The following is a 72,089-nucleotide window of genomic DNA, read 5'->3' as shown; positions in this document are numbered from 1 at the left end:
TCTTCGTCTCTTAACAACTTGATGTTCAGAATGACATCAGCCACTCCTAAATCCTTCATCTCAAAACAGTGAGATAAGAAATCCTTGACTTCTTTAATAACGTTCAGATTTGTTCCGAAAATCAGTATGTCATCAACATACAAGCAAAGGATAACTCCCTCACCCCCACCATAGCGATAGTACACACATTTATCAGCTTCTTTTACAACAAAGCGTGCAGTTGTGAGAGTCCTTTCAAACTTCTCATGCCACTGCTTGGGTGCTTGCTTAAGTCCATATAAAGACTTCAGCAGCTTGCATACTTTCCCTTCCTGACCATGTACTACAAACCCATCTGGTTGTTCCATGTAAATTTCCTCATCCAGCTCTCCATTTAGGAAAGCAGTCTTAACATCCATTTGATGAACGAGAAGACCATGTGAGGCGGCTAGTGAAAGTAGTACTCGAATAGTGGTCAGTCGAGCCACGGGTGAGTAAGTATCAAAGAAGTCTTCACCTTCCTTTTGGGTATAACCCTTGGCCACTAGCCGTGCCTTGTACTTTTCGATAGTACCATCAGGCCTAAGTTTCTTCTTGAATACCCATTTGCATCCTATAGGTTTGCATCCATAAGGACGATCAGTTATCTCCTAAGTTTCATTTGACAAGATGGAATCCATCTCACTACGGACTGCTTCCTTCCACTAGTCAGCATCTTCAGGCGCATAGGCCTCTGAAATAGAACTGGGAGTATCGTCTATGAGATACACAAGAAAATCATCACCAAAGGACTTTGGAGTCCTCTGTCTCTTGCTTCTGGTAGGAGCTTCATTGTTCTCCTCCACAATATTTTCAAAGTGTTCCATCGAAATGATAGGTTCACTAAGTGTAACTAATTCATGATTTGATGAATTAGGCATCTCCCGATTAGATGAGGTAGCCATATCCTTCATGGGAAAGATATCTTCAAAGAAAGTCGCATCATTCTCCATGATTGTACCGACATGCATGTTAGATACCTCAGATTTTACAACCAAGAATCTATATCCAATGCTATGAAAAGCATATCCCAGAAAAACACAATCCACGGTTTTTGGTCCTAGCTTGCGCTTCTTTGGGATTGGTACATTGACTTTTGCCAAACAACCCCAGGTTCGTAGATAAGAGAGTTTTAACCTTTTATTTTCCCATTCCTAGAATGGAGTTATCTCTTTGTTCTTTGTAGGAACTCGATTCAGGACATGACATGTAGTCAATATCGCCTCCCCCACCATGCCTTGGAGAGACCCGATGTATCTAACATGGCGTTCACCAAATCAGTTAGAGTACGGTTCTTTCTTTCGGCTATTCCATTTGATTGAGGTGAATAGGGAGGCGTCCTCTCATGAATTATACCATGTTCCGTACAAAAAGAATCAAATTCATTTGAGAAATACTCTCCACCACGATCGGACCTAAGCCTCTTGATCTTTCGATCAAGTTGGTTTTCTGCTTCAGCTTTATAGATCTTGAAAAAGTTCAAAGCCTCATCCTTAGACTTCAGAAGATACACTCGGCAATATCTAGTGGAGTCATCAATTAGTGTCATAAAATATTTCTTTCCACCTTTTGTCAAAATGCCATTCATTTCACATAAATCTGAATGTATGAGCTCTAGTGGTGCAAGATTTCTCGTTTCGGCAGTCGTATGAGACTTACAAGGTTGTTTGGCTTGCACACAAACTTGACACTTAGATCCCTTGACTGTGTTAAAGCTAGGGTTAAGTTCAATTTGACTAGTCGCGACATGCAACCAAAATTAACATGACAGAGACGTGAATGCCACACATTTGATTCACTATTGTTGTAAACATGATTAGCAACTTTATTGCAAACATCTGACAAGGATAAACGGAACAGGCCTCCTGACTCGTAGCCTTTACCAACAAAAGTTCCGTACTTGGATATTACAAATTTATTAGACTCAAAAACAAGCTTGTAGCCATCTCTACACAAAAGAGATCCGCTAACAAGATTTTTATTCACGGAGGGGACATAATGCACGTTCTTCAGCCGCACGATCTTTCCCGAAGTAAACTTCAGATCGACCGTGCCAACACCACGAACAGAAGCACGTGAACCGTTGCCCATCAGGACGGTGGAAGTCCCTGCGGACTGATAAGATGAAAACATGGAAATATCACCGCATATATGCACATTAGCACCCGTGTCAATTAACCAATCAGGAAAATGACATACTGAAAGAATAGTGGGTAATATACCATACCCAACATCCTCCACTTCAGTGTCAGCAATGACGACATTAGCAGACTTGCTGCCTTTTCCATGTTGACGCTTTTCATAATGATTAGGGCAGTTAGGTGCCCAATGATCAGGATCTCCGCACACATGACAAACACCTTTCTTCTTGTCATTCTTCTTCTTGAAGTTGGTGTGCTGTACGGCCTTGTTCTTCCCATCGAACTTTGCTTTACCATCAAACTTGCCCTTGTTCTTGAAATTGTGGGGCTGGAAGTTTTTCTTCTGTACCAGATTGGCACTAGAACCTCCCTCAATAGCTCGAGCACGTGTGTCTTTTGCTCTCGCCTTTTCTTCCACATGAAGAGTACCAATGAGATCCGGAACGGAAAACTCCTGTCTCTTGTGCTTTAGTAAGGTAGCAAAGTTCCTCCACGAAGGAGGAAGTTTAGTGATGATGCCTCCGGCAACAAACTTGTCCGGTAGCAAGCAATTGAAGTGCTCAAGTTCTCTTGCAAATGATTGTATTTCGTGAGATTTCTCAACCACAGAGCGCTCTTCAGTCATCCTGTAGTCATAGAATTGTTCCATGATATACAGCTCAGTGCCAGCATCCGAGACCCCAAACTTGGTCTCGAGTGCATCCCACATATTTTTTCTATTATCAATTGACGCATAAGCATCAACTATGTTCTCACCAAGAACGCTCAAGAGAGCAGCCTTAAACAAGGTATCCATTTTCTGAAAAGCTAGCTCATGTTGAGCATCATGATCTCCTTCAGGTCTGCCAAGAGTGGCGTCATAGCAGCTCATGGTTTGAAACCAGAGAACAACTCTCACGCGCCATCTCTTGTAGTGAACACCCTCAAACATAGGAGGTCTCATGGAGGCAGCAAAACCACTCGGGGTAAATTGCCTATAATAAGGTTTTTGGATTGTTGGAAATATGAGCAATTTACCAAAGGATTTTATTAAAAGGAAAGCTAGGATAAACCTAACCATCATAACTAAGACGGAAGAAGACAAGAAAAAAAGAGATGAAAAGACAGAAGACAGGTGCACATATGATCTAGAAAAGAACATATGCATAACCATTCTATATAGACAAGGTACCGTAGGAAGTGATGAACAGTCACGGTACATATCTAGAAGAGATACTATAGCAAAAAGATGCGATAGAAACTGAAAGAAGAAGAACATGAGTACGTACTGAGTTTCAGCAGCAGGATTGGTGTTGGCGTTGTCGTTGGCCATGTTACCAGAGAGGTGGTCGACGTCAGGGAAGTAGTCGTCGTCCGGGAAGAAATCGTCGGTGTCCGTGATGGAAGCCAGTAGTCATGCTGAGCGCTCCCCAAAAACCTTATTGCCCTTCTCCCGTACAAGACTCGAAGAGATGGAGTTTCAGAGGCTTACTGTCCCGACGAACGGTGCACGCTGCAAGACAGGATGAGGAAGAACGTAGCAGCACAGATAAAGGAACCGGTGGCGAGAGGAACTTCTGATGCGTTCTTCTGGAGAGGAGCGACCTCTCTTTTATAGGCGCAGGAGAAGGAGGCGAAAGGCTAGCGACGGGTGCTGAAGAGAACACGAGATATGAAACGAACAAACTGCAGCGATGAAACTGCAGCGTTCGCTTTCAATATCCACTAGCAAACACGTTCAACTTCTCCGAGTGGACTTTCGTATACCAGTCGTGCATGACAAAAATTTAGTTTGGCTCGGCTCATTCCCGCAAACCGCGGCGTCTCGTGACGAGGCGAGGCGGGCGGCGGAGGAGGAGGAGCGCGCGTGTATGTCTCTCTTGTTCTCAAGCTCATACATGTGTTGAAACATCCTCCCTTATAAGGAGGTCCAACTCCCACTAAACTAGCAATGTGGGACTAAACATTTCCACCTCTTGCCTTGCACAAATGGGTTGCGTGGGCCTCTAGGATTTATTAGGAATTATATATTCGGCTGGTCCAAACAATTGAATAAAATTCCAACAATTTTCTCCTCAACTCTCTCCTCTAACTGATCACAAATTTAGCACAACAACTCCTATAATCCAATCATATATATCATCGTATTAGTTTCTTGCTAAGAGCATGGTTAATAGTATATGCAGCTACTGACTATAAGTCATTGTCATGTCATCTATAGCCCATCTTATAGCCAACATATACAATAGTTGATTAGAAGAGTGTATTACTTTTTATTATATGACCCACCTTTCACTCTCACAAAGTGCCCAATAGCGCGTGCTAGAGCTGGCTCTTAACTAAGAGTTCGCTTACCTTCTCTTTCCTTCAACTAAGCAAAAATATACTAGTTTAATTCTTATAACTCACTCACTCAGCTCTATTGTACTTGCTCTAAAAGCACTCACAATTCATTATGCTTTTGCTCCAAGTGGTCCTAAGGAACTCATAATGCATTGGCTTTTAATTTAATGCGTCATCCTAGGTGGGTTATACAAATACACACAACCATCCAATGCATTTGTGTACTTAATAGAGGTAATATCATCGGAAGTCATAGAACTTGCATTGCATGTTCAGTTTGGTGCTAGAACTTTAAAAATACGGATTAATGGTTAGCTAACTTGACTAAAGCGTGCAGATAGGTAGAGAAACAATGAGATAGTGTCCTGAACAACATTATGTTCGTATCTCAACATTGTGTCCTAGTTGTGGAGCAAAGGAAATGAGAGAATGATAGGTAGAGAAACAACACTAGATCAAAGTGTAATTTTCACTACATAAAAAACATTCTAAGAGTTGTCTCTCCATAACATAACATGCTAAGAACCTATATAGTCTGCTCGCTTGTGGCATCTTTGCATATTTTTCTCTCCTTCTCTTTCCTCCATGGTAACGCCATAATGAATCTGAAGCAATTAAGTGCATCATCGCTTAGATGTATCATCTAGTGCATACCTAACACATTTTTTTTTGTATCTAAGTATGTTGTATTTATTTCATTTAGGGATCATGCTTGAATCTCAGCATTATCTCCTAGCTATGGAGAGAAGGGAAGAATAAAATCTAGGGAGAGAAGCCAAACTGGGCCAAAGACTTAATTCCACTACATAGGCAAACACGTGAGTCATCTCTCCACTAACATACAACTCCCCTATCTCTTTACTTGTTGTGATGCCTTAATATTTTCCCCATGGAATCATGCGAAGATCAATCATTGCGGGTTAAGATACAATGGTTGGATTGGTTACCTCGAAAATTCTACCATATAAGATAAAGCATTAAAAGCTGGTCTATGCAGAGTGCATTTGATCATTTTGCATTGGAAGACTATAAAGTGTGTACAAACTTTAATTTTTGGATCAAATAATGGAAAATTCTCATGAGTTTCGCCACTCCCTTTTTTTTGTATGCAAGGTCACTAACACATTTTCTACACATTAAGAAAAAAATGAAAGTCACAAAAATAGCATGATTAGTTGTATGGAAAACCTCGTAATCCTCACTAATTGAACATATCACATGTGGTGCCTCTTTCTATATGGATGCATGCAATATTTGCATTAATAAGCACCATCACACGAGGAAAAATCTAATAAACTCTTCTAGGGAAGAGTTGGTGGGAGATGCAAATTGTATTTTGATAATGGACTTGTATTTGAAATCAAAAGGAGGATTCCCTCCCCCTGGCAATAATTTACGAAATAAAATGGTATTAAAAAATATGCAACCAATAGTTGTTGAGGCAGGGTCTATACTTCTAGACATCACACCAAACCCCTCCCATTCTTTGCAAGAAAATAGATAATTATTTTTTACCGCGTTATTATATTTTTGATAGGAAATTCCCTATTAGAGGGGGGTTTATTGTAGGACTGGGAGTATGTCTAGAGGGGGGTGATTAAACTACTTGACATGATAATTTTTTCCCTTTTCCCAATTTTACTTGAGAGGCAGCTACGACAGTTATAACATCTCAAGTACACACTACACATGCAAGTCTAATAGTATATCAGCGGAAAGTAAACCATGCAAGTGTAAAGTAGAGGAGTAAGGTAGGGAGATCAAACGCATGAGGTTGACACGGTGTTTTTTTGGCATGGTTCCGATAGGTGGCACTATCGTTCGTCCATGTTAGTGGAGACTTCAACCCACGGAGGGTAACAGCTGCGAGAGTCCATGGAGGGCTCCACCCATGAAGGGTCCACAAAGAAGCGGCCTTGTCTATTCCACCATGGCTTCCGTCCACGGAGGACTAGCCTTACTCACGGTAGATCTTCATGAAGTAAGCGATCTCCTTGACCTTACAAACATCTTGGTTCAACTCCACAACACGAAGTAGGAGGCTCTCAAGCGACACCTAACCAATCTAGGAGGCACCACCCACCAAAAGGTAATAGATGTGGTAGATCAATGAACTCCTTGCTCTTGTGCTTCTAAAGATAGTGTATTCAACAAAAATCATTCTCTCACAGAATATGCATGGGTAGGATAGGTTGATTTGGTGGAAAGGAGTTTGGGGAGGCTAGAGATCAAGTTTCAAATGATAGGATTGGAATATCTTGGTCTCAACACATGACTAGGTGGTTCTCTCTCAGAAAATGGATCTGGCAGTGACGTATGTGTTCTGAGTGCTTATCCCCACGAATGAGAGGTGGGTGAAGGGGTATATATAGGGAGCAGCCAAAATCCAACCGTTACACACAAAAGGGAAAACTCAGTGACACCGAAGTTGAAAACTCGGTGGTACCGATTAGCACAAAGGTGTGAACTTTTGAATCTCGGTGAGACCATATATGAAACTCGGTGGCACCGAAAAGATGACTAACGGTTAGATGGGCAAACTCGGTGGCATCGATTGTCAAACTCGGAAATTCTAATTTTGTGTATCTTGGCAACAGAATGTTGGTCACCCTGAACTTGGTAGCGCCGACTTGGTTTCGGTTGCACCAATTTGGTGGGAATGGCTAGGGTTTCTGTGTGAGGTCAAACTCCGTGGGTCCGATATGGAAATGTTAGTGACATCAAATTTGTGAATGTGGAACTTGACAGAGTGGATATATGGGAAAAATGACTGAGTGTTTTTGTAGCTAACTTTGAGCATTTGAACAATCAGTTCATTTTACTACCTCATCCCCTTTTAATAGTATTGACTTTCCTATGGACTCAAAAGTGATTTCTCAAAAATGTAAAATGAAGAGTCTTCTAGCTTGAAGCTTGAGCCAACATTATTCCTTTCTTGCATCCAGGGGCATCTCCACATAAACCTTAAGCCGTAGCATCTTTTGAACTTTTTCTGAAATATACTTGGAAAACATATTAGTCCAATGATGCATATGTTGTGATCAATTATCAAAACCACCCTAGGGAGCACTTGTCCTTTCAATCTCCCCTTTTTTGGTAATTGATGACAACATATAGATCAAAGATTCGACAACAAATATAATGAATGATTTGCATCGACGCTTTGAGAAGTATGTGAAAAGCAAGAGCTCCCCCTAAATTTGTGCATCATTTAAAATTTGCGTTTGAATGCAAATGAACAATTGATTAGGATCATGGGTCACTCTTACATGTCACATACATCTTGGTGGTGTGTAAACAAAATAGGAATGAATAGCAATGCACATGGCACCAACATGATAAGTCAGTGATCATCACATAGATAGCTAAAAGATAATAGTGTAGCATCAAAAAAGATAAAGCATATGATCAATCACACGGATAGGATAAAGTCATCCGAAAGACCAAAGTTTTTAAAACCAAGTGAGAGAAAATAAAGTCAGAAGCTCTGTCTCTCTCTCTCAAAGTCTATGATCTATACATTTCTCCCCCTTTGGCGACAAGTTACCAAAAAGTTCAAAAGTATAGAACTACTCGTCTCTCTCGACAACTAATGATGGAGTCGACAAAAGAGCGTATGCAAAGGCTTCTGCTAAATGCCCTGGAGCTGGAGGAGTTGATACTGAAGGAGCTTGAGCTGGAGATGGTGCTGAAGGTGCTGAAGCTTGTGCTGAAGATGTCTGTCTTGTCTCCCGAGAAGGTACATCAATTGACCTAGGCCTGGTACTGAACTGAGTAGTATGGGAGGAGGAGACTCTTCCTCCTTCTCCTCATCATCTTCATCCTCCTCATCTGAGCTTGGGATCTCCACTGAGTCAACTTCATGTTGAAGTTGTTTGACTATAGCTATCAATTCTGAAACCTTCACATCCATGTCATGAAACTTAGTTTCCACGACTCTCTCAAGGCTTTTCTGACTTTGCAGTATCTCCTGGATGTTATTCTCCATGACTTGGACAAATCTAACTAGAAATGCCATTTGCTCAGCTTGAATTCTGAGTTGTATAACTGGCGGTGGCCTATTTCTAGCAGCCTCAGCTTTTGCTGCCTGTGCTGCCATTCTTGCTGCACCTGAGTTGGGATCATTGTCGTCTATTACCACTTCATTGTCTTCAAACTCTGTCTGAAGAGGTAGATGGGGACGATCAAGTAGATATGCATGCTTTGCTAGCTTGGCATTGATAAGCATATGAATGTAAGGAGCATATCCACATGATCTCTTCTGAGCCGCAGCAGTCCTCCGGATAGTCTCTACTATCAAATCCATCACTCTGAATCTGGTATGGGTGTCTAGCAGGCGCAACAGGTTGATGGAATGTCCTCTAATCATCTTTTCATCTCCTGATTTAGGCATCAGGGTGTATCTCAGAATAGTGTTTGTTGTAGGAATGCCTACTTGCAGAAAGTACACTGAACCCATCTTGTGACTAGCTAGGTACTTGTGTGGAATTGTTTTGTACATATTGTCCATTGAGTTATGACTCTGCTTCGCTTCTGCGTACACATCTACATCTCGATCTTCCTGCTTGGGGGCACCAATGTTAGCATCCCATTCATCAATTGTGGCTTCATACTTGTGACCATCAGTCATCCAGACTAAAGAATCATCATAGAAATGAACAGTTGCATAGAATTGCATGATCAGCTCGTCATTCCATGGGGTCATCTCTTTGCCAACAAACTTTTCAATGTCCACTAACTTGAAGTTCTCTTGGACATGGGGAAAGAAATTCTATTTTTTTTGATATATGCCCAGTCGACATACCTCATATCACTGACAACAGGACTCTTGTCAAACAAGACAGTCTTATAAAAATCTTGTTGTTACTTGGTGTCAAACCTCAGATCAACAATAGTTCTTCTTATGAAAACATATGGATCATTAGCTCTCCACTTTCTTAGACCGACATTCTTCCTCTTCTTCATATCTTATGCTATTGGATGAGCAACATTGTGAATAGGCAGGGTTGGTGTGAGCTTCCTAAGAATTGGTACATTCTCCTCTTCTTCCTCCTCTGCAACATGTGCACTGGATGCAGGGCCTTTGCTCTTGGCAGCTGCAGGTATGTCCTTGGTAGTCCTTCTGGGAGCTACAACCTTCTTTGCTTTGGCAGGAGGCTTAGGAGCAGATTTCATAGCATCACCAATCAGCTCCTTCTTCTTGGGAGGAATTGGGATCTCCTCAAGAGATTCTTCCTTAGCATCTTCTGGGTCTTCATACATTGAAGTCTTTCTCCCAATAAGATGAATAGTTCTCTTCCTGGGCATCTTCACACCAGCCTTCTTGGTAGGTACAACCTTGGAAAGTTTTGTGCTCTTCCTGGCATATTCAGGTGCTCTCAAATCAACATGGGTAGCAGTTACTTTCCTGAGAGCCTTCCTTGGAGCCTTTGAGGGAGCTGAAGTTTCCTCTGGCATAAACTCTGATTCCTCTTCATCAGAAACCAGTTTCTTCCTTTGCCTGGTTGCTGCCTTGGGAAAACCATGAGAGCTGGGAGAACTTAGATCAAAGGCAGACTTCTTTGGACTAGTGCCCGAGTCCATCTCAACACTCCGCTCTCTGAAATCATTTTGACTATCTTCTGAACCAGGCATATCTAACAGGCAATCACAAACTCAACAACAAACATCAAAACCTGTCAAGTGGATATAGGAAAGACAGAAATGATGAGCATCACAAAATCCAGATGTTTTTGAAAATTTGAACGTGGAAATCCTTAGTTTTAACTTTTTGCCGAACACATATCGGTGGAATCTCCGAGACACATGAACTCCTTAACAGAAACTTGGTCATCATTTTGGTGGAACCAAAAATGACAACTCGGTCTCACCGAGTCCATTCTCATGAACCCTAGGTTCAAAATTGGTAGCACCACGTTTTGCAACTCGGAGTCACCAAGATGGGGTCTCCGGACAGTTAACCCTAAAAACTTCCTAGTTCTCTAATCTACGTGATTCATCTGGTGGATAGAGAGTATGCACATGGTGGCTTGTGGATAAATATTTCCCATTGCATATGAATCAGATGGAGAAATGCAGAGGGGATCCGAACCATACCCTAGCTTGGCGATGGTCCGGCTACGGCGGCGACGACGACGGTGAGGAATTCGTCAGCGGTTGGCGATTCCCACTGGCGGAGACGCATGGGAACTGAAGGGCGACGGCCAGGGTTCCAGAGGCAACATAGGGTTTTGGGATGAAACGACTTTGACGAAGTGAAATCAAAGATTCGGTCCGGTGGAATATATGTACCCATTCGCTGTCGGTGTCACCGAGATTATGAAATCGGTGTCACCAAGTTCCTCTACTGTCAGCTACCAGGGAAACTCAGTGGAACCGAGTTTTTGATTCCGGTGGGACCGAGATGGAAAATCTAGATCAACTCTGGAATTCGGTGGAACCGGGTTTGTGCAGTTGGTTTCACCGAGTTCATTCACATAGAGGTTTTGGAGGTCAGCCGTTGATGATACGGAACTCCGAGTGCACCTTCACATAGAGGGATCGACAAGTGCTTGTTCAAGTTTTGTGATGAAGCATGAATAGAACTTGAGATGAGATATCATAGATAGCTGGAGAAGGGTCCTAGGCATTCTTGTCCATCCAATTGGCAAAAGATAAATCAAGAGCCAAATACCAAAAATTGGATATCCTCGAATGATTAAACACATGCAGACCAACATGCTCACACAATAAGAATGATAGAGAAAAACATGGTGAATATGCACAAACATCCTAGCAACTATCAAGCACTTGGGGGATGACAAAGTCATCTATATATGACTATATTGACATAGGAGCCAAGTAAGAATACTTGATCATAGGTCATACTCATCGTTAAGCACAAGTGGGGTTACCAATTTTACATAAGCACTAATGTGTTCATATCCTTAGGAGATGCTTATACTCAAGTCTTAGAGTAAAGATCCCCCTTGGTATGACATCCCCACTAAGAGGGATCAACTAACCTTGGGTTTTGTTGTAGAAGACTTCAAGTAGGTGAAGTAGTGATGGATTCTCAATGTTGATGAATATCATCTTGAGTTGGGAGCAGTCCTTGTTGTTTTCATACTCTTCACACCTACATGGTTAGTCCCAAAGCATGAGGAACATATGCAAGAATATCTATGTACATGGAGTGAGACACAAATGGGATGATGTCCAAAGATGCATTAATTACCTTGTTCCTTGCTTACCTTTGAGGGAATGTGTGACTCCTTGAACTAATGCATATGGTTGAGGTTGATTGCAAATAGTTCTTGCCAAAATGAATAAGGGTGAATTTCATTGGAGGAGTCACCCCTCAAGAAATTCCCTAGTTCTTCCTCTTGGGAATCCACATCAAATTGAAGTGACTCCTTGGAGTTGTGGTAGCACTTGTTGAGGTAGAGCTAGTAGTGTCCTTGGGAACCCACTTGACCTTGGCTTGGGGTTCTTCTTCAAATAGGTCAATTTCATTTTGAACCTTTCCCTTGCCTTTGTGGTCTTGTGGTACAAGGCCATCTTGTGAGCTTGTTCCTTTGGGAGGAGTGGGATCACACTTCTCATCTTGGGGAACAAATTTAGGAGTGGGATATGGACCTTCTTCCCAAACATCTCCGTTGACGTTGAAGTAGCCAACACCTTGTTACTTCCGATGTCCTCCTTGCTTGCGCGCAATTTCCTCGAATCGTTTACTTCCGGCAAGGCTCTTGAAGACACCTTTCTCTATAATCCCTTTCAATACATCATTTTATTGCTCAAGTGTAACTTGGCTAAGAGAATCGTTAGTGGAACCAATAGAGCTACTAGCAACAACATTATTGGTTTTAGCCTTAGCATGGTTGTTACTAGATGAAGAAACCTTCTTGCCTTTGTTATTAGCATTCCTATGTTTAACTTATGGAACAAAGTTGGACAATAGTAATTGTTTGGCTAGATAAGAAGAACTCTTCTTTCGAAGATCATCATTGATGACTTGTAAGAACTCATGCTCTTGCTCCAAGTTGAGTTTCTCAAAGCGTAGCTTCTCATGGGTTCTTGCAAGCTCTCTATGATCTTCTAGAGTAGTCTCATGAGCTAACTTAAGAGTTTTTAATTCTTGAGTTAGTCGTTCAATGTATTCCTTATCACCATCACTCGATTTCTCTTGACTAGCATGATAATTATCAAGTTCATTTTCAGTGCAATGACTAGTTTTATCAATATCAAGTCATCTTCTCCTAACAAGTCATCCTCATCACTATTAAAATCAAGATACTCGGGATGTGATACCTTGGGGCCTTTAGCCATGAAGCAGTTTCCGACTCCCTCATTTGGTGAATCAAATAAGTCATAGGAGTTGGTGGAAAGAAGTGCAATCCCGACAACACCTTCATCTTGACTATAGTCGGAATGGGAGTGATAGCTTCTCTGAGAGTGGTGATCAGACTCGGAGCCAGATACCCATTCACCAACATGAGCTTGATGTCTTCTTCTTGAACTTCTCTCGGTGTATTTGACCTTCTTCTCCGATTCCTTACCTCTCTGTGAGTATATTCGTTCATAGTTATCTTCTTTACTCATTCTCTCTCTACGAGGTGACTCATCTATTGATCTTCTTCTTTGAGGTGACTCTTCCCTTATTTTGTAGGGAGCTGAGCACTCATTTGAGTAGTGTCCGGGCTTCCCACAATTGTAGCAGTTTCGGTCACGATTGGACGAACGCTTCTCTTCATGTCTCGAGCTTGAGCTTTTTTCTTTGCCTCCACTCTTATAGAACTTGTTGAACTTTCTGACCATGAGGCTTATCTCTTCATCCGTGACAAGATTGTCCTTAGAGGTATCAAGAGCATCAGATGAAGCTTTATAAGCACTGCTTGACTTGTTGTGCAGATCATCTTTGTCCTTGAGTGACATCTCATGAGCAACAATCCTACCAATGATTTCAGTTGGCTTGAGATCTTTGTAATTTGGCATCATTTGGATCAATGTGGACACTGTGTCATACTTTCCATCGAGAGCTCTAAGTATCTTCTTGATGATGATTTTTTGGGTCATCTCTTCGCTTCCTAAGACGGCAATCTCATTGGTGATGAGAGTTATCCTAGAGTACATTTCAGCGACACCTTCACCATCCTTGATCTTGAATTTGTCAAGCTGACTTTGAAGCACATCCAACTTAGATTCTCTAAAAGAATCAGTACCTTCGTGCATATCAACCAAAGTATCCCAAATTTCTTTTGCATTCTCAAGACGACTGATTTTGTTGAATTCTTCGGGGCATAGGCAGTTGAAGATGATGTCGCACGATTGAGCATTAAGTTGCAACATCTTTAGTTCATCAGTTGTTGCATCACGATCTGGATCATGCCCTTATCCAAACAAGTTACCTTGCACACCAACACGAATAACAGCCCAAACATGAGGATTAAAGCCAAGAATATGCATTTTCATTTTATGCTTCCAACTAGCAAAATTAGTGCCATCGAAATATGGACCTCTAGGATGATAATTTCCCTCACTAGATGCCATACTCTCCTAGGTTGTTAAACCAATGAAATGGAGACCAAAGCTCTAATACCACTTGTAGGATCAAAAGTATGTCTATAAGGGGGTGATTAGACTACTTGACACAATATTTTTTTACCTTTTCCCAATTTTACTTGAGAGGCAGCTACGACAGTTATAACAGGTCAAGTACACCCTACACATGCAAGTCTAATAGTATAACAACAGAAAGTAAAACATGCAAGTGTAAAGTAGAGGAGTAAGGTAGGGAGATAAAATGCATGAGGTTGACACGGTGATTTTTGGCATGGTTCCGATAGGTGGCGCTATCATACGTCCATGTTAGTGGAGACTTCAACCCACCACTACTAGGGAAAAACTTATACACATAATCTTACCAGTAGGGCATGTTAAAAGAAAGCGCTACTTCTAATTACCTGCAGCGCGTGCACGTGAACCGTGCTACATATACGTGTGTAGCAGTAGCGCGTTTTCTTAGGAAAGCGCTACTACTAAAATTCCCACTACTAAGCCGATAGGCTACGAATAGGAGTAGCGATCTTTGAAAAACTGTGCTACCGCTAAGATTATTGTAGGAGCGCGTTTTCCTGGAAAAGCGCTACTGCTAATGAAAAGAAAATACAATGAAAAACAAATAGATAAGTAAATGAAAATGAAAGAAATAGAAAAAGGAGAAAGGAAAAAAGAAAATGTAAAGAAAAATAAAAGAAAAAGAAAAATAAAGGAGAAAGGCATAGCAGTAGTGTCTATTCAAAACACGCGGTATAGATTATGTAGCAGCAACGCGTTTTGTAAACCCCCACTATAGAAAGGGAAAAGGAAAAAAGAAAAGAAAAAGGAAAATAAATAGCTATAATAGTAGCGCGTTGTGCAAAAAGCGCTATAGCTAACTTAGCTATAGCGTTGTTTGTCTACCCGCGCTACCGCTATGTTTGACTTAACCCCCGCGCGGTTTCTCTCCCCCGAGCCACCACTTCTTCCCCAAATCCCTCGCCCCACTTTGTCGCGGTCTCCCCATTTCACCGTCGCCCCACTTCACCACCGTCTCCTGCCGATGTAGACGCCCCCAGAGCCACCAGAGCCGCGCGCCGTCGACACCACCGGAGCCGCGCAGCCTCATTAACGCCACCGGAGCCGCCCTCGCCTCCACCGGAGCCACCCTCGACGCCCCTGCCTCCCTCGCCACCACTACCTCCCTCGTCGTCACCGGATATGCCCCTGCCTCCCTCGCCACCACTGCCTCCCTCAATACCACCGGAGCCATCCTTTGTAAGCCCCACCCCTCCTCTCTCTCTCTCATGCATAGCACAAACATTGGACACAGAACTAGCTAGCTAGGTTAACTAGTTTAATTAGGTTACTTATCTAGGTTAGTGCAAAAATTTAGTTAGGGCGTTGATAGAGAACTAGCTAGGTTAAATAGTTTAATTAGGTTAATTATCCAGGTTAGTGCACAATTTTAGTTAGGGCTTTGACAGAGAACCAGCTAGGTTAATTAGTTTAATTAGGTTAATTATCTAGGTTAGTGCACAAATTTAGTTAGGGCTTTGACAGAGAACTAGCTAGGTGAACTAGTTTAATTAGGTTAATTATCTAGGTAAACTAGGTTAACTAGCTAGGTTAATTAGCAAAAATTATTTGGACTATGGACCTGAATCTGGTCCAAATTTCATTCAAATGAAATTTGAATTATTTGGACAATGGAAATTTTGGTGAGGTCAGAAGGGTTAGAGAAAATTTTGGTGAGGTCAGAAGGGTTAGAGAAAATTTTGCATATTCCATTATTGTTGATTATATCTTTTCATTGAAGTGGTCATGTTATATCTTTTCATTGAAGTGGTTCGATTGTGCCCAAGTGGCCTTTTGTTGTTTGCAGGGAATGATTCCGAGTGGCCTATGTTTTGCCGAAATATTGATTCATTTCCGTTCCAGAAAATTTCAGGTTCTCTATTTGTCCAGTTTGTAGCAAAGGTCATGCCGAAATTTTCCGTAAATTTCGGCATGACTTGTGCTACAAACTAGGAAATATCGACTGCCTGGGATTTAGCGCAACGGGAATGAATCAACATTCCTGCAAAACATTGGCCTTTTTTATATCATTATTCATTTTATTAGGCCTAGAATTAATTGACTAGATTTAATTGTAGGAAACATGGCTAGGAATGATGAAGGATAGGGTTCTGGTGATTGCAACGTCTATGCAGCGGCAGACACCTATTTGAACTTTCTCGATGAGCAACGGTTGTTGCAGGGCCCACCTACCACATCTGAGACTGAGACCGACATCGAGACCGGCGCTGAGACTGACACCGGCGACGAGACCGTCGCCGAGACCGGCACCGAGACTGGCGAAGCCAGTATAGAACCAAAACTAAAGAGGCAACGACGCCCAAACTGATTCATCACTACTAGAGTGGTAGTCACGGAGGTGGACGATGACAATTTTTAGCCAAAAGAGCACGCGGAAGCGCGCGCGTGCTTCCACAATCCAATAGGATGCATCCTACGGGCAAACGCCACCATCAACGATGCAAAACCATGGAAGATACCAGATATGTGTTGGAAATATGCCCTAGAGGCAATGATAAATAGTTATTATTATATTTCCTGTTTAAAGATAATCGTTTATTATCCATGCTATAATTGTATTGAATGAAAACATAGATACATGTGTGGGTACATAGACAAAATAATGTTCCTAGCAAGCGTCTAGTTGGCTAGCCAGTTGATCAATGATAGTCACGGTTTTCTGACTATATGCAAGTGTTGTCACTTGATAACTGGATCACGTCATTAGGAGAATCATGTGATGGACTAGACCCAAACTATGAACGTAGCATATTGATCGTGTCGTTTTATTGCTATTGTTTTCTGCGTGTCAAGTATTTGTTCCTATGACCATGAGATCATATAACTCACTGGCACCGGAGGAATACCTTGTGTGCATCAAACGTCGCAACGTAACTGGGTGACTATAAAGGTGCTCTACAGGTATCTCCGAAGGTGTCCGTTGAGTTAGTATGGATCAAGACTGTTATTTGTCACTCCGTGTGACGGAGAGGTATCTCGGGGCCCACTCGATAATACAACATCACACACAAGCCTTGCAAGCAATGTGACTAAGTGTAAGTCACGGGATCTTGTATTACGGAACGAGTAAAGAGACTTGCCAGTAACGAGTTTGAAATAGGTATGCGGATACCGACGATCAAATCTCGGGCAAGTAACATACCGAAGGACAAAGGGAATGACATACAGGATTATATGAATCCTTGATAGTGAGGTTCAACCGATAAGATCTTGGGAGAATATGTAGGATCCAATATGGGCATCCAGGTCCCGCTATTGGATATTGACCGGGGAGTGCCTCGGGTCATGTCTACATAGTTCTCGAACCCGCAGGGTCTGCACACTTAAGGTTTAATGATGTTTTAGTATAGTTTAGTTATATGTGTGGTTACCGAATGTTGTTCGAAGTCCTGGATGAGATTACGGACGTCATGAGGGTTTCCAGAATGGTCCGGAAACAAAGATTGATATATAGGATGGTTTCATTGGTCACCGGAAAGTTTCGGGCAATTCCGGTAGTGTACCGGGAGTGACGAATGGGTTCCGGGTGTTCACCGGGAGGGGCCCACCCACCCGGGAGTGAGCACAAGGCTCTAGGGTGGCGCCACAAGGCCTTAGTGGGCTGGTGGTGTCAGCCCAAGGAGCCCATGGTGCCACATAAACAAAATACCAAAATAAAAGAAAAATAAAAAGGAAAGAGCAAACCGAATTGGAGGAGTCCTCCTTGTGCTGGCGGCCGGCGCACCTTGAGGGACTTGTCCCTCAAGGCTAGCCCCTCCCCCTCCCTCCTATATATAGTGGTGGTTTAGGGATTTTTGAGACACAACTTTGCCACATGCAACTCTAGAATGGATTTCTGCGGAGCTCGGGCGGAGCCGTGCAGGAGTAGATCATCACTACCACCAGAGCACCGTCACGCTGCCGGAGAACTCATCTACTTCTCCGTCTTGCTTGCTGGATCAAGAAGGCCGAGATCACCGTTGAGCTGTATGTGTGCGGAACGCGGAGGTGCCGTCCGTTCGGCGCTAGATCGGAACGGATCGTGGGACGAATCGCAGAACGGTTCGTGGGGCGGTTCGAGGGACGTGAAGACGTTCCACTACATCAACCGCGTTTCTTAACGCTTCCTGCTGTGCGATCTACAAGGGTACGTAGATCCAATCTCCAGTCGTAGATGGACATCACCATGATAGGTCTTCGTGTGCGTAGGAATTTTTTTGTCTCCCGTGCAACGTTCCCCAACCGTGGTATCAGAGCTAGGTTCATGCGTAGATGTTATCTTGAGTAGAACACAAAAGGTTTTGTGGACGGTGATGTTCGATTTGCTGCCCTTCTTAGTCTTTTCTCAATTTGGCGGTATTCTTGGATTGAAGCGGCCCGGACCGACATAACTCGTACGCTTACGAGAGACTGGTTTCATCGATTAACATGCAACCTCGTTGCATAAAGATGACTGGCGGGTGTCGGTTTCTTCAACTTTAGTTGAATTGGTTTTGACCGAGGCGGTCCATGGAAAGGTTAAATAGAAATTTTCACATCTCCGTTGTGGTTTTTGCGTAAGTAAGATGCGATCATACTAGATACCCATAGCAGCCACGTAAAACATGCAACAACAAATTAGAGGACGTCTAACTCGTTTTTGCAGGGTATGCTTGTGATATGATATGGCCAACGATGTGATGTGATATATTGGATGTATGAGATGATCATGTTGTAATAGTTAATATCGACTTGCACGTCGATGCTACGACAACCGGCAGGAGCCATAGGGTTGTCTTTAAACTAACGTTTGTGTTTGCACATGCATTTACTATATTGCTAGGTCGTAGCTTTAGTAGTAATAGCATAGATAGCACGACAACCTCGATGGCGACACATTGATGGAGATCATAATGATGGAGATCATGGTGTGGCGCCGGTGACAAGAAGATCATGTCGGTGCTTGAGTGATGGAGATCAAGAAGCACAAGATGATGGCCATATCATGTCACTTATGAATTGCATGTGATGTTAATCCTTTTATGCACCTTATTTGGCTTAGAACGACGGTAGAATTATAAGGTGATCACTCACTAAAATTTCAAGACGAAATTGTGTTCTCCCCGACTGTGCACCATTTCTATAGTTCGTTGTTTCGAGTCACCACGTGATGATCGGGTGTGATAGACTCAACGTTCACATACAACGGGTGCAAAACAGTTGCACGCGCGGAACACTCGGGTTAAGCTTGAAGAGCCTAGCATGTGCAGACATGGCCTCGGAACACATGAGACCGAAAGGTCGAGCATGAATCGTATAGTTGATATGATTAGCATAGAGATGCTTACCACTGAAACTATTCTCAACTCATGTGATGATCGGACTTGAGTTAGTGAATCTGGATCATGTAACACTCAAATGACTAGAGAGATGTACTTTTTGAGTGGGAGTTTAGCAAGTAATTTGATTAGTTAAACTCTAATTATCTTGAACATAGTCTAAGTCCACTTTGAAATATTTGTGTTGTAGATCAATGGCTCACGCGACAGTCACCCTGAATTTTAATACGGTCCTAAAGAAAGCTAAGTTGAAAGATGATGGAAGCAACTTTGTAGACTAGGCTCGTAATCTTAAGTTGCAACTGCAAGCTGGGAAGAAGGATTATGTCCTTAATGCTACGCTAGGAGATGAACCACCCGCAACGGCTTACCAAGATGTTAAGAACGCTTGGTTAACACGTACAGAGGACTACTCAGTAGTTCAATGTGCAGTCTTGTATGGCTTAGAGCCGGGACTTCAACGTCGCTTTGAGCATCATGGAGCATATGAGATGTTCCAGTAGTTGAAGTTTATCTTTCAGAAGAACGCCCGGATCGAGAGGTATGAGACCTCCGATAAATTCTATGCTTGCAAGATCGAGGAGAATTCGTCTGTCAGTGAACATGTGCTCAAAATGTCTGGGTACTCAAACCGTCTAGCTGAGCTGGGGATTGAACTCCCGCAAGAGGCTATCACTGACATAATTCTTCAATCACTCCCACCAAGCTACAAGAGCTTTGTGTTGAACTATAACATGCAAGGGATGAACAAGTCACCCGGCGAGTTATTCGCGATGCTGAAAGTCGCAGAGTCAGAACTCCGAAAAGAGCATCAAGAGTTGATGGTCAATAAGACCACTAGTTTCAAGGGAAACGACAAAGTCAACAAGGGTAACTCCAAGAAGAGCGGCAAGCCTGTTGCCAATCCGACGAAGAAACCCAAGGTTGGACCTAAGCCTAAAACAGAGTGTTATTATTGCAAGGGACTGGGTCACTAGAAGCGCAACTGCCCCAAGTATCTGGCTGATAAGAAGGCGGCCAAGGAAAAATTAGGTATATTTGATATACATGTTATTGATGTGTACTTAACCAACTCTCGTAGTAGTGCCTGGGTATACGATACCGGTTCTACTGCTCATATTTGCAACTCGAAACATGAACTGTGGAATAAACGAAGGCTGGCGAAAGATGAAGTGAAGATGCGCGTGGGAAATGGTTCCAAGGTTGATGCAATCGCCGTCGGCACAATTTCACTTCAGTGGCCATCAAGATTAGTTATGAACTCAAATAATTGATATTTAGTGCCTGCGTTAAGCATGAACATTATATCTGGATCTTGTTTATTGCGAGACGGTTACTCGTTTAAGTCAGAGAATAATGATTGTTCTATTTTTATGAGTAATATCTTTTATGGTCATGCACCCAATGTGAGAGGATTGTTCATATTGAATCTTGATAGTGATGATACACATATACATAACATTGAGACCAAAAGAGTTAGAGTTAACAATGATAGCGCCATGTTTTTGTGGCACTGCCGCTAGGTCATATTGGTGTAAAGCGCATGAAGAAACTCCATTCCGATGGACTTTTGGAGTCGCTTGACTTTGATTCACTTGACACGTGCGAACCATGCCTTATGGACAAGATGACTAAGACTCCTTTCTCCGGAACAATGGAGCGTGCAAGTGACTTGTTGGAAATCATATATACCGATGTGTGCGGTCCGATGAGTGTGGAGGTGCGCGGCGGATACATTATTTTCTCACCTTCACTGACGATTTGAGTAGATATGGTTATGTCTACTTGATGAAGCACAAGTCTGAAACGTTTGAGAAGTTCAAGCAATTTCAGAGTGAAGTTGAAAATCATCGTAACAAGAAGATCAAGTTCCTACGATCTGATTGTGGGGGTGAATATCTGAGTTTCGAGTTTGGTGCTCACTTAAGACAATGTGGAATTGTTTCACAGTTGACACCGCCTGAAACACCAAAGCGTAATGGTGTGTCCGAACGTCGTAATCGTACTTTGTTTGAAATGGTGCGATCTATGATGTCTCTTACCGATTTGCCGTTATCTTTTTGGGGTTATGCATTAGAGACAGCTGCATTCACTTTAAATAGGGCACCATCAAAATCCGTTGAGACGACACCATACGAACTGTGGTACGGCAAAAGACCGAAGTTGTCGTTTCTTAAAGTTTGGGGATGTGATGTTTATGTCAAAAAGCTTTAGCCTGAAAAGCTGGAACCCAAAGCGGAAATGTGCGTCTTCATAGGTTACCCAAAAGAGACAGTTGGGTATACGTTCTATCTTAAATCCGAGGGCAAAGTGCTTGTTGCAAAAAACGGAGCTTTTCTTGAGAAAGAGTTTCTCTCGAAAGAATTGAGTGGGAGGAAGATATAACTTGATGAGGTTGTCAAACCTCTAATCCCTCGGGATGGTGGCGCATGGCAAGGGAAAACCCCTGTCGTTGTGACGCCGGTTGAGGAGGAAGTTGATGATGATGATCATGAAACTTTGGATCAAGTTCCTATCGAACCTCGCAGGTCGGTGAGATCACGTACTGCTCCTGAGTGGTACGGTAATCCTGTCTTATCAATTATGTTGTTAGACAACAATGAACCTGCAAATTATGAAGAAGCAATGGTGGGCCCAGATTCCAACAAATGGCTGGAGTCCATGAAGTCCGAGATAGGATCCATGTACGAGAACAAAGTGTGGACTTTGGAAGTACTACCTGAAGGCCGCAAGGCTATTCAGAACAAATGGATCTTTAAGAAGAAGACGAACGCAGACGGTAATGTGACCGTTTATAAAGATCGACTTGTGGCAAAGGTTTTTTCACAAGTTCAAGGAGTTGACTACGATGAGACGTTCTCACCGGTAGTGATGCTTAAGTCCGTTCGAATCATGTTAGCAATAGCTGCATTTTTCGATTATGAAATCTGGCAGATGGATGTCAAATCAGCGTTCCTTAACGGTTTTCTTAAGGAAGAGTTGTATATGATGCAACCCGAAGGTTTTGTCGTTCCAAAGAATGCTAACAAAGTGTGCAAGCTCCAGCGATCCATTTATGGAATGGTGCAAGCATCTTGGAGTTGGAATAAGCGCTTTGATGAGGTGATCAAAGCATTTGGGTTTATACAAGTGGTTGGATAATCTTGTAATTACAAGAAAGTGAGTGGGAGCTCTGTGGCGTTTCTAATATTATATGTGGATGACATATTTCTGATTGGAAACAACGTGGAGTTTTTGGAGAGAATAAAGGATTTACTTGAATAAAAGTTTCTCTATGAAGGACCTATGAGAAGCTGCTTACATTCTAGGCATTAAGATCTATAGGGATAGATCGAGACGCGTAATAGGACTTTCACAAAGCACATACCTTGATAAAGTTTTGAAGAAGTTAGAAATGGATCAGTCCAAGAAAGGGTTCTTGCCAGTGTTACAAGGTATAAAATTGAGTAAGACTCAATGCCGAGCAACTGTGGAAGATAGAGAGCAAATGAGTTCCGTCCCCTATGCTTCAGCCATAGGTTCTATCATGTATGCAATGCTGTGCACTAGACCAGACGTCAACTTGGCCATAAGTATGGCAAGCAGGTTTCAGAGTAATCCAAGAGTGGATCACTGGACGACGATCAAGAATTTCTAAAGTACTTGAAAAGGACTAAGGAAATATTTCTCGTTTATGGAGGTGACGAAGAGCTAGTCGTAAAAGGTTATGTCGACGCAAGATTTGACACCGATCCCGATGACTCTAAGTCACAAACCGGATACATATTTATTCTTAATTGGAGTGCGGTAAGCTGGTGCAGTTCCAAACAAAGCGTCGTAGCAGATTCTACATGTGAAGCGGAGTAAATGGCTGCCTCGGAGGCAGCAAAGGAGGGTGTCTGGTTGAAGCAGTTCATGACGGATCTTGGAGTTGTGCCGAGCGCACTAAATCCAATAACCATGTTCTATGACAACACTGGTGCCATTGCTCTAGCAAAGGAACCAAGGTTTTACAAGAAGACCAGACACATCAAACGATGCTTCAACCTCATCCGCGACTACGTCGAAGGAGAGGAAGTGAATATTTGCAAAGTGCACACGGATCTGAATGCAGCAGACTTGCTGACTAAACCTCTTCCACGGGCAAAACATGATCAACACCAGAACTGTATGGGTGTTAGATTTATTACAATGTAAATCGCATGACGATGCGTGGACTAGATTATTAACTCTAGTGCAAGTGGGAGACTGTAGGAAATATGCCCTAGATGCAATGATAAATAGTTATTATTATATTTCCTGTTTAAAGATAATCGTTTATTATCCTTGCTATAATTGTATTGAATGAAAACATAGATACATGTGTGGATACATAGACAAAATAATGTCCCTAGCAAGCCTCTAGTTGGCTAGCCAGTTGATCAATGATAGTCAAGGTTTTTTGACTATATGCAAGTGTTGTCACTTGATAACTAGATCACATCATTAGGAGAATCATGTGATGGACTAGAACCAAACCATGAATGTAGCGTATTGATCGTGTCGTTTTATTGCTATTGTTTTCTGCGTGTCAAGTATTTGTTCCTATGACCATGAGATCATATAACTCACTGGCACCGGAGGAATACCTTGTGTGCATCAAACGTCGCAACGTAACTGGGTGACTATAAAGGTGCTCTACAGGTATCTCCGAAGGTGTCCGTTGAGTTAGTATGGATCAAGACTGGGATTTGTCACTCCGTGTGACGGAGAGGTATCTCGGGGCCCACTCGGTAATACAACATCACACACAAGCCTTGCAAGCAATGTGACTAAGTGTAAGTCACGGGATCTTGTATTAGGGAACGAGTAAAGAGACTTCCCAGTAACGAGATTGAATTAGGTATGTGGATACCGACGATAAAATCTCGGACAAGTAACATACCGAAGGACAAAGGGAATGACATACGAGATTATATGAATCCTTGACACCGAGGTTCAACCGATAAGATCTTCGGAGAATATGTAGGATCCAATATGGGCATTGATACGTCTCCATCGTATCTACTTTTCCAAACTCTTTTGCCCTTGTTTTGGACTCTAATTTGCATGATTTGAATGGAACTAACCCGGACTGATGTTGTTTTCAGCAGAATTGCCATGGTGTTGTTTTTGTGCAGAAATGAAAGTTCTCGGAACGTCGTGAAAATTTATGGAGAATATTTATGGAAAATATGAAAAATACCTGCGCAAAGATCCACCGGAGGGGACGGGCCAGTGGGCCACAAGCCCTATGGCCGCGGCCTCCCCCCTGGCCGCGGCCACCAAGCTTGTGGGGCCCACGTGGCTCTGCCGCCCCCAACTCCAGTGCTATTTATTCCCTTTCATCCCGGAAAAAATCAAGAGAGAAGATTTCATCGCGTTTACGATCCTGGGGCGCCGCCACATCCTGTTCTTGCCCTGGAGGGCAGATCTGGAGTCCGTTTTGGGCTCCGGATCAAGGAGATCATCGCCATCGTCATCATCAATATTCTTCCCTCTCCAATTCCATGAAGCTCTTCATCGTTCGTGAGTAATCTATTCGTAGGCTCGCTGGGCGGTGATGAGTAGGATGAGATCTATCATGTAATCGAGTTAGTTTTGACGGGGATTGATCCCTAGTATCCACTATGTTCTGAGATTGATGTTGCTACTACTTTGCCATGCTTAATGCTTGTCACTAGGGCCCGAGTGCCATGATTTCAGATCTGAAATTATTATGTTGTCACCAATATATGTGTGTTTTAGATCCGATCTTGCAAGTTGTAGTTACCTACTATGTGTTATGATCTGGCAACCCCGGAGTGACAATAACCGGAACCACTCCCGGTGATGACCATAGTTTGAGGAGTTCATGTGTTCACCAAGTGCTAATGCGTTGGTCCGGTTCTTTATTAAAAGGAGAACCTTAATATCCCGTAGTATCCATTTGGACCTCGCTGTCATGGGAGGGATGGACAATAGATGTCATGCAAGTTCTTTTCCCTAAGCACGTATGACTACACACGGAATGCATGCCTATAACACATTGCGAACGGGAGCTAGCCACATATCTCTCCGTGTTATAACTGTTGCATGATGAATGTCATCCAACAAATCACCGATCCATTGCCTACGAGTTTGTCCCACTGCTGCTGTTACTTGCTTTGCTCTGCTGCTGTTACTACTGTTGCTGCTACTGTTACTTGCTTTGTCCTGCTGCTGCTGCCACTAATGTTGCTACTACTGTTACTTGTTGTTGCTATTATTTGCTACTGTTGCTACTTGCTACTGCTGTCACTACTGCTGTTCCTTGCCACTGCTGTTACTAGTTACACTGCTGCTACCTGCTACAATACTTTTCTGGCGCCATTGATACTTCAGTTAGGAATAGTCTGCCTTGTCAACAGATCGTTTCTGGCACCGTTGCTATCATACTCTTTTTGATGCTTATATCCTGCTTGTAGATACTAATCTTTCAGGTGTGGTTGAACCGACAACTCAACTGTTAATACTGGAGAATACTCTTTCACTCCCATCGTGTCGAACCAACAAATTTGGGTTGAATACTCTACCCTCGAAAACTGCCGCGATCCCACACGCTGATGGGCCATTGCAAGACAATTGATAATTGTTGAGCAACTGGAAGCAGCTCTTTTCTGGTGTCATTAACGGGGACTGCTAGCAGGCATCCAGGTCCCGCTACTGGATATTGACCGAGGAGTGCCTCGGGTCATGTCTACATAGTTCTCGAACCCGCAGGGTGTGCACACTTAAGGTTCGATGATGTTTTAGTATAGTTGAGTTATATGTGTGGTTACCGAATGTTGTTCGGAGTCCTGGATCAGATCATGGACGTCACGGGGGTTTCCGGAATGGTCCGGAAATGAAGATTGATATATATGATGGTTTCATTTGGTCACCAGAAAGTTTCGGGCAATTCCGACAGTGTACCGGGAGTGACGAATGGGTTCCGGGTGTTCATCTGGAGGGGCCCACCCACCCGGGAGTGAGCCCAAGGCCCTAGGGTGGCGCCACAAGGCCTTAGTGGGCTGGTGGAGTCAGCCCATGGAGCTCATGGCGCCACATAAAGAAAGTACCAAAATAAAAGAAAAAGAAAAAGGATAGAGCAAACTGAATTGGAGGAGTCCTTCCCCCCTGGCGGCCGGCGAACCTTGAGGGACTTGTCCCTCAAGGCTAGCCCCTCCCCCTCCCTCCTATATATAAAGGTGGTTTAGGGATTTTGGAGACACAACTTTTCCACGTGCAACTCTAGCCTATACCACACAGTTTCACATCTAGATCTGATTTCTGCGGAGCTCGGGCGGAGCCCTGCACGAGTAGATCATTGCTACTGCAACAAAAGACCTTCCAATGGCGCTAGAAACGTGCTACGGCACCAGGAATCCTTCTGCTACGGCTACGCCTTAAGGGACTTCCTAGGCAAATTAGCAAAGGATTTCCCCCGTGGCCTTGGAGCCTTGCGTTGGTGTTCCCTCGAAGCGGAAAGGGTGATGTAGCGCAGCGGTGGTAAGTATTTCCCTCAGTTTGAGAACCAAGGTATCGATCCAGTGAAGGAGTATCACAAGTGCCTGCACAAACACAAAAACTTGCTCCCAACGCTATGAAGGGGTTGTCAATCCCTTATAGATTGTTTGCCAAGTGATTACTGAAAGCAACAAAGTAACAAAGCAGAGTAAAAGCGAAAAGTGGAAACGATAGATGTGAATAGACCCGGGAGCCGTAGTGTTTACTAGTGGCTTCTCTCATGAAAGCAAGTAGACGGTGGGTGAACGAATTACTATCGAGCAATTGATAGAACCGCGCAAAGTCGTGACGTCATCTATGGCAATGATTATATCTATAGGCATCACGTCCAAAACAAGTAGACCGATACTTTCTGCATCTACTACTATTACTCCACACGTCGACCGCTATCCAACATGCATCCAGTGTATTAAGTCCAAAAGAACAGAGTAACGCCTTAAGCAAGATGACATGATGTAGATGGACAATCTCATATCTACGACAAAGCCCACCTTGTTACCCTTGATGGCAACTACACAATGTGTGCCTTGCTGCCCCTACTGTCACTGGGAAAGGTCACCACACGGTAAGAACCCAAAACCAAGCACTTCTCCCATTGCAAGAATCATAGATCTAGTTGGCCAAACAAAACCCACGACTCGGAGAGACTTACAAGGATATCAAATCATGCATATAAGAAATCAGCAAAGACTCAAATATATATCATAGATAATCTGATCACAAATCCACAATTCATCGGATCTCGACAAACACACCGCCAAAGATGATTACATCGGATAGATCTCCATGAAGATCATGGAGAACTTTGTATTGAAGATCCAAGAGAGAGAAGAAGCCATCTAGCTACTAACTACGGACCCGTAGGTCTGAAGTGAACTACTCACAAGTCATTGGAGGGGCGATGATGTTGATGTAGAAGCCCTCCAACTCCAAAGTCCCCTCCGGCAGGGCACCGGGAAGGGTCTCCAGATGAGATCTCGCGGAAACGGAAGCTTGTGGCGGCGGAAAAGTATTTTCGTGGATCCCTTGATTTTTTCTGTATTTTAGGGAATATATAGGCAAAGGAGCTAGGTCAGGGGGGCGCTAGGGAGGCCACAAGCCTGCTGGCTGCCGCCCCCTGGTGGCGGATAGGGGGCTTGTGGGCCCCCTGTAGCCCTCCTGGCTTGGCCCTCAAGCCCCGTGATCTTATTCCGTTCGGGAAAAAATCATTTCGGGGATTTTATTCCGTTTGGACTCCGTTCCAAAATCAGATCTTAAAAGAGCCAAAAACAAAGAAAAAACAGGAACTGGCACTTGGCACTGAATTAATAAGTTAGTCCCAAAAAAGATATAAAAGGTACATAAAACATCCAAAGATGACAAGATAACATCATGAAACCATCAAAAATTATAGATACGTTTGAGACGTATCAAGCATCCCCAAGCTTAACTCCTGCTCGTCCTCGAGTAGGGAAGTGATAAAGAATGAATTTTTGATGCTTTCATGCTACCTAGCATAGATGTCCTTTGTAAGTCCTCTTACGCGACGTGAATGTTCAGATTCATTAGATTCAAAACAATAGTTTGCTATTGATGTGGAAACAATAATAATTCTAGCAAACTAGCAAGGTAATCATGAACTTTCAAAATAACAAGGCCAAAAGAAAGTTATCCCTACAAAAGCATATAGTCTGGCTATGCTCTATCATCATTTCACAACGAATTTAAATCAATTACAACCCCGGGATTGGCCAAGTAATTGTTTCACACCTTTACTTTCTCAAACCTTTTCAACTCTCACGCAATACATGAGCATGAGCCATGGTTTTAGCACTATAAGTGGTGTGGAGTGTGGTGGAGGTTGCAAGACAAAATAAGGAGAAGATGATCACATTAACTAGGCATATCAATGAGCCGTGGAGATGCTCATCAATAGATATCAATGTGAATGAGTAGGGATTGCCATACAAATGATGCACTAGAGCTAAGAGTATGTGAAAGCTCTTAAAGAAAACTAGTGGCTGTGCATCCAACTTGCTTGCTCAGGAAGACCTAAGGAAATTAGGAAGCCTATCATTGGAATATACAAGCCAAGTTATATAATGAAAATTTCCCACTAGCTATATGGTGGTGACAAAACGAGAGACTCTCAATCATGAAAATCATGGTGCTTAATATGCACAAGTGTGGAAAGGTGGTAGCATTGTCCCTTCTCTCTTTTTCTCTCATTTTTTTAATTTTTGATGGGCTCTTTGGCCTCTTTTTTTATTTTGGTGGGCATCTTTGGCCTCTTTTATTTCCTCACATGGGACAATGGTCCATCAATGATGATCATCACACTTTCAACTCAAAACTTAGAGCAACGATGACTCTATATGGAATGCCTTCGGTAGTGTACCGTGACAATGATCTAGCATGGCATAGACATTAATGGAAACATCACGCTAGCTATCTTACGATCATGCAATGGCAATTTAGACGTGGTGGAACATGTCATGGTGGTAGTTGCATGGCAATATATCTCGGAATGACTTTGAAAAAGCCATAGTAGGTAGGTATGGTGGCTGTTTTGAGGGAGGCTAATGGTGGGTTTTGTGCACCGGCGAAAGTTGCACGGCACTAAGAAGATAGTGATGGAGGAAGGTGAAAGTGCATATAAACCATGGACTCAAAATTAGTCATGAAGAACTCATATACTTGTTGCAAAAGTTCTATTAGTAATCGAAACAAAGCATTCAACGCATACTCCTAGGGGAAGGGTTGGTAGGTATAAACCATCGCGCGATCCCGACCGCCACACAAAGGATGACAATCAAAAGACTAATCATGCTCAGACTTCATCACATAGCGGTTCACCATAGGTGCATGCTACGGGAATCACTAACTTCAACACAAGTATTTCTAGATCCACAACATCTTACTAACATAACTTCAATATTACCAAAACCACAACTCAAAACTAATCGAGATGAATCAAACTTCTCTAACTATTCAATGCACATGAAGGTGGAAGTTTTCGTATCCCTTTGGATAACTACCCCTTTTGAGACTACTTTCAAAGCATAGATCAACTACCAAGACACGCACCACTGTGCTCTAAAAGATATAAGTGAAGCACACAGAGCAAAAGTATCTAGCTCAAAAGATATAAGTGAAGCACATGGGAGCTGAATTGTCTACCAAAGGATATAAGTGAAGCTCGACAAAATCACGGCGAGTGCATGTCTCTCTCTCTCTAGGTGTGCAGAAAGGATGATTGTGACACAAAAAAAAATAAAAAAATCCTACGATACAAGACGCTCCAAGCAAAAACACATAACATGTGGTGAATAAAAATATAGCCCCAAGTAAGTTACCGATGGATTGAAGACGAGAGAGGGGATGCCTTCCCGGGGCATCCCCAAGCTTAGGCTTTTACGGAATCTCTTGGGGTGCCTTGGGAATCCTCAATCTTGAGCTCTTGCCACTCTTTATCTTTTTGTCCATAAGAACTTCACCCAAAACTTGAAAACTTCACAACACGAAACTTAAACAGAAACTCGTGAAAACATTAGTATAAGAAAGGAAACCACCACTTCCTTAGGTACTGTAGCAAACTTAAATTCTACTTATGCTGATATTGGGTTACTGTATTTTCAATCTTCCATGGCTAATACCCCCCGATACTATCCATAGTTTCATCAAAATAAGCAACCAACACAACAAAAACAGAATCTGTTAACAGCAGACCAGTCTGTAGAAATCTGTATACTTTGTATATTTCTGGTACTTCAAAAATGCTGAACAATTACGAAAGTCTGAAGAATTTGCGTAGAAATCAGCAGCAAAAAGAATCAACTCAAAATCTCTTACAGAATAAACATGAAAATTCTTTTCGTGAGCAGAAAGTTTCTGTCTTTTCCAACATGACCAAACGATCATCCCCAAGACTAATCATAACGGTTTGGCACAAACGCAAAAATAAACACAAAAAACACAATCATAACAGAATTATGAAAGTGTGGAAAACACAAAACAGAAAGAAAAAGGATAGATTCGTTGGGTTGCCTCCCAACAAGCGCTTTTGTTTAACGCCCTTAGCTAGGCAAAAGGTGATGGAATCACGTATAGTCATCTTTGGTGCTCAAACCATAAGTAGCCCTCATCATAGATTCATAAGGCAATCTTATTTTCTTTCTAGGAAAGTGCTCCATGACCTTCTTTAAAGGAAATTGAAATCTAATATTGCCTTCCTTCATATCAATGATAGCACCAATAGTCCTTAGGAAAGGTCTACCAAGAATAATGGGACATGAAGGATTGCAATGTATGTCAAGTACAATGAAATCCACAGGTACATAGTTCTTATTTGCAACAATAAGAACATCATCGATCTTTCCCATGGGTTTCTTGACAGTAGAATCCACAAGATGCAAATTAAGAGAACACTCTTCAATCTCATGAAAACCAAGAATATCACATAAAGACTTTGGAATCGCGGAAACACTAGCACCCAAATCACACAAAGCATTGCACTCATAGTTTTTGATCTTGATTTTGATAGTAGGTTCCCACTCATCATGAAGTTTTCTAGGTATAGAGACTTCTAATTCGAGCTTCTCTTCAAGAGATTTCATCATAGCATCTAAGATATGTGCGGTAAAGGCTTTGCTTTGGCTATAAGCATGTGGAGAGTTTGCAACGGATTGCATCAAAGAAATGCATTCAAACAAGGAGCAATTATCATAATTGAATTCCTTGAAATCCAAAGTGGGAGTTTCATTACTACCCAAAATTTAGATTTCTTCTACTCCACTCTCCACACCTTTATCATCAAGATGGGTAGACTCCGAATCATTGGGGCATTTTTCAACCAAAGTGGATTCATATCCAGACCCTTCATCAATAGGTTTGACACGCGAAAACAAAGATTCAAGAGGAGACACACCAAGCATTTTAAGATCTTCGTCATTTGCATCACTAGAACACACCCTTTTATACCATTCATGTCTAGCACGAATTTGGGCGGTTCTTTCTTTGCTCTCGTTCATGGAGACGCGCATAGCTTTCAAAGTTTCATCCAAGTTGACCTTGGGAGGAGCACATTGATGTCTTCTACGCAACCTTCTCCTTGTAGACGTTGTTGGGCCTCCAAGTGCAGAGGGTTGTAGGACAGTAGCATTTTTCCCTCAAGTATGTGACCTAAGGTTTATCAATCCGCGGGAGGCGTAGGATGAAGATGGTCTCTCTCAAGCAACCCTGCAACCAAATAACGAAGAGTCTCTTGTGTCCCCAACACACCTAATACAATGGTAAGTTGTATAGGTGCACTAGTTCGGCGAAGAGATGGTGATACAAGTGCAATATGGATGGTAGATATAGGTTTTTGTAATCTGAAATTACAAAAACAGCAAGGTAACAAATGGTAAAAGTGAGCACGAACGGCATTGCAATGCGTGGAAACAAGGCCTAGGGTTCATACTTTCACTAGTGAAGTTCTCTCAACAATGATAACACAATTGAATCATATAACTATCCCTCAACATGTAACAAAGAGTCACTCCAAATTCACTAATAGCGGGGAACAAACGAAGAGATTATTGTCGGGTACGAAACCACGACAAAGTTATTCTTTCTGATCGATCTATTCAAGAGTCCGTAGTAAAATAACACGAAGCTATTCTTTTCGTTCGATCCATCATAGAGTTCGTACTAGAATAACACCTTAAGATACATATCAACCAAGACCCTAATGTCACCTAGATACTCCATTGTCACCTCAAGTATCCGTGGGCATGATTATACGATATGCATCACATAATCTCGGAATCATGTATTCAACCAACACATAGAACTTCAAAGAGTGCCCCAAAGTTTCTACCTGAGAGTCAAAACGTGTGCCAACCCCTATGCATAGGTTCCCAATGTCACGAACCCGCAAGTTGATCACCAAAACATACATCGAGTACTCACATGAATAAACGTGTGCCAACCCATATGCATAGGTTCCCAATGTCACAAACCCGCAAGTTGATCACAGCAGATAGACACGTGCAAGACATACATCAAGTGTTCTCAAAGACTCAATCTGATAAGATAACTCCAAAGGGGAAACTCAATTCATTACAAGAGGGAGAGGGGGAAGAACAACATAAGATCCAACTATAGTCGCAAAGCCCATGGTACATCGAGATCAAGACATCTCAAGAACACGAGAGAGAGAGATCAAACACATAGCTACTGGTACATACCCTCAGCCCCGAGGGAGAACTACTCCCTCCTCGTCATGGAGATCGCCGGGATGATGAAGATGGCCATCGGAGATGGATTCCCCCTCCGGCAGGGTGCTGGAACGGGCTCCAGATTGGTTTTTGGTGGTTACAGAGGCTTGCGGCAGCGGAACTCCCGATCTAGGTTTCTTTCTGGTGGTTTCTGAATTTATAAGAATTTATGGCGGTGGAATTACGTCGGTTGGGCCTACGAGGAGGTCACAAGCCTGCCCTGTGCCACCTAGGGGGTGGTGGCAGCGTCAGGGCTTGTGACTCCCTCGTGGCTCTTTTGGCCTTCTTCCAAAGCTTCGGCGGTCTCTTTTGGTCCAAAAAAATCATCGTAAAGTTTCATTCCATGTGGACTCCGTCTGAAAATGGGCCAAAAACACGGAAAAACAGAAACTGGCGCTTGGCACTGAGTTAATAGGTTAGTCCCAAAAAGATATAAAATAGCATATTCATGCATATAAAACATCCAAAGTTGACAAGATAATAGCATGGAACCATCAAAAATTATAGATACGTTGGAGACGTATCACACATCTAACTTTCAAAGCATCAATATCACAAGACATCCTATCAACGCGCTTAGCCAAATCGTCTATTTTGAGTAGTTTTTCCTCTATGGAGGCATTGAAAATCTTTTGAGAGTTGATGAACTCTTTGATATTACTCTCTAAATCAGAGGGTAATTTGTTGTGATTTCCATAAGTGTTGTTGTAGGAATTGCCATAATTGTTAGAGGAGTTACTAGGAAAAGGCCTAGGAACATAGTTTCCTCTAAAAGCATTGTTGTTGCCAAAATTGTTCCTACCCACAAAATTCACGTCCAAACTAGTGTTGCTACTCTCAATCAAGGAAGATAGTGGCATGTCATTAGGATCTAAAGGAGCGTTTCTACTAGCAACCAAATTCATCAACTCGTCCATCTTAGCACTAAGCGAGTTAATTTCTTCTATAGCGTGTACCTTTTTGCTAGCAGGCGACCTTTCAGTGTGCCACTGAGAGTAGTTGGTCATGATATTGTCTAGGAGTTTTGTAGCGTCTCCTAACGTGATTTCCATGAATGTTCCACCTGAGGCGGAGTCCAAGATATTGCGAGAAGCGAAATTCAAGCCAACGTAAAAGATTTGTATAATCATCCACAAACTCAAGCCATGAGCGGGACAATTTCTAATCATAAGCTTTATCCTCTCCCAAGATTGTGCAACGTGTTCATGATCAAGTTGCTTGAAATTCATGATATCTTTACGTAAGGAGATGATCTTAGCCGGCGGAAAACACTTGGATATGTAAGCATCTTTGCACTTATCCCAAGAATCGATACTATTTTTAGGCAAAGAAGAAAACCAAGTTTTTGCGCAATCTCGCAACGAGAAAGGAAAAAGTTTCAACTTAATCACGTCATTATCCACATCTATTTTCTTTTGCATATCGCAAAGCTCAATGAAGGTATTGAGATGGGATGCGGCATCTTCACTAGGAAGGCGAGAGAAATGGTCTTTCATAACAAGATTCAGCAAAGCTGCGTTGATTTCATACGATTCCGCACTAGTGGCGGGAGCAATCGGAGTACTAATAAAATCATTATTATTGGTACTCGAGAAGTCGCAAAGTTTGGTGTTTTCAGCCATGATGACTTCAACAAACAAACAAGCACACAAGCAAGCAAGAAAACCGCCAAAGGAAAACGGCAAAAAGGCAAAAGGCAAAAGAAAACTGCAAAGGAGAAAGGCAAATGAAAACGGAAAATGTGAAGTGGGGGAGAGGAAAACGAGAGGCAACTGGCAAAAAAGTAAATGCAGGAGATGAGTTTGTGAGACCTACTTGGATAGATCTCTCCTTCCTCAGCAACGGCGCCAGAAATACTTCTTCTACTGCAACAAAAGACCTTCCAACGGCGCGAGAAACGTGCTACGGCACCAGGAATCCTTCTGCTACGGCTACGCCTTAAGGGACTCCCTAGGAAAATATGCAAAGGATTTCCCCCGTGGCCTTGGAGCCCTGCGTTGGTGTTCCCTCGAAGAGGAAAGGGTGATGTAGTGCAGCGGTGGTAAGTATTTCCCTCAGTTTGAGAACCAAGGTATCGATCCAGTGAGGGAGTATCACAAGTGCCTGCACAAACACAAAAACTTGCTCCCAACGCTATGAAGGGGTTGTCAATCCCTTATAGATTGTTTGCCAAGTGAGAACTGAAAGCAACAAAGTAACAAAGCAGAGTAAAAGCGAAAGTGGAAACGATAGATGTGAATAGACCTGCGGGTCGTAGTGTTTACTAGTGGCTTCTCTCATGAAAGCAAGTAGATGGTGGGTGAACGAATTACTGACGAGCAATTGATAGAACTGTGCAAAGTCATGAGGTCATCTATGGCAATGATTATATCTATAGGCATCACGTCCAAAACAAGTAGACCGATACTTTCTACATCTACTACTATTACTCCACACGTCGACAGCTATTCAGCATGCATCTAGTGTATTAAGTCCAAAAGAACAAAGTAACGCCTTAAGCAAGATGACATGATGTAGATGGAGAATCTCATATGTACGACAAAGCCCACCTTGTTACCCTTGATGGCAACTACACAATGTGTGCCTTGCTGCCCCTACTGTCACTGGGAAAGGTCACCACACGGTAAGAACCCAAAACCAAGCACTTCTCCCATTGCAAGAATCATAGATCCTGTTGGCCAAACAAAACCCAAGACTCGGAGAGACTTACAAGGATATCAAATCATGCATATAAGAAATCAGCAAAGACTCAAATATATAACATAGATAATCTGATCACATATCCACAATTCATCGGATCTCGACAAACACACCGCCAAAGAGGATTACATCGGATAGATCTCCATGGAGATCATGGAGAACTTTGTATTGAAGATCCAAGAGAGAGAAGAAGCCATCTAGCTACTAACTACAGACCGTAGGTCTGAAGTGAACTACTCACGAGTCATTGGAGGGGCGATGATGTTGATGTAGAAGCCCTCCAACTCCAAAGCCCCCTCCGGCAGGGCACCGGGAAGGGTCTCCAGATGAGATCTCGCAGAAACGGAAGCTTGCGGCGGCGGAAAGTACTTTCGTGGATCCCTTGATTTTTTCTGTATTTTAGGGAATATATAGGCGAAGGAGCTAGGTCAGGGGGGCGCTAGGGAGGCCACAAGCCTGCTGGCCGCCGCCCCCCTAGTGGCGGATAGGGGGCTTGTGGGCCCCCTGTAGCCCTCCTGGCTTGGCCCTCAAGCCCCCTGATCTTCTTCCGTTCGGGAAAAATCATTTTGGGGATTTTATTCCGTTTGGACTCCATTCCAAAATCAGATCTGAAAAGAGCCAAAAACACAGAAAAAACAGGAACTGGCACTTGGCACTGAATTAATAAGTTTGTCCCAAAAAAGATATAAAAGGTACATAAAACATCCAAAGATGACAAGATAACAGCATGAAACCATCAAAAATTATAGATACGTTTGAGACGTATCAATCATCACCACCATCGGAGCACCGTCACGCTGCCGGAGAACTCATCTACGTCTCCGTCTTGCTTGCTGGATCAACAAGGCCAAGATCATCGTCGAGTTGTACGTGTGCTGAACACGGAGGTGCCGTACGTTTGGCGCTAGATCGGAACGGATCGTGGAACGGATCGCGGGACGGTTCGTGGGACGGTTCGAGGGACGTGAAGACGTTCCACTACATCAACTGCGTTTCTTAACGCTTCCTGCTCTGTGATACACCTCCAATGTATCGATAATTTTTGATGGTTTCATGCTATTATGTTGTCAAACTTTGGATGTTTTGCATGCCTTTTATTTATTTCTTGGGACTAACTTATTAACTCAGTGCCAAGTGCCAGCTCCTGTTTTTTCCATGTTTTTGACCCCTTTCAGAGGACATTTTGAAACGGAGTCCAAACGGAAGAAAATCCCCGAAAAGATTTTTTCTGGAACAGAAGAAGATCGGGGAGCTTGGGAGCTAAGGCAGGGGAGCCCCAGGGGCCCCACAAGCCCCCACCGCGCGGCCAGGAGGGAGGCCACGCCATCCAGGCTTGTGGGCCCCCTGAGCGTCCCCTGACCTAGGGGTTGCGCCTATATATTCCCTAAAAATCCCAAAAAAATCAAGAGATCATCGAAAGTACTTTTCCGCCGCCGCAAGCTTCTGTCTCTTCAAGATCCCATCTGGGGCACGTTCTGGTGCCCTGCCGGAGGGGGGATTTGGACACGGAGGGCTTCTTCATCAACACCATGACCTCTCCGATGATGTGTGAGTAGTTCACCATAGACCTACGGGTCCATAGTTAGTAACTAGATGGCTTCTTCTCTCACTTGGATCTTCAATACAAAGTTCTCCATGATCTTCATGGAGATCTATCCGATGTAATCTTCTTTTGCGGTGTGTTTGTCGAGATCCGATGAATTGTGGATTTATGATCAGATTATCTATGAATCTTATTTGAGTTTGTTCTGATCTCTCTTATGCATGATTTCATATCCTTGTAATTCTTTTCGAGTTGTGGGTTTTGTCTGGCCAACTAGATCGATGATACTTGCAATGGGAGAAGTGCTTGGTTTTGGGTTCATACCGTGCGGTGACCTCACCCAATGATAGAAGGGGTAGCGAGGCACGCATCGTGTTGTTGCCATCAAGGGTAAAAAGATGGGGTTTTCATCATTGGTTTGAGATTATCCCTCTACGTCATGTCATCTTGCTTAAAGCGTTAGTCTGTTCGTCATGAACTCAATACACTAGATGCATGCAGGATAGCGGTCGATGTGTGGAGCAATAGTAGTAGATGCAGAAAGTATTGGTCTACTTGTCTCGGACGAGATGCCTATATATATGATCATTGCCTTAGATATCGTCATGACTTTGCGCGGTTCTGTCAATTGCTTGAGAGTAATTTGTTCACCCACCGTAATACTTGCTATTTTGAGAGAAGCCTCGAGTGAACACTATGGCCCCCAGGGTCTACTCCACACCATATTTTCAGCCTTACACTTTTTACTTCGTTGCGCTTTCCGCCTTCAGATCTCACTTTGCAAACAATCTTGAAGGGATTGACAACCCCTTTGAAGCATTGGGTGCAAGCTTGTTTGTGTTTGCGCAGGTACTTTGGACTTGACAAGACCCTCCTTCTGGATCGATACCTTGGTTCTCAAACTGAGGGAAATACTTACTGCTCCTGTGCTGCATCACCCTTTCCTCTGCAAGGGAAAAACCGATGCAAACCAGAGAAGTAACAAGAAGAATTACTAGCGCCAAGGAAGGACTTTTGTTGCCGTAGCAGAAGAATTTCTGGCGCCGTTGCCGGGGAGGAAGATCAAGTCAAGAACACATCCAAGTAGGTGTCGCAAACTCATCTCTTGCATTTACTTTGTTTGCCAGTTGCCTCTCGTTTTCCTCTCCCCCACTTCACCAATTTGGCTTTTTTGTTCGCCTTTTCGTTCGCCCTTTTCTCTCGCTTGCTTTCTGCTCGTCTGTGTGGGATAGTCTATCCTGATGGCTAGATCCACCACTTCAAACAATAATCCCTCGAGTGAAGTCCTCAATTTAAAACCAATTGAGGCAGAAAACTTAACGGACGCTTGGTATAGGATTTGCAACGCTAAGAGTAGATCTACTCATAAGCAATCCATTACCATCTTGCTTCGCAGTTTTTATGTGGGCGTTTCTCCTTGGAATAGGTATATTATTGACACCATCGTAGGTGGAAATTTCTTGGGTAGCCATACCGTTGATTCTTACGGAGCTGTGATAAATTTGGTAGGCTCACCCCCACTCTTAGTTAATGGAACCACCTTAACTCTGGAACATGTGATGTGTAGACTGGACGTTATTGAAAATAAAGTTGCTACGATTGAACTCATTGAGAATTTGGATAAAAAGATCCACAATCAAATCACTCATTATGGATCCAAGGTGGTAATGGTTTTGAAAAGTTTAAAGGAGAAGGAACCCACAGTTAACGAAAAGCTAGGTCATGATTCCGCTAGAATTGGCAAACTAGAGGATTTTATAACCAACTTGGGTTCCACTTTTGCCGCTGTGCAGAATACTCCAAATTTTGCCCACAATAAAATCACCAAGTATGTCTTTGTTCCTAAAAGTAGTGGTGAAACATCCAGCAAGAAATATGAAAACCTTAATATGCTTAGTGATCACGCCACCTATGGTTTGAGCACCAAAGACGACGATACGTGATTCTATCGCTTATATGCCTAGCTAAGGCCGTTAAACAATAGCGCTTGTTGGGAGGCAACCCAATGAATTTATCTTTTTCTTTGTGTTTTGTTGCGTCCACACTTTATAATTCTGTTGTGATAGTGTTTTTTTAGTTTCTTTTTGTGTATGAGCCAAGCAAAGCCTTTATGACTAGTCTTGGTAATGGTTGTTTGATCCTGCTGGAAAAAGACAGAAACTTTTCGCTCATGAGATGATTTTTAATTTTTATTCAGAAAGATATTTTGAGTTGATTCTTTTTGCTGCTGGTTGATATGCTTTTTTCCCAGGCCGCCGTAAGTTTTCAGATTTTTTCAGGTACCAGAAGTATATGAAGTATACAGATTCCTACAGACTGGTCTGTTTTTGACAGATTCTGTTTTTGTTTAGTTGGTTGCTTGTTTTAATGAAACTATGGTTAGTATCGGGGGGGGGGGGGTACTAGCCATGGAAAAGTGAGAATACAGTATCCCATCATCAATATAGATGGAATTCAAGTTTGCTACAGTACCAAAAGAAGTGGTAGTTTGTTTTCTAGTACTAATGTCACTAGTTTCTGTTTAAGTTTTGTGTTGTGAAGTTTTCAAGTTTTGGGTGATGTTCTCATGGACAAATAGATAAGGAGTGTAAATATCTAAGCTTGGGGATGACCAAGGCATCCCAAGCCAAATTCAAGGACACCAAAAAGCCTAATCTTGGGGATGCCCCGGGAAGGCATCCCCTCTTTCGTCTTCAATCCATGAGTAACATTACTTGGAGCTATATTTTTATTCACCACATGATATGTGTTTTGCTTGGAGCGTCTTGTATCATAGGAGTCTTTTATTTTTGTTGTGTCACAATAATTCTTGCTGCACAACTTTTTGAGAGAGAGAGAGACATGCACTCATCGTGATTTTGCTAGAATGCTCATAGTGCTTCACTTATATCTTTTGAGCTAGATACTTTTGCTCTAGTGCTTCACTTATATCTTTTGAGCTAGATACTTTTGCTCTAGTGCTTCACTTATATCTTTTGAGCTAGATACTTTTGCTCTAGTGCTTCACTTATATCTTTTGAGCTAGATACTTTTGCTCTTGTGCTTCACTTATATCTTTTAGAGCACGGCGGTGCGTGATTTGGTAGTTGGCCTATGCTATGAAAGTAGTCCCAAATGTGCTAGGTACCCAAAGAGGATGCAAAAACCTCCATCTTCATGTGCATTGAGTAGAAAGAGAAGTTTCGATTCCTCTCAATTAGTTTTGAGACATGGATTCGGTAATATTAAGAGTTATGTTAGTAGGGTGTTGCGAATCTAGAGATACTTGTGTTGGAGTTAGTGATTCCCGTAGCATGCACCTATGGTGAAACGCTATGTTAGGAAGTCGGAGCATAATTGATCTATTGATTGTCACCCTTTGTGTTGAGGTCGGGATCGTGCGATGGTTTACACCTTCGAACCAATCCCCTCGGAGTATGCGTTTATCACTTTGTTTCGATTACTAATAAAAACTTTCGCAACAAGTATGTGAGTTCTTCATGACTAATGTGAGTCCATGGTATAGATGCAATTTCACCTTCCATCATCGCTAGCCTCTCTAGTGCCGCACAATTCTCGCTGGTGCACAAACCGACCAAATTCCTTCCTCAAAACAGCCACCATATCTACCTACTATGACATTTTCATATCATTCCGAGATATATTGCCATGCAACTACCACCGTTCTGTCTCATGACTTGTGCCGTCACTCTCATATTGCCATTGCATGATTGTAAGATAGGTAGCGAGATGTTTCAACGTCATACGCCATGCTAGATCGTTGCACATCCCGGTACACTGTCGGAGGCATTTCTTATGGAGTCATCATCATTGTGATCTTTGAGCTGTGAGTAAATAAAAGTGTGATGATCATCATTATTAGAGCATTGTCCCATGTGAGGAAGAAAAGAGAGGCCAAAGAGCCCAAAAACAAAAAAAAAACAAAAAAGAGAAAAGAAAAAAAAAGAGGCCTAAGAGCCCAAATGAAAAAAAGAAAAGAGAGAAAAAGAGGGAAGAGACAATCCCTACTCATTCACATTGATATCTATTAATGGGCATCTCCATAGCCTATTGATACGCTGAGTCAGTGTGACCATCTCCTCCTTTTTGTCTCACAACCACCATCACACTCTATTCCACCTACACTCCTATATCCATGGCTCGCGCTCATGTATTGCGTGATAGTTACAAAAAGTTTGAGAAAGTAAGAGTGCGAAAACAATTACTTGGCCAATTCCGGGGTTGTGCATGATTTACATTAGTTGTGTGAGGATGATGGAGCATTGCCAGACTATATGATTTTGTAGGGATAACTTTCTTTAGCCTTGTTATTTTGAAAGTTCATGATTACTTTGCTAGTTTGCTTGAAGTATTACTGTTTTCATGTCAATAGAAAACTATTGCTTCGAATCGTACGGCTCTGAACATTCATGCTACGCGAAAGAAGTTGCAAAGGACAACTATGCTAGGTAGCATTCCACATCAAAAATTCATTCTTTATCACTTCCCTACTCGAGGACGAGCAGGAGTTAAGCTTGGGGATGCTTGATACGTCTCCAACGTATCTATAATTTTTGATGGTTTCATGCTATTATCTTGTCAAACTTTGGATATTTTGCATGCCTTTTATTTATTTTTTGGACTAACTTATTAACTCAGTGCCAAGTGCCAGTTCCTGTTTTTTCCATGTTATTGACCCCTTTCAGAGGAGATTTTGGAACGGAGTCCAAACGGAAGAAAATCCCCGAAAAGATTTTTTCTGGAACGGAAGAAGATCGGGTAGCTTGGGAGCCAAGACAGGGGAGCCCCTGGAGCCCCACAAGCCCCCACCCTGCGACCAGGGGGAGGCCGCGCCATCCAGGCTTGTGGGCCCCCTGAGCGTCCCCTGACCTAGGGGTTGCGCCTATATATTCCCTAAAAATCCCAAAAAAATCAGGAGATCATCCAAAGTACTTTTCCGCTGCCGCAAGCTTCTGTCTCCGCAAGATCCCATCTGGGGCATGTTCTGGTGCCCTGTCGGAGGGAGGATTCGGATACGGAGGGCTTCTTCATCAACACCATGACCTCTCCGATGATGCGTGAGTAGTTCACCATAGACCTATGGGTCCATAGCTAGTAACTAGATGGCTTCTTCTCTCTCTTCGATCTTCAATACAAAGTTCTCCATGATCTTCATGGAGATCTATCCGATGTGATCTTCTTTTGCGATGTGTTTTTTGAGATCCGATGAATTGTGGATTTATGATCAGATTATCTATGAATCTTATTTGAGTTTCTTCTGATCTCTCTTATGCATGATTTCATATCCTTGTAATTCTCTTCGAGTTGTGGGTTTTTTCTGGCCTACTAGATCTATGATTCTTGCAATGGGAGAAGTGCTTGGTTTTGGGTTCATACCGTGCGGTGACCTCACCCAGTGACAGAAGGGGTAGCGAGGCACGCATCGTGTTGTTGCCATCAAGGGTAAAAAGATGGGGTTTTCATCATTGGTTTGAGATTATCCCTCTACATCATGTCGTCTTGCTTAAAGCGTTACTCTGTTCATCATGAACTCAATACACTACATGCATGCTGGATAACGGTCGATGTGTGGAGTAATAGTAGTAGATCCAGAAAGTATCGGTCTACTTGTCTCGGACGTGATGCCTATATGTATGATCATTGCCTTAGATATCGTCATGACTTTGCGCGGTTCTATCAATTGCTCGACAGTAATTTGTTCACCCACTGTAAGACTTGCTATTTTGAGAGAAGCCTCTAGTGAACACTATGGCCCCCAGGGTCTACTCCACACCATATTTTCAGCCTTACACTTTTTACTTCGTTGCGCTTTCTGCCTTAAGATCTCACTTTGCAGACAATCTTGAAGGGATTGACAACCCCTTTGAAGCGTAGGGTGCAAGCTTGTTTGTGTTTGCGCAGGTACTTTGGACTTGACAAGACCCTCCTTCTGGATCGATACCTTGGTTCTCAAACTGAGGGAAATACTTACTACTCGTGTGCTGCATCACCCTGTCCTCTTCAAGGGAAAAACCGACACAAAGCAGAGAAGTAACAAGAAGAATTCCTAGCACCAAGGAAGGACTTTTGTTGTCGTAGCACTGTGCGATCTACAAGGGTACGTAGATCCAATCTCCAGTCGTAGATGGACATCACCATGATAGGTCTTCGTGTGCGTAGGAAATTTTTTGTTTCCCATGCAACGTTCCCCAACAATATGAAGCAGTCCCTCCTAATGAAGCCGCACCAGGTGTTCTTGTTCCCGGGTCGGTATGAAAGCAAATATAAAAATCTAGATAAAGACCCGACAATGAAGAAGATAAACAGACGCGCCATGGTCAAGTTTAGCGACGCGTTGTCCGCCTGGAAAGTAAGGGTGAAAGCAAGAATCATCGACAAAAATGAACCGACAATTACGAAAGGGCAGTTTGAAATATTCAAGGCGGCTTGCATTGCCGAAGCTGCCAAAGAAAATTCGGAGTACATGAAGGGGCTTCAAGAGAGGAACATGGGGTGCCACCACCTCGAAAGCCGTGGTTACGCGGGGAAGAGGTCCATATGGGCCAAGGAGGACGCGGAACACGAAAGTCTGGGCATTTCAGACCCCTTGGAGGAGTTCACCGTCCCGCATGAGCGTGACGTCCTCAGGGCCCACTACCATTGGGACCCAGTGAAGAAGGTTTTCGAGACGGACGCGGTCACGACGGAGTTCATGAGACTGCTGGTAATTTTTAGCTTCTGATCAATTTGACTGCACATTTAGTCATATTTGTGAACGATCCTTGTTCCTTTTGCAGAGAGAGTAGCACAGCATCGCGGCCGAAAGTGACTCACCGTCGGAGGCATCGGCGAGGCCCAAGTGGGACAACCCATTCAACCGGGCCTTGAACATTGATACGTCCCAAACGTATCTATAATTTCTGCTTGTTCCATGATCTTTTTGGTGACATTGTTATATGTTTTGGTACACTATTATATCATTTTACACATATTTGGACTAACCTACTAACTCAGTGCACCCAGTGCCAGTTTCTGTCTGCTGATGTCTATTTTGCACGGGTTTTTACCCAATTTTCCGAAGCCCGAAAAACTCCAGGAAAATATATAAAAAATCAGTGAAACAAAAGCTTTCGGATTACCGAAGATGGGCCAGAGGGGGGCCAGGGGCTGCCCAGGCGACTTGCTCGCGCGGCCATGCCCTAGGCCGCGCCAGGAGGCCACTTGGGTGGGCCCCACCTCCTTCGGTGCCCTCCTTTGGCCTATATTTACAGTCCCGAGAGGAATGCTATGGCAACAGACAACATCGCCAGAGATTGACACGTTGACAGAGGCTGGGCTTGCGTTGGTTTTTCCCTTGAAGAGGAAAGGGTGGTGCAGCACAGGAGCAGTAAGTATTTCCCTCTGTTTGAGAACCAAGGTATCAATCCAGTAGGAGAATCTCGTCAAGTCCAGAGTACCTGCGCAAACACAAAAGGGCTTGCACCCAACGCTATAAAGGGGTTGTCAATCCCTTCAAGATTGATTGCAAAGTGAGATCTGAAGGCGGAAAGTGCAACGAAGTAAAAGAGTAAGGCTGAAAATATGGTGTGGAGTAGACCCAGGGGCCATAGTGTTCACTAGAGGTTTCTCTCAAAAAAGCAAATATTACGGTGGGTGAACAAATTACTGTTGAGCAATTGATAGAACCGTGCAAAGTTATGACGATATCTAAGGCAATGATCATACATATAGGCATCACGTCCGAGACAAGTAGACCGGTACTTTCTGCATCTACTACTATTACTCCACACATCGACCGCTATCCAGCATGCATCTAGTGTATTGAGTTCACGAAGAATAGAGTAACGCCTTAAGCAAGATAACATGATGTAGAGGGATAATCTCAAACCAGTGATGAAACCCCATATTTTTACCCTTGATGGCAACAACATGATGCGTGCCCCGCTACCCCTTCTGTCACAAGGTGAGGTCACCGCACGGTATGAACCCAAAACCAAGCACTTCTCCTATTGCAAGAATCATAGATCAAGCTGGCCAAACAAAACCCACAACTCGAAGAGAATTACAAGGATATGAAATCATGCATAAGAGAGATCAGAAGAAACTCAAATAAGATTCATAGATAATCTGATCATAAATCCACAATTCATTGGATCTCGACAAACACACCACAAAAGAAGATTACATCGGATAGATCTCCATGAAGATCATGGAGAACTTTGTATTGAAGATCCAAGAGAGAGAAGAAGCCATCTAGCTACTAGTTATGGACGTGTAGGTCTATGGTGAACTACTCACGCATCATCGGAGAGGTCATGGTGTTGATGAAGAAGCACTCCGTATCCGAATCCCCCCTCCGGCAGGGCACCAGAACGTGCTCCAGATGGGATCTTGCGGAGAGAGAAGCTTGCGGCGGCGGAAAAGTACTTTCGATGATCTCCTTGTTTTTTGTGGAATTTTTGGGAATATATAGGCGAAAGACCTAGGGCAGAGGTGGCCCAGGGAGCCCACAAGTCTGGGAGGAGCGGCCCCCCTGGCCATGGCTAGGGGGCTTGTGGGGTCCCTGGTGGCCCCCTGCCCTGATTCTCAGGTTCCCCGATCTTCTCCTATTTCGGAAAAAATCTTTTTGGAAGTTTCGTTCCGTTTGGACTCCGTTTAAAATCCTCCTCTGAAAAGGGTCAAAAACACGGAAATAACAGGAACTGGCACTTGGCGCTGAGTTAATAAGTTAGTCCCAAAAAAGATATAAAAGCATGAAACCATCAAAAATTATAGATACGTTGGAGACGTATCAAGGAAACCCTTGGACAACTTCCAGAATCGCGAATTACTCCATCGTTCTGCCGCCTGAGCGCTTCCGAGATCGGGAGCGTCAGGACACATCTTCACGGCACCATGCCGGAGGGAGGGTTGACCTCCGGGAGCTTCTCCACCGCCATGGACACTTCCCGGACGTGCCGTGAGTAGTCCTCTTTGGACCATGAGTCCATGACCTGTAGCTATGTGATGTCTTCTCTCCAATCTTCTGCTTCAATGGTTAGTCCTTGTGAGCTGCCCTACATGATCAAGGCATCTATGTAATTCTCTTGTTATTGCTATGCTCGGTTTGTTGGGATCCGATGGATTATGAGATTATATTCAGATTGTTGTGAGCTATATATTTGATTATCCTTTTATATTATGTTCCGTTGTGATTCATGCATGTTCTCCATTGCTATTTATTGCTTTGGCCGAGTAGTAGATTGTAACTCCAAGAGGGAGCGTTATGCATGATTGTGGGTTCATGCCCCTCGATGTCTAGCTTGATTGACAGACACATGAGACTGGGGGATGTGCTGTTGCCACCAGGGAGAAAACAACGGTGCTTGTGACCATGGTTGCAAGGATTGTTTACCTTACTCATAGTTCGTTAATACAGTTGTCCATTGCTTTGATTTTACACTTTGGGTGGGGCTCACAACTTAATACCGGCGACATGTTCCGGATAGATATCTCAAGGTGGATGATTAGTAAGTTCTACTTCTCAAACAACAGCGCCGGAAATTGACACGTTGACGGAGACTTGCTTGCGTTGGTTTCCCCCCTGAAGAGGAAAGTGTGATGCAGCACAGGAGCAGTAAGTATTTCCCTCAGTTTGAGAACCAAGGTATCAATCCACTAGGAGAATCTCGCCAAGTCCAGAGTATCTGCACAACCACAAAAGAGCTTGCACCCAACGCTATACAGGGGTTGTCAATCCCTTCAAGATTGATTGCAAAGTGAGATCTGAAGGAGGAAACTGCAACGAAGGAAAAAATTAAGGCTGAAAATATGATGTGAAGTAGACCCGGGGGCCATAGTGTTCACTAGAGGCTTCTTCAAAATAGAAAATATTACGGTGGGTGAACAAATTACTGTCGAGCAATTCATAGAACCGTGCAAACTCATGACGATATCTAAGGCAATGATCATACATATAGGCATCACGTCCGAGACAAGTAGACCGATACTTTCTGGATCTACTACTATTACTCCACACATCGACCGCTATCCAGCATGCATCTAGTGTATTGAGTTTATGATGAACAGAGTAACGCCTTAAGAAAGATGACATGATGTAGAGGGATAAACTCAAACCAATGATGAAAACCCCATCTTTTTACCCTTGATGGCAACAACACGATGCGTGCCTCGCTACCCCGTCTGTCACTGGGTGAGGTCACCGCACGGTATGAACCCAAAACCAAGCACTTCTCCCATTGCAAGAATCATAGATCAAGCTGGCCAAACAAAACCCACAACTCGAAGAGAATTACAAGGATATGAAATCATGCATAAGAGATCAAAATAAACTCAAATAAGATTCATAGATAATGTGATCATAAATCCACAATTCATCGGATCTTGACAAACACACCGCAAAAGAAGATTACATCGGATAGATCTCCATGAAGATCATGGAGAACTTTCTATTGAAGATCCAAGAGAGGGAAGAAGCCATCTAGCTACTAGCCATGGACCCGTAGGTCTATGGTGAACTACTCACTCATCATCGGAGAGGTCATGGTGTTGATGAAGAAGCCCTCCCTATCCGAATCCCCCCTCCGGCAGGGCACCAGAACGTGCCCCAGATGGGATCTTGCAGAGACAGAAGCTTGCGGCGGCGGAAAAGTTTTTTCGTGGCTCCCTAGATTTTTTCTGGATTTTTTGGGAATATATAGGCGGAAGACGTAGGGCAGAGGAGGCCCAGGGAGCCCACAAGCCTGGGAGGCGCGCTCCGCCTGGCCGTGGCTAGGGGGCTTCTGGGGTCCCTGGTGGCCCCCCTGCCTTGGTTCTCAAGTTCCCCGATCTTCTTCTGTTTTGGAAAAAATCTTTTTAGAAGTTTCGTTCCGTTTTGACTCCGTTTAAAATCCTCCTCTGAAAAGGGTCAAAAACACAAAAAAACAGGAACTGGCACTTGGAACTGAGTTAATAAGTTAGTCCCAAAAAAGATATAAAAGGCATACAAAACATCCAAAGTTTGACAAGATAATAGCATGAAACCATAAAAAATAGTAGATACGTTGGAGACGTATCAAGCATCCCCAAGCTTAACTCCTGCTCGTCCTCGAGTAGCGAAGTGATAAAGAATGAATTTTTGATGTGGAATGCTACCTAGCATAGTTGTCCTTTGCAACTTTTTTCACGTAGCATGAATGTTCAGATCCGTAAGATTGAAAGCAATAGTTTGCTATTGACATGAAAGCAATAATACTTCAAGCAAACTAGCAAAGTAATCATGAACTTTCAAAATAACAAGGCTAAAGAAAGTTATGCCTACAAAATCATATAGTCTGGCTATGCTCCATCATCCTCACACAACTAATGTAAATCATGAACAACCCCGGAATTGGCCAAGTAATTGTTTTCGCACTCTTACTTTCTCAAACTTTTTATAACTATCACGCAATACATGAGCGCGAGCCATGGATATAGCACTATAGGTGGAATAGAGTGTGGTGGTGGTTGTGAGACAAAAAGGAGGAGATGGTCACACTCACTCGGCGTATCAATAGGCTATGGAGATGCCCATTAATAGATATCAATGTGAATGAGTAGGGATTGCCATACAAAGGATGCACTTGAGCTATAAGTATGTGAAAGCTCAAAAGGAAAACTAGTGGGTGTGCATCCAACTTGCTTGCTCACGAAGACCTAGGCAATTTTGAGGAAGCCCATCATTGGAATATACAAGCCAAGTTATAAAATGAAGATTCCCACTAGCATATGGTAGTGACAAAGCAAGAAGCTCTCAATCATGAAGAACATGGTGCTAACATGAAGCACAAGTGTGGAAAAAGATAGTAGCATTGTCCCTCTCTCTTTTTCTTTTTTTCATTTGGGCTCTTAGGCCTCTTTTTTTTTTCTTTTCTCTTTTTTTTTGTTTTTGGGCTCTTTGGCCTCTTTTTTATTTCCTCACATGGGACAATGCTCTAATAATGATGATCATCACACTTTTATTTACTCACAGCTCAAAGATCACAATGATGATTACTCCATAGGAAATGCCTCCGACAGTGTACCGGGATGTGCAACGATCTAGCATGGCGTATGACGTTGAAACATCTCGCTACCTCTCTTACGATCATGCAATGGCAATATGAGAGTGACGACACAAGTCATGAGACGGAACGGTGGTAGTTGCATGACAATATTATCTCGGAATGGCTATGAAAATGCCATAGTAGGTAGATATGGTGGCTGTTTTGAGGAAGGAATTTGGTGGGTTTGTGCACTGGCGAGAATTGCGCGGCACTAGAGAGGCTAGCAATGGTGGAAGGTGAAAGTGAATCTATACCATGGAATCACATTAGTCATGAAGAACTCACATACTTATTGCGAATTTTTTTATTAGTAATCAAAACTAAGTGCTAAACGCATACTCCGAGGGGAAGGGTTGGTAGGTGTAAACCATCGTGCGATCCCGGCCTCAACACAAAGGATGACAATCAATAGATCAATTATGCTCTGACTTCCTAACATAGCGGTTCACCATACGTGCATGCTACGGGAATCACTAACTCCAACACAAGTATCTCTAGATTCACAACACCCTACTAACATAACTCCCAATATTACCGAATCCATGTCTCAAAACTAATTGAGAGGAATCGAAACTTCTCTTTCTACTCAATGCACATGAAGATGGAGGTTTTTGCATCCTCTTTGGGTACCTAGCACATTTGGGACTACTTTCATAGCATAAGCCAACTACCAAATGACGCACCGCCGTGCTCTAAAGATATAAGTGAAGCACAAGAGCAAAAGTATCTAGCTCAAAAGATATAAGTGAAGCACTAGAGCAAAAGTATCTAGCTCAAAAGATATAAGTGAAGCACTATGAGCATTCTAGCAAAATCATGATGAGTGCATGTCTCTCTCTCTCAAAAAGGTGTGCAGCAAGGATGATTGTGACACAACAAAAAGAAAAGACTCCTATGATAAAAGACGCTCCAAGGAAAACACATATCATGTGGTGAATAAAAATATAGCTCCAAGTAATGTTACCGATGATTGAAGACGAAAGAGGGGATGCCTTCCTGGGGCATCCCCAAGCTTAGGCTTTTTGGTGTCCTTGAATTTGGATTGGGGTGCCTTGGGCATCCCCAAGATTGAGCTCTTTCCACTCCTTGTCTCTTTGTCCATGAGAACATCACCCAAAACTTGAAAACTTCACAACACAAAACTTAAACAGAAACTTGTGATAACATTAGTACAAGAAAACAAACTACCACTTCTTTTGGTACTGTAGGAAACTTGAATTCCATCTATATTGATGATGGGCTACTGTATTCTCACTTTTCCATGGCTAGTACCCCCCGATACTAACCATAGTTTCATCAAAACAAGCAACCAACTCAACAAAAACAGAATTTGTCAAAAACACACCAGTCTATAGCAATATGTATACTTCGTATACTTATGGTACCTCAAAAATTCTGAAACATGAGGACTGCCTGGGAAAAAGACATATCAATCAGAAGCAAAAAGAATCAACTCAAAAGCTCTTTCTGAATAAAAATGAAAAATCATATCGTGAGCGAAAAGTTTCTGTCTTTTTCCAGCAGGATCAAACAACCATTACCAAGACTAATCATAAAGGTTTTGCTTGGCTCAAACACAAAAAGAAACACAAAAACACAATCACAACAGAATTATGGAAGTGTGGATGCAACAAAACAGAAAGAAAAAGATAAATTCATTGGGTTTCCTCCCAACAAGTGCTATTGTTTAACGCCCTTTAGCTAGGCATTCAATGATGCTCACACAAAAGACAAGTATTGAAGCACAACGAGAGCATCCTAAAGCATGTGAAAATCACATCTAAGTCTAACATACTTGCTATGCATAGGCATTTTATAGGAAAACAAGTTATCAAGAGCGATAACTACCATATGCAAGGAAGAAGAAAGAGACAAGAGCAATCTCAACATCACGAGAGGTGATTTAGTGATATGGAAGTTTCTACCACAATATTTTCCTCTCTCATTACATGTGGGATCATATTCAAATTCAACAATATAGCTATCACATAGGATATTATTTTCATGATCCTCATGCATGCAAAGTCGACGCTCTTCAAAAATAGTGGGATTATCATCAACTAAAGTCATGACGTCTCCAAACCCACTTTCAATAATATTTCAAACATCATATTCATCATGAGGCTTAAACAAATTTTCAAGATCATAAGAAAGATCATCACCCCAATCATGATTATTGCAACAAGTAGTGGTCAAAGCAAAACTAGCATCCCCAAGCTTAGGGTTTTGCATATTTTTGGCATGATTGTCACTAATAGAATTTATAGTGAAACCATTGCAATCATGCTTTTCATCCAAGGGGCCCTCGTGAATCACTTCATAAATTTCTTCCTCACAATTTTTAGATTCACGCATCTCAAGCAAAACTCCATAAAAATAATCTAGTAAGAAAGACTCACTAGCAATTGGTTCAACATAATTGGATCTCTTAAAGAGATTAGCAAGTGGATGAGGATCCATATCAATAGATTTTCAGCGAGCGAAGATGCAAGCATATTGAAGGCACATGGCAACACAAGCGAACAGAAAGCAAGCGAAAGAAAAGGGCGAACGAAAAAGGAAAATGAAAAAGGCAAATTGGTGAAGTGGGGGAGAGGAAAACGAGTGGCAGCTGGCAAACAAAGTAAATGCAAGAGATGAGTTTGCGACACTTACTTGGATGAGTTCTTGACTTGATCCTCCCCGGCAACGGCGCCAGAAATTCTTCTGCTATCCCATAGACAACAGCGCCAGAAATCGACACGTTGACAGAGGCTGGGCTTGTGTTGGTTTTTCCCTTGAAGAGGAAAGGGTGATGCAACACAGGAGCAGTAAGTATTTCCCTCAGTTTGAGAACCAAGGTATCGATCCAAACGGAGGGTCTCGTCAAGTCCAGAGTACCTGCACAAACTCAAACAAGCTTGCACCCAACGCTTCAAAGGGGTTGTCAATCCCTTCAAGATTGTTTGAAAAGTGAGATCTGAAGGCGGAAAGTGCAACGAAGTAAAAAGTGTAAGGCTGAAAATATGGTGTGGAGTAGACCCTCGGGCCATAGTGTTCACTAGAGGCTTCTCTCAAAATAGCAAGTATTACGGTGGGTGAACAAATTACTGTCGAGCAATTGATAGAACCACGCAAAGTCATGACGATATTTAAGGCAATGATCATACATATATGCATCACATCCGAGACAAGTAGACCGATACTTTCTGGATCTACTACTATTACTCCACACATCGACCGCTATACAGCATGCATCTAGTGTATTGAGTTCATGACGAACAGAGTAACGCGTTAAGCAAGATGACATGATGTAGAGGGATAATCTCAAACCAATGATGAAAACCCCATCTTTTTACCCTTGATGGCAACAACATGATGCGTGCCTCGCTACCCCTTCTGTCACTGGGTGAGGTCACCGCACGGTATGAACCCAAAACCAAGCACTTCTCCCATTGCAAGAATCATAGATCTAGTTGGCCAGACAAAACCCACAACTTGAAGGGAATTACAAGGATATGAAATCATGCATAAGAGAGATCAAAAGAAACTCAAATAGGATTCATAGATAATCTGATCATAAATCCACAATTCATCAGATCTCGACAAACACACCGCAGAAGAAGATTACATCGGATAGATTTCCATGAAGATCATGGAGAACTTTGTATTGAAGATCGAAGAGAGAGAAGAAGCCATCTAGTTACTAGCTATGGACCCGTAGGTCTATGGTGAACTACTCACGCATCATCGGAGAGGTCATGGTGTTGATGAAGAAGCCCTCCGTGTCCGAATCCCCCTCCGGCAGGGCACCAGAACATGCCCCAGATGGGATCTTGCGGAGACAGAAGATTGCGGCGGTGGAAAAGTTGTTTCGATGATCTCCTGATTTTTTTGGGATTTTTAGGGAATATATAGGCGCAACCCCTAGGTGAGGGGACGCTCAGGGGGCCCACAAGCCTGGATGGCGCGGCCTTCCCCCTAGCCACGGGGTGGGGGCTTGTGGGGCCCCTGGGGCTCCCCTGCCTTGGCTCCCAAGCTCCCCGAGCTTCTTCCGTTCCAGAAAAAATATTTTCGGGGATTTTCTTTCGTTTAAACTCCGTTTCAAAATCTCCCCTCAAAGGGGTCAAAAACATGGAAAAAACAGGAACTGGCACTTGGCACTGAGTTAATAAGTTAGTCCCAAAAAATAAATAAAAGGCATGCAAAACATCCAAAGTTTTACAAGATAATAGCATGAAACCATCAAAATTATAGATACGTTGGAGACGTATCACTCTTTCATAACAAGATTCAGCAAAGCGGCATTGATTTCGTAAGACTCCGCACTAGTGGCGGGAGCAATCGGAGTACTAATAAAATCATTATTATTAGTATTCGAGAAGTCACAAAGTTTGGTGTTTTTAGTCATGGTGATTTCAGCAAGCAAGCAAGCACACAAGCGAACAAAGAGCAAGCGAGAGAAAAGGCCGAACGAAAAAGGCAAACGAAGAAAATGGCAAATATTTTAGTAATTTTTTGTTTTTCAGAAGTGGGGGAGAGGAAAACGAGAGGCAAAAAAGTAAATGCAAGAGATGAGTTTGCGACACTTACTTGGATGAGTTCTTGACTTGATCCTCCCCGGCAACGGCGCCAGAAATCCTTCTGCTACTTCTCAAACAACAGCGCCAGAAATTGACACGTTGACGGAGACTTGCTTGCGTTGGTTTTTCCCTTGAAGAGGAAAGGGTGATGCAGCACAGGAGCAGTAAGTATTTCCCTCAGTTTGAGAACCAAGGTATCAATCCAGTAGGAGAATCTCGTCAAGTTCAGAGTACCTGCGCAAACACAAAAGAGCTTGCACCCAACGCTATAAAGGGGTTGTCAATCCCTTCAAGATTGATTGCAAAGTGAGATATGAAGGCGGAAAGTGCAACGAAGAAAAGGAGTAAGATTGAAAATATGATGTGAAGTAGACCCGACGGCCATAGTGTTCACTAGAGGCTTCTCTCAAAATAGCAAATATTATGGTGGGTGAACAAATTACTGTCGAGAAATTGATAGAACCGTGCAAAGTCATGACGATATCTAAGGCAATGATCATACATATAGGCATCACGTCCGAGACAAGTAGACCGATACTTTCTGCATCTACTACTATTACTCCACACATCGACCGCTATCCAACATGCATCTAGTGTATTGAGTTCATGACGAACAGAGTAACGCCTTAAGCAAGATGACATGATGTAGAGGGATAAACTCAAACCAATGATGAAATCCCCATCTTTTTACCCTTGATGGCAACAACACGATGCGCATCTCGCTACCCCTTCTTTCACTGGGTGAGGTCACCGCACGGTATGAACCCAAAACAAGCACTTCTCCCATTGCAAGAATCATAGATCAAGCTGGCCAAACAAAACCCACAACTCGAAGAGAATTACAAGGATATGAAATCATGCATAAGATATAAAAAGAAACTCAAATAATATTCATAGATAATCTGATCATAAATCCACAATTCATCGGATCTCGACAAATACACTGCAAAAGAAGATTACATCGAATAGATCTCCATGAAGATCATGGAGAACTTTGTATTGAAGATGCAAGAGAGAGAAGAGGCCATCTAGCTACTAGCTATGGACCCGTAGGTCTATGGTGAACTACTCACGCATCACCGGAGAGGTCATGGTGTTGATGAAGAAGCCCTCCATATTCGAATCCCCCCTCCGGCAGGGCACCAGAACGTGCCCCAAATGGGATCTTGTGGAGATAGAAGCTTGCAGCGGTGGAAAAGTGTTTTTGTGGCTCCCTTGATTTTTTCTGTAATTTTTGGGAATATATAGGCGGAAGACCTAGGGCAGAGGAGGCCCAGGGAGCGCACAAGCCTGGGAGGCGCGGCCCCCCTGGCCGCGGCTAGGGGGCTTGTGGGGTCCTTGGTGGCCCCTCGCTTTGTTCTCAAGTTCCCCGATCGTCTTCTGTTTTGGAAAAAATCTTTTTGAAAGTTTCGTTCTGTTTGGACTCCGTTTAAAATCCTCCTCTGAAAAGGGTCAAAAACACGGAAAAAACAGGAACTGGCACTTGGCACTGAGTTAATAAGTTAGTCCCAAAAAAGATATAAAAGACATACAAAACACCAAAAGTTTGACAAGATAATAGCATGAAACCATAAAAAATTATAGATACGTTGGAGACGTATCAGTAAGTAGATGCTGACGAATAAACGGTCGACTTGTCTTGGTGTACTGCCCATTACTATTGAACCTCTAACTATCAAGTAGCATAATTAGCATTACGGTGCCTTCATAATTCTGTTAATTGCCCAACTGTGATCTGTTTACCCAAGAAAAGTTGTTTATCGTCTTTTGGGAGAGAGACATCACTAGTGAACATCATGTGACTGCAGTCCATATCACCACCATTGTTTACACTTCCACTATTTACCTCTTTCATTTACTTTTCCCTTGCAATCACTATTACCTTCCCGCTTGTGTTTTGATCCTTTGCAAACTACAAGGCCGGAGAGATTGACAACCTCTTTGTACTCGTTGGGAGCAAAGTTATTTGTGTGTGTGTGCGGATCCACGACTTCTGCTAGCACCAGGGTGGAAGACACCTACTTGTTGAGCCTAGGAGTCCTCCTGGTTCGATAAACCTTACAGTTCCCGTGTGAGGGAAAACTTGTTGCTGACTACATCTCAATCTTCCTCTTGGGGTAACCACCGAGGTGCGAGAAGTATATACATCATCTTGTCATCAAACATATTGAAAGGACTCCTGGTGGACACTCGGCCGTCGTATGGACGCGTGCACGGCGTCGGAGACGGCGCCACGCGGAAGAATTACTACCATGAGACCACGAAGGAGAGAAAGTAAATATAGAGGTTAAATGAATAAAACATCGACAAGAAGGTTGAGATTGCGGTCGCCGCAGCGGTAGCTGCCGCGAAACAGGAGATTGCAGCTTTGTATGGTGGCTTGGTTCCGTATATCATCAGTTGGGGTAGGAAAAATCCAAATAAAGAGGCAGTGGACTTTCCCCTTTCCAACTTCTTCGGGAGCAGATCGTCTAGCGTTGCACCAGCACCTGCTCCTGCACCGGCTCCCGCACCTGCTCCTGCACCAGCTCGTGCACCGGCTCCCGCACCTGCTCCTGCACTAGCTCGTGCACCGACTCCCGCACCTGCTCCTGCACCTGCTCCTGCACCGACTCCCTCGCCTGCTCATAGCAGCCCGTCCTCCGTATCGGACGTGCTCGGTGGTGCTTCGTCTTTGGCTGAGCTCGACGACCTCACGGTTCCTGTCATGCCGACCCTCTTCAATAAATGTGTAATCTCCCGTTTTCGTTGCCTTTTGGATGTCTCACGTCGCAGACATGTTTTTGCAGGCCGACGTTACCCCGTGCACCATATTGTACACCATCAGCGGCCAGAAGGTGGACGTGAGGAAGGCAACAATAGTGAAGCCGAAGGAACAATTGTTCCACAACCGTCCGATGCCCCGTGACATCTTCAAGGTTTCTATGGCTAGTGTCAAACCGGGCCACGAGAATTTGGCTCCTCCGCTACTAGGGGGAGACGACGATGAGACCCCGTGGCGGCTTGGCGATTGCAAGAGGTGGGTCCTGTCATGGCCAAAGAGTCTGCTTTGTCTGGAGGCGGCCGGGAGCACACCCACGACCACGCAGCCTCATCAAGGTATGAACATCAACACCCCACCTACCCAATTAGCGTCGCATGTCGTGTCGGGTGATAGCGGACGAGGTGAGGAAGAGGCTCCATTAGTCGCTGATGACATCGCCGCCACTAAAGAAGCAATGCATGATATCGATGCCATCGATGAGGATGACCATGACACTCTACAATATCTCAATATTGGCGCCTATGACGACGGAGGATTGATGGCTCAGTAGTATGAGTACTCAGGGTTTGAGCGTCATGAGTCGGTGCCTGAATTGCCACCTCCGGAGGCTGAACGTATTATAGACAACCTTCGAGTAGCAAAGAAGCATAGGAAGAGAGCGAGGAAAGGCAACAAAGCTGCTTCTATGATCCAGTCGCCTCCGCAGCCTCGGGTTCAAGACCGTATACTTGTCATGGGTGCGGCGAAATACCATATCCCCGGTGAACCAATCCTACCTAAGGCAGCGTTAGAGGCTATATACGGCGATCTCAGGAGACTTCATGATGATGTGCTGCGAAGAGAGAAAAGCCTGATCGCCTCGCAAAATCTAGGATACCCGCTCTACGTGGTTAACATGTCGCAACAAAGGTTGTACGTCGACACATTCCCCGTGGAAAAGTTCTTCCTTCGACTCGATTACATCTTCGACATGTTTCACGTGAAAAAGTTGGATTTTATGTTTGCCCGCCTTTTTGCCTTGCACATGAACTACATCGTCAGGATTGAGCAGATACCTTATATTTGTGTTGCTGACCCGTACTTCATGCACGAGAGCTTCTTGGCAGTTTGCAAAGAGCACTGTGAATACGTGAGTAACTACATCGCCGATTTAATGGTCGGTAATAAGGACAAGGAGACGGTTCTCGTGCCTTATCATCCCATGTACGTCATCCGTGCGAATATCCTTCCTTCGATTTCAATCATTTCATTTGCTCGCGTGGTTGCTAATTTGAGGTGTACTTATTTTGTGTAGCGACGGGTGCACCGTCCTCATCATCCTTTACCATCGAGTCTCCCACACTCTTTACTTGGACTCGTTGAAGAACATGAAGAAAAAGGATTACACCCACATCAAGTCTGTTCTCGACAGTGCTATCTTTACGTACGACATACGGGGTGGAGAGATCTCGCATAGGAAGACAAGGAACCGCGCGCCCTGCTTCGGCCATAAGACTGACTTCTGCTGCATCCAGCAACCGAATGGTACTATCAGTGATGGATTCTATGTCCTCCACCACATGCAGGAGTTCACACGGGATCAACAGAACCTTCGCATGTCACCTAGATCCGGCTATGCCCATATTCTGCAATGGGCAAAGAACCTAGGAGATATCCCGGATCATCGACTCCAAGTTGAGTTATATCACATCCAACGTGAACTTTCCCAAATCATCATGAAGGAGGTCCTTGAAAAAACAGGGATGTTCTACGAAGAAGGACAAATGTTGCGGGAAGACGCCCGAACATGCGTTGCCAATCAGCGTCTCGACCTGAAGCCTTTAACTGCGCTCGGGGACTATCTCCCTGACTTGCGTGGATGGCACGACATGTTGGAGTGATTGACGATATATGACAATGTGTTCGTTTAGTCCATACTTTCTCTATGATGAAACTTTGAGTTATGCACGACGAAATTTTATTTGTGATGTAATTAAACCGTCCTCCTCAACTAGCGAAGATCACTCTAGTTAGGGCATTTTGGGTACGATGAACTTCGTATGCTTATGATATGTTGCTTATAGTTATGCCAAGTCTGTCTCTTTCTGTTGCTCAACTATATATGTTGCATATCATGAACATGCAGGTGCATAGATCATCGTTGGCGAAGAGTGCTACGCCAGGAGTATACGACGAGTGGCCGGAGTGTCAGGCCCAGGTGTACCGGTTTCCGGTTTCCGAGCGACACTAGTAGTTAGTTTAGGTTCACGCTAGTGCGAGAGAGCGATATGAACCGATGCCTCAAGAAGAACTACATTATGTATGATGAGACATGTCATGTAACTTGTATAGCTATATCGTGATTATGACGTGACGACATGATGATTTGTGTTGGATGATATGATGAGACTATTATGAGTATGATATGATGAGCATATTGCATGTTTACGATATGATTAGAATAATGTATGAAACCTGTACAGAAACATCGCAAATAAGTAGAAAAAGAATATGAGAAAATATAGTAGTAGCGCTCCTTAGCGCTGGACAGGAAAACACTGCTGCTAAAGTAATAGTAGCGCGTGTCAAAACACGCTACTGATACACATAGCAGTAGCGCTGGTACAGAAAGCGCTACTGCTAAGTAGGGATAGCAGCAGCGCGTGTCAAGACGCGCTACTGATAAGCATTAGCTGTAGCACCGTATCAGTAGTGTGGTACCCCGCGCTACTGATAGCCCTAAAAGTCGCGCTACTACTAGGTTTTTCCTAGTAGTGCACGGAGGGTAACGACTGCGAGAGTCCACGGAGGATCCACAAAGAAGCGGCCTTGTCTATTCCACCACGGCTTCCATCCACGGAGTACTAGCCTTACTCACGGTAGATCTTCACGAAGTAGGCGATCTCCTTGCCCTTACAAACATCTTGGTTAAACTCCGCAACACGAAGTAGGAGGCTCCCAAGCGACACCTAACCAATCTAGGAGGCACCACCCTCCAAAACGTAATAGATGTGGTAGGTCAATGAACTCCTTGCTCTTGTGCTTCTAAAGATAGTCTCCTCAACACAAATCACTCTCTCACAGAATATGCATGGGTAGGAGAGGTTGATTTGGTGAAAAGCAGTTTGGGGAGGCTAGAGATCAAGTTTCAAATGATAGGATTGGAATATCTTGGTCTCAACACATGAGTAGGTGGTTCTATCTCAAAAAATAGATCTCGCAATGAAGTGTGTCTGTTCTGAGTGCTTCTCCCCATGAATGAGAGGTGGGTGAAGGGGTATATATAGGCAGCACCCAAAATCCAACCGTTACACACAAAATGGCAAACTCGGTGGTACCGATTAGCACAAAGGTGTGAACTTTTGAATCTCGGTGAGACCAATATATGAAACTCGGTGGCACCAAAAAGGTGACTAACAATCTGATGGGCAAACTCGGTGGTACCGACTCTCAAACTCGGAAATTCTGAAATTGTGTATCATGTCAATAGAATGTTTGTCACACTAAACTCGGTGGCACTGACTTGGTTTTGGTTGCACCGATTTGGTGGGAATGGCTAGGGTTTCTATCGGGGGGATAACCCCGGGGTAGGATCATTAAGCATGTTCCTTCATTTCCGGCCCAATGGACATGAACGTATACAGATCCCCTAGCCCAAGTCTTCTGGCCGGCTAGGCAACACCTACCGGCTAGAGGACTTGGCGGACATCCCTCTGGCCGGCCAGGCAACCCCCGCCGGCTAGAGTCAAGGCGGCCTCCTCTTCTAAGCCGGCCTGGTCCCGCCAGCCCGGTTAGAGAGGAGGCAGCCGCACTTAAGCCGGCTAGCCAAGCAGGCTAGCCGACCGAAGATCACAAGTCATATCAGATCGTAGGTCAGGATAAGACCTTACGGTTAAAGGTAGCTACGTGTCAGCAAAGGTACTGGATCAGGGTGCCCGGCAGGTACGAGCGTTGGCGGCCACGCCGCTGACCTACCCCGGCTCTCATCCATCACCTAGCAAAGTGTCGGACCATCACACTCCCACTCCATTACTGCACTCGGCGTGGGGAACAGTGGAGGCGACCGTACTACCTGCCCATGAAGAATCTCGCGGGGAGACGCTTGACGTACAGCGCGTGCTCAACGTCAACCTCACGCGAGAGCCTCATTGGCCAGCCGACGGGTCCCACAGCCAATCGAGACCATGCAGCCGGCGGGCCCCTCAAGCGACAAGACAAGACTCTTGTGGGCCCCTGGCCAGCCGGCGAGGCTGCCAGCCGGGTCCCACACTTGTACCCTTTATCCATATTGTAGGCCGGCGGGTTCGTCTATAAAACTCCGAGCCGCCCTCCATGAAGTGGGGGCCGATCATTCACCAGTCATACAACACAACACGCTCACCAACCACACAGAGAGAGAGGCAGAGACGAGCCGGCTGCTCCCCTCTTCCTCCTCCCGACACAGCTCCAGGAGCAACATTGTACTCTGTTCATACACATCAAACACTCCGGCAGGATTAGGGGTATTATCTCTACGGAGAGCCCTGAACCTGGGTACATCGTGCGTCCCATGCGTGTACCAACCTCGTTCCCAGCGTCCACCTTTGCCCCTTCGGTTCTCACCAACTTTAGCCTAACTATGCATATGTTGTGAGTATTCACCGACATTTGGCGCCCACCGTGGGGTCGATCGCGGCATCGGCTGGCTTTACGCGCTGGGCGGGGCCCCACACCTACACCACCGGATGCATCGTGTCCGGATCAGTTTGCATGCCCATGGAGCCCGCTTTCGACGAGGCAACACCCATGATGATCGACGTCCCCGTCCGCCATGCGGATTCGGACGAAGATTCTGATGACGAGGCACTCCCTAGCGTTGTCTTCGCCACTATGGAGAACCCTAGCGTTCTCTTCAGCAACCTTCATCTCAACGACGGCTCGCGCTACTTCGGCGAGGACTTCGACGTTGAGGCGCTCTGCGCTAGCTTCAGCAGGCTCTCTATCGCTGAGATGCCTGCCCACGACGTATATCCCAACAATGTCCTCATCTTCAACGACCCTCCGCCATCGGTGGGGTTCTTCACCCCATACCACGTTGTTGCCGTCTCCAACACCGTGGAAGTGATGGTTATCGGTGTCGTCACCAGCACAGCTCCCGGCAAGGCCTCAGCAGGCGCTGGCGAGCCCGCCGCTGCCGTCGCCGATACTCTTCGGGACGCCATCGCTGGCCTGAAGACACCCGTCACCGCTTCCGCAAACCCTGCTGACGCTCGGGCCTCGCTGGAGGAGGCTCGCAAGCGTATCCTGGAGGAGAGCATCGCCGTAGCTTCGGCGAAACGTCGGTTGGAGGCTACGCAACGCGAGTATAACTCCGCATACGGCCTTACTCTGATTTCCGAGGCCCTAGCCGGCTTGGTTCGGACCGCAGCCGCGGTCGGTTCATCACCGAGGTCCTAGGCGGCGATCTGCCCACCTACGAGACTCCTGCGGCCAACATGCGAGCGGCGCAGGCAGCCATGGAGGATATGGCAAGCCTGGAAGGAGAGGAGCGCGCTTTCTAGGAGAAGTGGGTCAAGGACCTCCTTGACGCCGCCAACCAGCAACACGCTCAGCCTGACCCCAGTCAGGCTCAATCAAAGTCCCCGGGACCCAACTCAGGGGCTCGCCGCAACCCTAGCGGTCAGCATCATGCAGAAGGATCTTCCTCGCATCGCCCTTCCGGCCGGAGGGGCGAGGGAAGCCAAGACCGACGCTCTCAGCGCCAGAGCAAGCACACTTCAGGCTTGCGTCGCGGAGGAGACGAGGGCGATTCGAAGTGTGAGATTCTTCCGCCGCAAAGAACTCACGTCTCTGGCTCACGAGGCGCCTCCCCTCTCGCCACCAGGGCTGGCGCTCACGCCACCCAGGATGAGCGGGACGCCCGCCGACGTCTCATCATCCTGGCCCAGTCAGCCCTCCTAGAGGAAGACGGACCCGTCGGTCCAGCATGCTTCGGCCCCCGGATCCGAGGGAGCCGTTCCCCCGAGGTTTTACCCTACCTCAGGACACGCCAAAATACAATGGCACGGCCAAGCCAGAGGACTGGCTGATTGACTATACCACGGCCGTCGGCATTGCCAGGGGCAACAAGCGCGTAGCAGTCCGCTACGTGCCCCTCATGTTGACCGGCTCGGCCCGGACTTGGCTTAACAGCCTCCCGGCCGGCAGTGTGAACTCCTGGGTGGACTTCGAGGAGGCATTTGTCCGCAACTTCACTGGTACCTACAAGCGCCCTGGCCGGCCCCGCGAGCTGCCCATGTGCGTCTAGAAGGCCGACGAACCCCTTCGCGATTACGTCACCCGGTGGACTGAGCTCCGTAATTCCTGCAGGGGGTGCATGAGGTACAAGCCATCTAGTACTTCATCGACGGTTGCCGAGACGGCACCCTCCTCAAGCACAAGCTCATGTGCACCGAGCCCACCTCTCTGGCGGTGCTCATGGCCAAGGCAGACAAATACACCACGGCCGACTCAGCGATGCACGTCAAGGTGACCGCCTCGGATAAGGTTGCGCCTACGCCGGCTACTCCCAAGCCGGCTGGGGACAACCGAGGCGGCCAGAACAACTACAAGCGCAAGGCGGATCAGATGGATCCCCGCTCCAACAACAAGTTGGTGGCCAGCGTGGAGAGCGAAGCATCGGCTCCTCAAGCCGGCCCTCCACGAAAGCGTCCCAACAGAAGCAACACCAACTGGCTACCCAAGCACTCCTTCGAGCAGCTGCTCGACGCCCCCTGCAAGATACATTCTGGGGCGCAGCCGTCTTCCCACACCCTTCGATAGTGTAGCTTTGTGCGCCGGCTGTCGCAAGGAGATGGCTTGCCGGCTCCTCCAGGTGCGCAGGCGGCCCCTCGTGCACCGGCTCCCAACCACGCTCCGGCTCCGCCGCCGCCGCCTCGCGACGACGGTCACCACCAAGACAACTACCCTCATCAAGAAGGAGCGTTTGTCGTCTTCACCAGCGAAGGCGACGACAAGCACAGCCTGCGCCAGAGGCGGCGTGGTAAATGCTACTGTCCCCCCGGTTCCCCAATACATGCATTGGTCTGAAAAACTAATCACATGGAGCCGGGTGGACCATCGTGCGGTGATGCCCAACCCGGGATCGTATGCACTCGTCCTCGACCCCACCTTCGCCTCCAAGAGGCTCACCTGCCGATTCTCCCGAGTGCTGGTCGACGGCGGCAGCGGCATCAACATCCTCTACCTCGACACTCTCCTCAAGCTCGGACTCAAGGAGACGGACGTCCTACCGACCAGTACTGTCTTCCACGGCATCGTGCCTGGGCAGTCCTGCTCGCCCATCGGCGAGATCCAGCTGGACGTCCTCTTCGGTGACAAAGCCCACTTCCGCCGAGAGTCCATATGGTTCGAGGTAGTGGATCTCAGTAGCCCGTATCACGCGCTGCTGGGAAGACCGGCTTTGGCCAAGTTTATGGCTATTCCGCATTACGCCTACCTGAAGATGAAGATGTCGGGTCCCAAGGGCATCATCACTGTTGTTGGCGACTACAAGAAGTCGCTCGAGTGTGCCCAAGATAGCAACTGCCTCGCCGACGCCTTGGTGATTGCTGAGGAGAAGCGGCAGATCAACCGGCTCGTGTCCCAAGCTACCGAGCAGCCGGTGATTCCTTCTCCTCCGTCCCAATCGGCTGGCGAGGGCTCTTTCAAGCCGGCAAAAGAGACCAAGAAGGTTCCACTCGACCCTGCCAACCCTAAGAAGTGCGTCACCATCGGGGTTGGCCTCAGCCCCAAATAGGAAGGCGAACTCGTGGACTTCCTCTATGAGAATCGGGACATCTTTGCATGGTGCCCCAAGGACATGTCGGGCGTTCCGAGGAAGTACGCCGAGCACAAACTTCACGTGTGACCAGATGCGAAGCCGGTGAAACAACCCCTGCGCCGCTTCGCCGAGGGGAAGCGACGCACGATCGGAGAAGAAATCACCCGGCTCCTTGCAGCCGGCTTCATCATGGAGGTTTTCCACCCGGACTGGGTGGCTAACCCAGTCCTGGTGCTGAAGAAGAACAACACATGGCGAATGACTACACTAGCCTGAATAAGGCCTGTCCGAAAGACCCTTTCGCGTTGCCTAGGATAGATCAAGTGATCGACTCCACTGCAGGCTGCGAACTACTGTCGTTTCTGGATGCTTATTCAGGCTACCATCAAATCAAGCTAGATCCAGCTATTCGCCTAAAGACCTCCTTCATCACGCCCTTCGGGGCCTATTGCTACACCACCATGACGTTCGGTCTGAAGAACGCAGGTGCGACATTCCAGCGCTGCATGCAGCAATGCCTACTACCATAGTTTGGCAGAAACATCCACGTCTATGTGGATGACATCGTCGTCAAGACGAAGCAGCACTTCAGCCTCCTCGACGACCTGCGGGAGATGTTCGGCAATCTGCGCGAGTACAAGATTCAGCTCAACCCTGAGAAGTGCATCTTCGGGGTTCCAGGCGGCAAACTCTTGGGCTTCTTCGTGTCCGCCCGCGGCATCGAGGCGAACCCTGAGAAGATCGGCGCCATCGAGCGGATGGTGCGGCCGGCTCGAATCCTCGACGTCCAGAAGTTCGCCAGCTGCTTGGCGTCCCTTAGCCGGTTCGTCAGCCGGCTTGGCGAGAAGGCCCTTCCACTCTACCAGCTCATGAAGAAGACAACGAAGTTCGAGTGGAACGACCAGGCGGACGAAGCCTTCCGCGACCTCAAGCGGGTAATCTCGAGCCTGCCGATCTTGGTAGCACCGTCTGAAAGGGAACCCATACTCATATATATTCCGGCAACCACTCGCGTGGTTAGCGTAGTGTTGGTAGTTCAGCGTAAAGAGGAAGGCAAGGCCCTGCCAGTGCAGCGCCCTGTCTATTACCTTAGCGAGGTCTTGTCCGCCTCTAAGCAAAACTATCCACATTATTAAAAACTGTGTTATGGTGTTTACCTTGCTGCAAAGAAGTTGAAGCAATACTTCCAAGAGCATGCCATCACCGTGGTGAGCACCGCTCCGCTTTCAAAGATCATGGGCAACCGTGATGCCACGGGCCAAATTGCCAAATAGTCCATCGCCACGGCGGACCATGATATTCGGTACGAGCCTCGCACCGCCATCAAATCGCAGGTGGTGGCCGACTTCTTAGTCGACTGGGCTGAGACCCAGTTTGAGCCACCGCCTCCAGACTCCACGCATTGGCGAATGCACTTCGACGGCTCGAAGATGCGGACAGGACTGGGAGCCGGCATCGTCCCGACATCTCCGAAAGGGGATCACCTCAAGTACGCTCTCCAGATCCATTTCGCCGCCTCCAACAAAGTCGCCGAGTACGAAGCACTGGCTCATGGCCTCCGGCTTGCCAAGGAGATCGACATCTGGCGGCTCATATGCTTCGGCGATTCACACTTAGTGGTGCAGCAGGTCTCTGGCGAATGGGACGCCAGGGACGCCAACATGGCGAGCTACCGCTTCCTCATCCAACAGCTCAGCGGTCCTTTTGAGGGTTGTGAGTTTCACCACGTTCCCAGGGCAGAAAATGAGGCGGCCGATACACTGGCGAAGATCGGCTCCACGAGACAGGCCATTCCAGCTGGCGTCTCCCTCGAGCAACTCCATAAGTCGTCTATCAAGCCGTCTCCTGGGTCGGCATCGATCTTTGTGCCGGCCGACTCTACGATGCAAGCGTCGTCGGCTCCGTCAGTTACACCGGCTGCGGACCCCGCGCTGGCTGCGCTGACGGCGCCGACTCCAAAAGTGGCACCGACTGAATCCACGGTGCAAGCGCCGTCGGCTCCACAAACTATGCCGGCTGCGGTTCCTATGTTGTCTCTATTGGTCCCACCGACTCCAATGGCGGCGCCGGCTACGACAACAACCCCAGCTCTGCCCGGGCTCGAATCCTCCCAGTGGGTGGACGTCATGGAGGTAGATGGTGAGCCAGCTGTCGTGGCAGCACCAGAGACACCATCAAGCTCGGGGGCTGCAGAAGCCCCCAACAGTCAAGACGAAGCGGAGGCGACCCTTGTGTCGGCTCCATCATGGGCTCAAACTATTCTAGCCTTCCTTTTTCACGGCAAACTTCCTCAGAACGAGGCGGAGGCGAGACAGATCCAGCGCAGGTCCGCCGCCTACTCCATCATCAATCGCGAACTGGTATGACGCAGCATGACCGGCGTGTTCCAACGCTGCGTCGAATCAGAAAGGGGGCAGGAGATTCTCAGAGACATCCACCAGGGGGAGTGTGGGCATCACGCCACCTCCAGAACCCTGGTGGCCAAAGCATTCCGCCATGGATTCTACTGGCCCACGGCCCTCGAGGAGGCCTTGGATCTGGTTGACAAGTTCGAAGGTTGCCAGCGCTTCAGCACGCAGAGCCACATGCCGCCTTCGGCCCTCAAAACCATTCCCTTGTCATGGCCATTCGCCGTCTAGGGACTGGACATGGTAGGGCCCTTCAAGACGGCTCGCGGAGGGATGAAACATCTTTTGGTGGCCGTCGACAAGTTCACCAAGTGGATCGAAGCCAGACCTATCAAAAAGATTGACGGCCCCACCGTTGTCAAGTTCATCACAAACACCTTTGTCCGATATGGCATTCCCCATAGCATCATCACCGACAATGGCACCAACTTCGCCAAGGGCGCTCTAGCGCTCTACTGTTCCAAGGTAGGCATCCGGCTCGACTTGGCTTCAGTGGAACACCCTCAGTCGAACGGCCAAGCAGAGAGGGCGAACGACCTGATTCTAGCCGGCATCAAGCCAAGGCTGGTGGCACCACTGGTCAGATCAGCCGGCTGCTAGATTGAAGAACTGCCGGCTGTGCTATGGAGCCTCCGCACCACGCCCAACCGGTCGACCGGCTTCACTCCATTCTTTCTGGTGTATGGGTCCGAGGCTATTATTCCCACAGATATCAAGTTCGACTCGCCTCGGGTCACCCTGTACACAGAAACGGAGGCGAAGGAGGCAAGAGAAGACGGTGTCGATCTCCTCGAAGAAGCAAGGGACTTGGCCTTGAGCCAGACGGCCATCTATCAACAGAAGCTGAGATACTACCACAACAAAAAGATCAAGCCTCTCTCTTTCAGGGAGGGAGACTTGGTCCTCAGAAGAATCCAGCGCACTGCCGGCCAGCACAAGCTCTCATCCCCATGGGAGGGACCCTTCATCATCAGTAGGGCGTTGCACAACAACGCTTACTACCTGATTGACGCCCAAAAACCAAGGAAGCGCAAGAGGGACGACTCCGGCCAAGAAACGGAACGTCCATGGAACGCGGCGTTGCTTCGCCCGTTCTATTGCTAAAAGGCAAGAATCAAGCAAAGGAAAGAGCATGCACATGTATCTTTCTCCCTCTTCAGGGAACAACAACAAATGCAATAAAAAGAGCATGCTTCATGTTTCTTTTTATTGAGAGTTTTCACTCAGTGTACGCCCTCTGACTGGCTTCAATAAGCTCGGGGGCTACACCGCGTACACCTCTTGCTGGATTTATCAAGCTCGGAGGCTACGCAGCGCACGCCCCTTGTTGGCTTTAACAAGCTCGGGGGCTCACTAGCCGCTCGGACACCTTCCCTATTGTAAATGAACACATAGTGTAACCGGTTGATCCCTGGTCACCTCGTATGAGCCTGTGGGCTGGCTCCGGCCGCATGGTTTGCGAGGTGACGCCAGGTTAGGTCGGATACATGCAAAGTTCGGCTACAAAGGGTCGCCGGCTCGGGCTAGCTCGATCATATATACGATCTCATTCAAGCCGGACTCTGATTGGCTTATGTCTTGTTCTTTAAGTCTTGATGGCTTCAAAAAAAGGAGTGAATCAGGAATCAAAAGACAAGGTCATAAGACAACATGCTTGGCAATACGAATATAATGCTGAATATATACATTCACGAAAGCATTGGCCCACGGCCCACGTTCATTACATCCCTTCGGGGGTAGAACAAAACGCAAAAGGACACCGGCTACGGGGCTGCGGCCTCATCGGTCGCCCCGGCCGCTGCTCCTGATGTGGTAGCATCACCATCTCCGGCTGCTCCCGAGGCGGTTGCGCCATCTTCCTCGCGAGGGCTCCCGGCTGCGTCCGCACCGGAGTCAGCATACGCCGCACCGCTGGAGGCGGTAGCAGATTCCATAGCCCGGGCCGCCTCGTCGGAGCTGTCGTCAAAGTCATAGGGCTGAAGGCCGTGCAGATCTTCAACGATCACACCGCCATCTTCACCCCGCTCCAAAACGAAGTCGTCCCAGGCTGCGTACTCGGCGACGGCGCTGGCCCTCACACGAAGCGCCTCCTCCATGCCTTGCAGCTCCGCCTCCGAGCCGTCACGCTGGGCGGCAAGCTTGCCCAAGTTCAGGTTCCGATACCAGGACTTGGCCAAGCGTAGGGCCATGTAAGACCCAGCCCGCGCAGCAGAGGCATGCGAGGCATCCAGGCGCTCTCCGCCCGCTGCAAGCCAGCGGGCGAGCCGGCTCATGGACGTCGGCTCCACGCCATCCGGCCACAAGGCCGCCACCATCGACGAGCCTGCGACCTGGAGCTGAGCCACAGACTCGCCCAGGGCGCGCAGGCGGGCCCGAAGGCCCACCCCGATCTCCTCCACACTCCAGCCGGAGGTAGTGTCTACCTCCTGCCCGGCCACACGGCCTTCCTCATGGCTCACCTCGACGGCGGTGTCGGCCGTGATCTGGATCTCAGGGAAGAGACCTGGAATGACAGCAGCCAGGACGTAAGAACACAACAAAAAGAGGAGACGGCCAAAAAGACCAAAAACAAGACAAGGAGACCCACGATGGAAGGCGCCATCGGTCTGATGGGAGACCTCGAGGACCTCGCACTCCCGCACCTTACTCGCATGAGTAAGGCGGTCAGCCTCCTCCTGGAGAGTCGCCGCAGACTCCAAGGCCTTGGCCAGCTGCGTCTGCTTCTGGACAAGGGCCTCCTTCTTCTCCATCAAGGCGGCGTCCTTGAGGTCCATCTCCTTGAGATGAAGCGACGCGAGGCGATCCACGTCGGCGGAGTAGGAGGCCTCCTTCTCCTGCAGCGTGGCACGCAGCCTCTCCAGCTCGAACCGGCCGGCCGCCTCGAGCTCCTTCTTCTCCGTCTGAAGAAGGTCCAGCTGCTCCTGGAGCTGGTTGCCGGTGTTACGCAGGGCGTCCGCTCCGTGGCAGCCTCGCCTAGCCGGGCTTCAAGCTCGGCGGTCCGGCTATCGGCCCCGAGGTGCTGGGTCTGCAGCTCGTTATAGGCCTGCGCCTGAGCATCATAAAGCTCCTGCCAAAAGAGAGAAAGAGGAACATGATTAAGATTCGACTGGTTAAGACCTAACCAGCCCGATTCTCGGGTGCTACACCCAGTGGGTGCGCTAGCGCGCCCCCACTGAAGAAACCATACAAGGAAAAGGGCCTCCAAGAGATTCGGACCGGTCGATGATCGACCGGCCCAATTCTCGGGGGCTACACCCAGTGGGTGCGCTGTTGCGCCCCCACTAACGCCAAAGGAAGAGAAAAAAGTACAAAAAGCCAAAAAGGAAACACCTACCTGGGTGCGGGCCTCCAGGCGCTCCATGTCGCAGCATACCACGCGGGCTGACTGCTCCACCTTGGACCGGCTGCTGGAAAACATCGTCACCAACTCCTGTACAACGGAAAGCACGGTGCCAGCGGGCAGTCGCAGGCGGGCCAGGTTTGCCGCCCTCCATGTCGTCATGGGCCAGCTCCCAGCCCGGCCCTCAGCTCCTGGCGCAACAGGGCCATGCTGGGGAATAACGATGGCACCGGCTCGGCAGCCGGCTCGGGCGCCATCCCGGCCGACGCTACCTCCTCCGCGGGAGGCGGATGGGCCACGTCCGGCGCATTCATGGTCGCCCCTGGGGCGTCAGGGGCCATGTCCGGTGCAGCTAAGTCCAGCTCCCGCGCGTCGGGTGCTGCCTCGGCCCTGGGAGAGTCAGGGACCGTCTCCAGGCCCACCTGCGCCGAGGCTTCCGGCTCTGATGGCTGGGGCCCCTCAGCCCTTGGGGCTGGCCTGGAGGCGGCCTCGCTAGCTGGCTCCTCCGCACGAGCATGTGCGGAGGGGTCATGTCTAGCCTTCGCACGCTTCTCCACCTACCTCTTGGCCCGGCTGGGGCGAGGCTGGCCCATGGCGGCCTTCCCCGCAGCCGTGTTCCACCGGCGCTTGGACTCCGTCTCAAGCTCCCTCTGGGCAGCATCAGCTGCTGCCCAGCCAGCTCGCTCGGCTGCGGAGGCGGTATCTTCATCCACATCCTCCGCCTCCTTATCAAGCAAAACTCCTAAGGAACAAAGCTCATCACAAGATGGACAAAGGAAAAGAGGAGGAAATCTTACCCTGCTACCACAGGGACCTGCCTCCGGCTAGCACCGCAGCGTCTCTTGACGCCGCCTCCTCGCTGTCCGGCTAGGGGACCCAGCGCCGGTCGCTTAGAAACCGGTCGGGAAGCTGTGGCACCCTTGCCCTTCTTCTCGTCTGCCTCGTCAGCAGCGGTCGCTCCGCCCCTTTGGCGCCTGTCGCGCGCCAGTGGCGGGCTGGTGACCTCCTCCACCCCATCAGAGTCCTCCTCGAAGGCTGCACCAGAACAGAATGAGGCTATCTCGTCGTCGTCCGTCTAGTCTGCAATGGCGGGTCGTGCATACTCATCAGACGGCTCTGTCCCTTCCGACTCCAGGGGATTCTCCGAGCCGGCGGAGGAGTCCGAGCGGGATTCAATCGCGCCCTCGTCCTCAATCTCCGAGGCGTTGGACACCTCCACATCGGCAGCGGGCGGACGGAGGGACCCCTATAGGATCTCGAACATCTACGGAAAAGGATTCAACCAATGGCTCAGCAACACAACCGGATTCAAGGCAAACAACAAAGAAGAAAGAAGCCACCTACCATCGGAGGCGGATGGGCCCTGTTGAAAGGGGACATCCCCCACGTCCATTCCCCGCTCTCATCCATGCGGGCGATGGAGATCAGGTTCACCCTTCGCGCCACAGCGCCGGGGGTGAACCTCTTGGTGGATAGCCGGCATGGATCATGCCGGACGCTCATCTGGCAGACCAGATGCGGCCGCTTCTACAGGGGCAGGATCCGGGGAACCACCATGGTGGTGAGAAGGTCACGGCCGAGGAGGCCGCTCTACTCCAAAATGTCGAGGTGGGCACAGATCAGCGCCACCTCAGGAATCGGCTTGGGGGTCTTCGTATCCCAGTTCCGCCGCGTTGGCGGGGCGATCTCGAACGGGGGCATGTTGAGGGCGTCCTGGGCCGCGTCGGCGCTCTTCATGTAGAAGAAACCCTTCTGCCAATGCTTGATGGATTCTTGCAGAGGCATCTGGGGGAAG

The sequence above is a fragment of the Hordeum vulgare genome, chromosome 7H (genome assembly GCF_904849725.1).
Source record: "Hordeum vulgare subsp. vulgare chromosome 7H, MorexV3_pseudomolecules_assembly, whole genome shotgun sequence".
Classification (NCBI taxonomy): domain Eukaryota; kingdom Viridiplantae; phylum Streptophyta; class Magnoliopsida; order Poales; family Poaceae; genus Hordeum; species Hordeum vulgare.
The sequence above is the reverse complement of the archived record's forward strand: the minus strand, read 5'-3'. Positions refer to the sequence as shown.